The sequence below is a fragment of the Oncorhynchus mykiss genome, chromosome 12 (genome assembly GCF_057628025.1).
Source record: "Oncorhynchus mykiss isolate SJ-2025 chromosome 12, ASM5762802v1, whole genome shotgun sequence".
Lineage (NCBI taxonomy): Eukaryota > Metazoa > Chordata > Actinopteri > Salmoniformes > Salmonidae > Oncorhynchus > Oncorhynchus mykiss.
The window spans coordinates 69632261-69704349 of record NC_143033.1 but is presented as its reverse complement, the minus strand read 5'-3'; the positions used below and the strand labels follow the sequence as shown (position 1 = coordinate 69704349).

Below are 72089 nucleotides of genomic sequence, written 5' to 3'. Positions count from 1 at the left end.
AGACGAATCAGGTTTTTGTACAGTAAACAAACGTTTCAACATTTTCTCCACGATCGTACAGAATTGACCCAACAAACTCTTAACCTGGTGTGGCCCAAATACAATGTACTCTAACTTCATGAATTTACTTCCACAGAGAGCTATTCCCAAATTCTTGCTAGTGCTAGACGTTTGCATAGCTGCTGTGTCTTCTGAGAGGACAGGGATGTACCAGAGTGCCATAAGGTCCATGTAACGTTTGCAAGGGGAACTTGTGGTGAGTAGTGCTGAAGTGGTTTCAGAAAGAACAGGGAAATGAAACTCTTTTTCTGCAGAACCATATTGGCCTTTCAAGTCTCTGACACGCAAAACAACAGCAGATGAATTGAAGATATGTGCCATCGCCTACATGGGGCAAATATACCTACATAGGGTAAATATACCTACATAGGGTAAATATACCTACACATGGCAAATACCTACATAAATATGCTTACATAGTGTAATGCGGTGTTACGGACAACGCGATCCATGGCGGTGCCAAGATTTTGGAGCATTGCTGCATGCTCCCGGACGTGCTCCTCCACCCCTATACCCGGGGTAACTGCTCCTGCTGACTCCATAGTATTGGTCCGTAATTCTGTAATGCGATGCTACTGGCGACGGAGAAGTCAGATGTAGGAGAGCGGAAACTGATTTACAGCAGTTGTGTTTAATATCCATAAACCACCGTCAACAGGTAGGTAGGTAGGCCACCGGTACCTCCTGCTCAAACAGCGCACTGTCCGACCAATCCCAGGATGACCAGAGGAGGGTGATGTGTGGGCCCAATAGATCAACCGGTCACGAACAGCAGACGGGACGTACAGACGCCCAGCGGGACACTAGACGGGAGCGGGCTCTGCACGTAACGCCTGCTCGATGTCCGTGTCCAGCTCCCACACTACCGGCGCCACCAGGCAGGAGGCGGGGAGTATGGGTGTGGGATCCATGGGCCGCTCCTCTGTGTCATATAGCCGGGACAATGCTTCTGCCTTCACATTCTGGGATCCTGGTCGGTAGGACAGGGTAAACACAAAACGGGTGAAAAACATGGCCCACCTTGTCTGGCGAGGGTTCAGTCTCCTCGCTGCCCGGATGTACTCCAGATTGCGGTGGTCAGTCCAGATGAGAAAAGGGTGTCTAGACCCCTCAAGCCAATGTCTCCACGCCTTCAAGGCCCGACTACAGCCAACAGCTCCCGGTCCCCCACGTCATAGTTTCGCTCCGCCGGGCTGAGCCTCTTCGAGAAGAAGGCACAGGGGCGGAGCATACCCGAGCGCTGAGAGAGCGCCGCTCCTATCCCAGCCTCGGGAGCGTCCACCTCTACTAAGAACGCCAAAGAGGGATCCGGATTGGCCAGCACGGGATCCGACGTAAACAGAGCCCTCAGGCGAATAAAAGCCCTGTCCGCCTCAGCCGACCACTGCAAACGCACCGGGCCCCCCTTCAGCAGTAAGGTAATGGGAGCAGCCACCTGGCCAAAATCCGGATAAATCTTCGGTTGTAATTGGCAAACCCCAAAATATCGCTGCACCTCCTTTACCATGGTGGGAGTCAGCCAATTACGCACGGCTGAAATGCGGTCACTCTCCATCTCCACCCCTGATGTGGAAATGCGATACCCCAGGAAGGACGGACTGCTGAAAGAACAGGCATTTTCTCAGCCTTGATATATAGGTCATGCTCCAACGGTCGTCCAAATACCTTGCGCACCAAGGACACATGCTCGGCGCGTATAGCGGAGTATATCAGAATGTCATCGATATACGCCACTACACCCTGCCCTTGCAGGTCACTGAAAATCTAATCTACAGAGGCTTGGAAGACTGATGGCACATTCATCAACCCGTATGGCATGACGAGGTACTCATAGTGCCCTGAGGTGGTACTGAAAGCCGTCTTCCACTCGTCTCCCTCTTGGATACGCACCAGGTTGTAAGTGCTCCTGAGATCTAGTTTGTTGAAGAAGCGCGCCCCGTGCATTGACTCAATCGCTGTGGCTATGAGTGGTAGCGGGTAACTGTACCTCACAATGATCTGGTTCAGACCCCGATAGTCAATACACGGGCGCAGACCTTCATCCTTCTTCTTCTTCACAAAAAATAAACTCGAGGAGACAGGTGAAGTGGAGGACCGAATGTACGCCTGACGCAGGGATTCAGAGACATATGTCTCCATAGCCACCGTCTCCGCTTGCGACAGGGGATACACGTGACTCCCGGGAAGTGCAGCGTCTACCAGGAGATCTATCACACAATCGCCCCATTGATGGGGTGGTAATTGAGTCACCTTCTTTTTACAGAAGGCGAGAGCCAAATCGGCATATTCAGGGGGATGTGCACTACCGCTCTACCGCCACTTTACCCTCGGGCGGGTGGTCGAAGACTGCCCGGAAACGGTGGGTGAACTCCTCAAACTGGTCCAATGCCGCATCTCCCTCTCTCCACACTGCGTTGTCCCACTCCAGGGCTTTCCCGGTGAGGCACGAGACAAGGGCGGACACCCTCCTACGGTCCGCCGTGGCCAGGTACAGGTCTAGTTGTAGAAGGAACCCCTGGCAGTTCGCAGCCTTCCCATTGTATTCCTGGGGCAGGGATTGACGAATCCCACTGGGACCAGGATGAAGAGGGGCGCTCAGTGGAGACCCCGGTTGTGCTGGTGGAGGCGCTGGAAGAACTCCCTGTTTCACCCAGGGGTCCATTGTCTGGACAACACGGTCCATGGCGGTGCCAAGATGTTGGAGCATTGCTGCGTGCTCCCGGACGCGCTCCTCCACCCCTATACCCGGGGTACCTGCTCCTGCTGACTCCATAGAATTGGTCCGTAATTCTGTAATGCGATGCTACTGGCGAAGGAGAAGTCAGACGTAGGAGAGCGGAAACTGATTTACAGCAGTTGTGTTTAATAACCATAAACCACCGTCAACAGAATAATAAAATAAACGGGACAAACAAAACCCGGTAAATACCAGCATACTGTGCACAAGCACGACAACAAACAATTACGGACAAGGACATGGCGGGGAACAGAGGGTTAAATACCCAACATGTAATTGATGGAATTGGAACCAGGTTGGATGGAAGACATGACAAAACCAATGGAAAATGAAAAGTGGATCGGCGATGGCTAGAAGGTCGGTGACGTCGACCGCCGAACCTCGCCCGAACAAGGGGAGTGACCAACTTCGGCGGAAGTCGTGACATAGGGTAAATATACCTACATAGGGTAAATATGCCTACATACCATAAATATACCAACATAGGGTAAATATGCCTACATACCATAAATATACCTACATAGGGTAAATATACCTACATAGGGTAAATATACCTACATAGGGTAAATATACCTACATAGGGTAAATATACCTACATAGGGTAAATATGCCTACCTGTGAGTGTGATGAAACAAAATGCCCGTCTACGCATTACAAACTTAATGACACAGACAGGTAGTTCTGAGTTGTGTCTCGTGGTTGGTAGTAGAGCTTTACCGTTGGTTTGGCATCATGCATGAACAATTTTGAAACAGCAGCATTACTAAGACAGGCGCCACATTTCATCTCCCTCCCTTCGCTGGATGTTTTTTCTTCTCATCTTCAAACCCAATGAATGTATTTACATAGTCCTAAATGTCAGCTGGCTGAATTTACGGAGACTTCCTGTATTTCCTCACAAATCCTCAGATTTCCTGTAGCAGCTGCTGTCTCCAGCTCCACTAGCAACACGACAGTAATGAAATCACTCCCATTCAGTTGGCTGGCTGGCTGGCTGGCTGGCTGGCTGGCTGACTGACTGGCTGAATGACTGACTGACTGACTGACTGACTGGCTGACTGACTGGCTGAATGACTGACTGACTGACTGACTGACTGACTGGCTGACTGACTGGCTGCAGCGCTCGTCTATTACTCAATGTGTTGGATTAAGTGAATCTTGTCTGGACTGAGTGGAACAAACTGTGATGCCGATTAGCACTGTATCCTGCAGCCTTATTGGTTAATAGGTGCATTCGTGTGATTGCATTACAAACCAGGATGTTGCTGGTCGATCTCCTACCTACAGTATATTACCAAATAGTCAGTCACAATCATTTTATTATGAATTTCGTATAACAAAGCTATGCTATAATTGCAAGCGGTAACAAGGTCAACAAAAGCAATTCATTATTTACTTGTTATTTACAGTAAATGATGCCTTCCGTTTATATGACAGAATGCTTTTCCTAGGACACTATACTGGAATTTTGCAAAGGCATGAGTAACACACTTACACCTGCCCCCACTCCCTCAAGCCACACTACACACACACACGAACACACACAAACACACGAACACACACACACACACACACACACACACACACACACACAGGGACACTCACTAAGGCACATCTGTACATGTTCTTGTAGATACAGGTCCATTAGTTGAGTGGTGCCTGTCCAGCACCCTAACAATATGTGTGATGGCTGGCAACGGCCCCCCACCCCCCTCCCTTCAATTGGCAACAGCTGCTGTCTACTACAGATGGTACAAGTCATCCGTCAATGAGAAAATATTAGGGGCATTAACTACACCCCCTGTAGACACACACACACACAAACACACACACACAAAGATACTGAGACCTCCACTATATGTCTGTAGTAGAGGGAGGGTTAATGACTCTACCTCTGCCCTGCCAGGGAAGGGCCTGCCTGGGAGGGAGGCTGGCCAGCGTTGGTCTGGGGCGTGTGGATGTGACCTGTCTTTCTCTCTTCCTGTGTCTGTGTCACTGAAGAGAGAGCAGGGGCAAAGCCCAGTGAGTCATAGGAAGGTTTGGTTTGGTGTGTGTGTGTGTGTGTGTGTGTGTGTGTGTGTGTGTGTGTGTGTGTGTGTGTGTGTGTGTGTGTGTGTGTGTGTTCGCTCGTTCCTGCACATATGCGTGTGACATAGCGGGAGAGCGATAGAGTGCCTTTGCATGCGTGCAATCATTTCTAATCACGGAAATGAGAGATGCCGAAGTTAAATCTTTCCCTGTATCTTCTGTATGACCTATGGTATACACAGAGATCATAGGTCCAGACTAGAATAGCAGATAACAGTTTTTTTAAAAAACAATTGCTAGGACCCATTTCTCAATACTTAGGCCACTTTTTCGAAACTCTTCACACAGTTCTCCTAACCAGCTTTCAGCTTGGCACAGCAGTTCATTTCACATCCAAAATGCATTAAAACTATGAAAAGACTTCATACATATCTCAAATCAACTCATTCTTCCACAACACTAGCAAAGGTTGTCACCCAACAAGCACACTTTGTCACTCATAAAACAATGACCTAAAAAACGCCAACAACGGGTAGCATTACACAATGTTTTCTTCAGTGACATTTCTTTACAAAAACAAGAATGACACCTCTCTACTGTTTAGAATTCACTGCAATATATGTTACAGGAATGAATTAGAGAGATGCAATATGCTTCAATATGTTTTTATGTCATTTTTTTTGGCTTTGAGTAATTCCAAAACACAAGAATGTGTATATACACCAACTACCTATACAGATACCGTAGCAATGCTAGTCAATCCTATCTTCTGCATTTGGCCACAGGTTCTTATCCACATCACATCTTACGTTGTCTTGGGCAATGTCAGCCACTTCTCTGTCTCTGGCTGGGTCCATGTTAACATTACAGTACAGCATTATTCCTAAGATGTCCCCTTTTGTATAGATGGTAATGAAATTGAAAGACTAACACCTGGGTAGGTGTTCAGCTACAATGGGAATCAGCTGTGGTTGGTCTAATTGTTTTGATAGTATTTCATTTTTTAGATTTAGAATATATTTCAATACGGTATTACTGTAGAAATGTAGTAAATTGCTGTCTTATTCAAGTTTGTGTTACGTTAGGTTTTGAACTTAAGTTTAACAGTTTTGAAAAGAGCAAGCAAACATGTGCAAATTAACCTGTAGGTACATAGAGTTTTGGTGGTGGTTGTGTCTGAGTGAGAAAAGAATTCATGACATATGAAAGATGTAGTCATTGAATGCATTTTGTGCCAAAGCAAGGGAAAAGTATTCACAGTTTAGCCCACATAGACTGCTGTTGTGCTTACTGTGTGAAGAGTTTTGATGTTACATAAGTACTGAGAAATTGGTCCTAGCAATTGTAAAAAAAAAAAAAACTGTAAGTTGGAGTCAGAAGAAGTTGAACCGTGTACACCAGTGGGTCAGGTCAGGTGTGGTTGAGACAGACGAGACAAGGCGAGGCTGAGAGTAGGTTGCCACAGAGTTGCGGTAGCAGCCTTCTCCCATCAACTCACTTCCTCTCGCTGCCAAGCTTCTCACGTCATGGCGGTTGATCACTTTCAGTATCTGTGTGTCTCACACACTCCTATGTGTCCTCTGTGTCCTCCGATTCCTCTGTGTCCTCTGTGTCCTCCGATTCCTCTGTGTCCTCTGTGCATGATAGATTTTCTTATTTCACTGTATCATTTCTCCTCGTTTTCTCTTTTCTGTGTTTGTTCTCCTCCTCTTTTTCCTGTTAAGTTATCTTGTCTGTACGCCAAGCGTATACACTCTCCAAACAGCATATCAATCTAATCCAACACTGCAAGCCTATAGGAGTCCAATAAAACATCCATACATCATTTGGACTTCTGCTTATGTTAAGACTTACTTAAGACCAGGCAAGAGATAAACTGCATTAAGGGCCAGTTGTTGTTTTTTGGGGGGGGGGGTTCTCTCTCTCTCTCTCTCTCTATCTCTCTCTCTCTCTCATGGTTTTCTGGGAGAGAGAGCTGTCAGATTAATAGATGTCCTTTCCCCCCTCTGTGATGCGAGAGGGCCAGAGAGCCCCTCCCTGCTGGGGACTCACTGCTGCTAAAAGCACAGTTTTTGTGTTTCGAAGGGGAAAGTGGTTGGGAGTAGGGTGTGTGTGTGTTGAAGGGGGGGGGGGGGGGTGCTTGCTTGAGTGTGTTTGTGGGGGGGGGTTACTTGCGTGCGTGCGTGTGTTTGTGTGCGTGCGAGTGTGGCATGCAACACATTCCATTGTCCTGTTCCCCTCTGTGTCTTGGATTGTTTTCATTAGTCCTAACAGTCATTTAGTAGGAACGCTAAATACATACAGTACACGCCACATGACTTTGCTCTCCATGCCAGTGAACCTGTGGCTACGTATATGGTGTATCGGAGAGTCTACAAACTTAACCAACAGTGCCACCCACCAGCCAATAAGTGTCCTGCAGCTGCAAGGAAGTTGCTTTCATTTAGTAAAATGGCTCAGGGCTGACCTCTAGTGTTCTCATTGAAGTCCCCACACAGATGCTCTCAAATCAAAAGACGCGCTTTCATCTCTATTTGGTCATGTGGTACCACATACTCTGAGTGTACAAAACATTTGGAACACCTTCCTAATATTGAGTTGCAGTTATTGACACACTCAAACTTGTGCACCTGGCATCTACTTCCATACCCCATTCAAAGGCACTTAAATATTCTGTCTTGCCCATTCACCCTCTGAATGGCACACATACACAATCCATTTTTCAATTGTCTCGTAACTTTAAGGGATCATAGCTTTCGCCTGGATTCACCTGGTCATTCTATGTCCTAATGCTTTGTACACTCATATTTCAAGCCCCAACGCTGAGGCTTTGTCATCACCTAGTGTGGATGAAGATAGCACAGATAATGTGGTGCATTGGTATGCGGGTATTTACTGCCTACCAAAAAGCGGCAAGTGTCTTTTTATGGCCTAGCGCAACGGCACCTTATCAACTTATCACCAAGACCTTGTTTAGCCGAATCAGGAAGTGCTGGGCTGAGACAAAAGCCTGCACACACTGTGGCCCTTCAGAACCAGCAGTTAATAACACTGTGTTGAGCCACACTTCTATATTCAATAACTACAGTAAAACCAAGGCAGTCTCCTTGAAGAAATCACTTAAATGATATTGCTGAATTGGGGAATGATGCAATTTGACCTATTTTAACTACCATCATTGATCGACCAGCATCCAATCAGCATCCAATCAATATCCCGGGCAGCAGTTGTGGGTCTTCAACTTACAGTATAAATGCTAGAAGTGTAAGGGGTTGTAATATGACTCTTCCTGAGTTCCTCAGCTATAAATACTCTTTCCTCTCCTCTCCTCGCTATAACTATGACTGAGTGTCTCTAGGCCCCATCAATCTCCTGACTCCATCGCAGGGAGGATTGTGGGTGACACGCTGACATATGGCCCAGCTCCCAGCAGGCACTGGGAGACACCTGCCACATGCCGCTAAAGAATGGAGCAGACTCAGTTCTTTATGGCTTCTGTCTGTGGGTGATCAATACACGCGCACACACAGACACACAGACACACAGACACACAGACACACAGACACACAGACACACACACACACACACACACACAATTTCTAAGGGTGTGAAGTTGCGCTGAGGGTTGAGGTGAATTTGTATGAAGCTGTTCGACTTCGTATAGAATCACTAGATGTGATCCTTCAATAGCTCCAATTGGAGCGAATTACTGTTTTTTTTTGTGACTGTGAATGGTAGCAACATTAGAGTGTACAAATAAATAACTCTAGGTTTTAGAGTGTAGCCTGTTTCTGACTGTGAATGGTAATAACATTTGCTGAGGGTGATATTCTTAGAAGGCAGGTCCCAAAGCGTCTGAAGGCTGAAAAGTACATGCTGTAAATTTAAATTTAAAAAAGCAGCGCTCATCAATTTACTTTTATACACCCCTGTCATGTTGCTATACTCATGGTGTCAGCATTTACACTACCAGAAAGTTGTCTAAAATAGACCTCACTCAGTCTGTGCTAATGTACCAACGATATTCAAACGGACTAACTTCCTCAGACTTCTGTTAGTCAGCGATGCATCACGCATGTCTCTTCTCTGCTTACAGACATACCTGGTACATGGGGCATTAGCTCATTGAACACATCCTGAACTATGTGGATAGCCCCCTAGTACATGGCCACAACACTTGGCTCCTAAAGGAGAGTTGTGGGTTCACGTCAGCTAACCCCGGGGGTGTCCGGCCATCTGTAGCCACCACTTCCAGTATGTCACCCCAACCTATCCAGCACCCCCAAATAGACAGGGGTGGGGCTCCAAACACATGTATGACACACCAGGGACAATATCAGCCCGTTGATCTCATCCAACAGCCGTGACTCAGGATAGAGGGTGGAGGGTGGTAAGGCGACCCTCAGCTGTGGCACGACCAACCCGACGGCTGTGACTAATGGACCAATGACAAACACAGAGGGGGAAACAGAAGCACCTGCCAGTAAAAACACGTAAACAGGACATGGCCATAAGCTCAGTTTAGCCCACCGACTCGTCGCAGGGAATTCTTGCCCCATACCACTTACTGCCCCCCTTCCCCCGTCCTCCTTTACTGAGCTCATGGGTTGTAAATAGGGCAACAAGGGGGAGGGCCATAGGAAGAGAGGGAGTATATAAGCCTGAGAGGTGCTGCCACAAGTTCAGAAACACTCACTGGGAGTAGCTTGCCGACCAAGAGATCCTCACAGCAAGAGATCCAAGGAACTCACACTCTTCTTCTTCTAAGCAGACCGGAAAGGAAAACAGAAAAAATAACAACATGACTCAGTCCGCTGCCCCAGCAATCGAGAGCATCTTTGGAAACGACCCTTTCTTCAGTCAGGAGAGGATGGTCTTCCCCCCCATGCACCACCAGGCCCTATCTGGCATCCAAGAGGACTTCTTCCAGAGGAGGTCCAACCTGGCCAGTGATCTCCTCAAAGAGCTCCGCGATGGGCTCCCCAGTATGTACCAGCTGCACGAGAGGGCCCACCTCCGAATGGGCTCCCCATTCCTGGAGAGGAGGAGCACAGGAGTTCCAGCAGGAGCTCTGAGCCAGGGCCTCAGCACGGAGGTGGCTGAGACAGGCCGGAGCCATAGCCCCCTGGCCCTGAGCCTAAACGCCCAGGGCTTCAACCCAGAAGACATCACAGTCAAGCTGGACGGACGGAGGCTAGCCGTGGTGGCCATGAAACAGGCCAAAGCAGAAGAGGCTAAATCCACCTCCTCTGCCATCTCTTCCTGCTCCTTTTCCTCCTCCTCGTCCCAACAGAAAGGCTTTGTTCAGAAAATTGACCTGCCTGCTCACCTAGACCTGACAGCCTTGACCTGCTCTCTGGGAGAAGATGGACAGCTGAGAATCGAAGCCCCCACTGCCTCCCCCCAGCTGGAAGCTCCTACAGCAGAGCAGGAGGTCCCCCTCCGCTTCAGAACCTCCCTGGACGTACCCATAGCCAAGGGCAACACGGACGAGTCCATAACAGTGAAGACCTCAAAACCTTGAATTATATTTTATGAATCATTTAATTGAATTATCAATCCAGTGGATTACATTGTGGGGAATTGTTTATAATATGCCTATTTGAATAAATATTATTTAATAAACACAATCTGATATTGGAATGATGGTTGCTAGAATTGTGGTGTGTGTGGGTGACAGTTTTAAAATAGATAACTAGAAAGAAGTGGTGGATCCTGTCATTACTGGCGTACTATACATTTCGAACAGTCATGTGAACTAAATACTTTTACAGTCCAAAAACACATGTGACCTTGCACTCTGCAACTCAAAACATACAACACCGTTCAAAAGTTTGGGGTCACTTAGAAATGTCCTTGTTTTTGAAAGAAAACCACATTTTTTTGTCCATTAAAATAACATCAAATTGATCAGAAATACAGCGTAGACATTGTTAATGTTGTAAATGAATATTGTAGTTGGAAACAGCAGATTTTTTATGGAATATCTACATAGGTGTACAGAGGCCCATTATCAGCAACCATCACTCCTGTGTTCCAATGGCACGTTGTGTTAGCTAATCCAAGTTTTTCCATTTTAAAAGGCTGATTGATCATTAGAAATCTGCCGTTGTGAACGGTAGTGTATTTCTCTCACTGACATCAGGATTTGGAGACAGAAAACATGACAAAGACATTGTTGCATGTCACATTGGTTGCATTGTGTGTTCTGTATTGAAATCAGCGGCGTAGGCATGGGTGGGCTTGGTGGACACAGGCCCACCCACTGGGGAACCAGGCTCACCCAATCAGATTGAGCAAAAACAAAACAAAAAATATTTTGCAGTATGATGCGCTCACCAACCTGAAGCTTGACCAAATGCTTAAAATACAAACGAGCATTGTAATTATAATTGAAGCACTCCAAACAAAGGAAGTGATGATGTTGCACTTGCTACCTACTAAAAACAAATGGTTCTATATAGTGCCAAATAAGGGTTATTTGGCTTGTAACCACAGCGGATTCCTTTTTGTTCCTGTTCCGAACCTTTCTTTGAAAGTGCTACTGTATAAAGAACCACGCGCATAAGGCTCTAAATGGTCCCTGTATGGTGCTATAATGTACACTTTCCTAAGGTTCTAAAAATAACCATTAATACAAGGTTAATACAGGTTCTGTAAAGAACCTTCCTCAATCTCAAAGGCTCTTTGTAGATTATTTTGACGAAGCATAGAGGGTTTGTTATTCGGGTCAGCCATATGATCTTGTTAAAATTCCTTACTGTTGTGTTAATTGACCAGTTGAATCAAGTGGGCTAGCCCTGCAACGGCTGGGGATCCCTGAGACAATTGAGAACCACTGATTTAGTCAACTGTTCCCAATTGACACAAGGCCGTGCGAGTCTTTCAGAAAACACCTATCACTGGCCATAGTCATATATAACACATATATAACACACATATAACACAACAGACTAGATCAACTGGAATGAAACTCTCACTTGAACAAAAAGAGCTGCTAGCAAAACAACACCCCAAAATATTTGAATAAGACGCCACCCCGACATTTGAATTATTACTAAAAAAAAGCAAAGAACCCTTTTGTGAACTGCAAAGAACCATTTGAAGTTCTTTGAGAACCAAAGGGTTCTTTGAGTCATTCTGGTTCCACATAGAACCATCACCATTCCGAAAGAACCCTCGAGGAACCCTCAGTTTTTTACTGTGTACCCTAAACAAACGCTACCTCTTCAATGTCAGATGATGGCGCCAGTACCCTATAACAAGAAATGTTCCATTACAGCTGCTGTACGCGTAATTCAATCAATCATACTCTTCTAAACCCTCTATCATTCTGTTGAAGCAATGGCTTGCTTCCTATTTTCTGTTGAATAAATGATTTGCAACATTTGATTTGATCGTATCAGTTCTTATAGGCCCTGCGTACTGTTCACTGGTAAAGACCATACAAGTCTGTGTAGATCCATGTTAACCTCTTGTCATGGTAAAAAACAAACAAAGGGCGCACTGAGCAGGAACACAAGCTGTAATTTGATCTATGCAGTGTAAGAGACCTCTCCCTCCTCGTTAGTTTCATGTGACTTTCATGGAAGAAATATTTTATTTCTTACATTTTTATTGAACCTTTATTTATCTAGGTTAGTTTCGTTGAGATAGAATGCATTTTTCAAGAGAGACCTGGTCCAAATCTGGGTAATCTAGCTGTATTTGCGTACGCCACAATGAATTTGCATACACTACAATTCAATTCTCTCTTGGCGAACACCACAACTCACTCTTTGCTTATGCCACAATTCACAAGACACACTGAACCTCCTGGCTCAGACATATATCAGCCTGGTTATTACTGGTTGTGTAATGTGAACTACAAGAGAGCAGGGAGTCGAGTCGGGAAAGTCGCAGCGAGTTAAAGTCAAGCACTAATCACGGACACTTCCTACACAGCCACCGAAACACATTTTCTCTCAACTAAAACTCACAAGATACTTTTCAATCACCTCTATAAGCCCTTCTAGAATCCCTTTAAGGCTGATGACGAAGAAACTCCCAGAGACAAAGGGGGTCAGAGAGGGTGAGACGCCAAACAGAAAGCAGCATCTTTAGTCTCTACACTTGGGGGGAAACTCGACACCAGGGAAAGGAGAAGAAGAAAGAGCTTTAAATGCTACCATTACACACAACTCCCCGAAGGGGCCTAAATTAGTATCTGTAAAGGTTCCTCTGACATTTGCTACCTGGGAGACACTATTTGTTGTCACGCCATAATGGGGACAAAACACAGCAGTTAATATTTGATGAGTACTGCTTTGGGCAACAGGATAGACTCTAGGAAGAGAAGAAGAAAGGAAACCACTTAAATCTTTAGCTTTATTTAAATGTCACCGAAATTAAATATTTATATTATGAGAGTTAGCTGACCCTTTCCAATCTTTTAAGGCTCCAATCCAATTTAGAACAGGCAAATTGTTACAGGTGAAAGAGGTGGTATGTTCAGAGAAACATACACAAGTCAAGTTGCACTATTCAGTTAACAGGGATCTGTTTTTCTGTTTTTCACAAATGAATAGCGTTCATTGATTTTCAATGTGTTTTCTCTGCCTTGCTTCTACCAAAAGATCATCTCATATTGGATAGAACACTTTCACAATGTTTTCGGGACACAAGTAAAGGGTTCGCTGTCAATCCAAGTGGATAATCATCACTTGGAGGGAAGAACCAGAAATCTCAGGGATCCTGTTTCTCCACCTGAAAATATTGCTCATTGTACCTTAACCTTACGACACAGTCCACAGCCTGCCTGGCAGCTTGTATCATCTGGAAGAATATGTGGACAGCTTCATGTGTTGCTCTAAACTAGTGTCTGACTGGTATCGATGTTCAGCCCTGATGAGGTACAGAGAGAGCTGCTGCCAAATCATCACAATCTGAGACATTCCTTTTACAGGTGTAGGACATTTAAAAGGGGATACTTTCTGTTGACATCTCTCTGCATCATCAGTATCTTCCAGAATTTAATTGGATTCTAACATTTAGAGGGTTCTGCTCTATCATTTGTCTTGATCTTCCAGAAATCCTCTCATCTCCCCCAGGTGGGGTACCTCATTTGGAGAGCGCGATGGGAAAACATTATTGCCACCATCAGCTATTGCAGACCTCTGTAATATTAGATCATGTTGCTATTGGGCGTTTATGAGCCGGTGGTATGACAAGGTCTGGAGCGCAGCTCCCCCGGTGTTCCTGGATGTCATAGAGACGACAGCATGAAATGTGGTCCGCTGCATCAAACCCAATGAGCTTCGCCATGGCGGCGAATATTAACTGGTAATAAAGATGGATTCCAGTGGCGTCTCGGAATGGCCAGGGCCGAGGCAGGGGGTCGAAGGCTGATTTGATTTGTCAGGCCATCTAGCCGATACAGGGGCGAGAGCAAGCAAGCGTTTAGCCGGGTCGCCAGTCCCTTACCTGGAGCTCACGGCACATTAGTGATGTTGGGAATAGCTCAGCCGCAGGTTGTAGACACTGTGGCGTACTAAACTGAGCAGACAGATATGCGTGTGTTCCCGTGGGATTATGAGGCTGAAGCATGTGACTCACGGGTTTAAAAAGATTTCCGCTTTGACAAATCTTGAAATACACATGGGGCCGTTGGCTATTAGTGGTACGTAAGATAATAAATAACTATAAGCAGGTACTCTCACACAAATCATAAAAAGGACAAACTAAGGAGGCAGATATGTAAAAATATATATATATATATATACAGTGTATATACAGTTGAAGTCGGAGGTTTACATACACTTAGGATGGAGTCATTAAAACTCGTTTTTCAACCACTCCACAAATTTCTTCTTAACAAACTATAATTTTGGCAAGTCGGTTAGGACATCTACTTTGTGCATGACACAAGTAATTTTTCCAACAATTGTTTACGGACAGATTATTTCACTTATAATTCACTGTATCACAATTCCAGTGGGTCAGAAGTTAATATACACTAAGTTGACTGCGCCTTTAAACAGCTTGGAAAATTCCAGAAAATGATGTCATGGCTTTAGAAGCTTCTGATTGGCTAATGTACATCCTTTGAGTCAATTGGAGGTGTACCTGTAGATTTATTTCAAGGCCTACCTTCAAACTCAGTGCCTCTTTGCTTGACATCATGGTAAAATCAAAAGAAATCAGCCAAGGCCTTAGAAAACAATTGTAGACCTCCACAAGTCTGGTTCATCCTTGGGATCAATTTCCAAACGCCTGAAGGTACCACTTTCATCTGTACAAACAATAGTACGCAAGATTAAACACCATGTGTCTCGACTTCCGCCGAAGTCGGCCCCTCTCCTTGTTCAGGCGGAGTTCAGTGATCGACGTCACCGGATTTCTAGCCATCGCTGCTCCATTTTTCATTTATCCATTTGTTGTTCCCTGCACACGTGGTTTTCATTCCCCAATCACACTACATATATTTATTCCTCTGTTCCCCCTCATGTCTTTGTGTTAGATTGTTTTGTTTTACATGTCCATGTTGACGCACTTTACTGGTAGGCGTTTATTCTGTGTTTAATTTCACGAGGTATGTTATTGTGTTTATACAATATTATTGTGACTGCGTATTTGCACTTTTGCATTGGCTGGAGGTTTAGACGCAGTGGCGTCCGTCTGTTGGTTTCTCCTGCCTAAATAAAGTGCGCGCCTGTTCACAACTCTCTGCTCTCCTGCACCTGACTCCGCTCCCAGTACGCACGCCATTTACAGAATCTCACAACAACCATGGAGTCAGCAGGAGCAGGTACCCCGGTCAGAGGAGTCAAGGAGCGCGTCCAGGAACACTCGGCAATGCTGCATCATCTCGGTGCCATGATTGACCGCGTTGTCCAGACCAGGTCATTGTTCATTTGGAAGACCCATTTGCGACCAAGCTTTAACTTCCTGACGGATGTCTTGAGATGTTGCTTCAATGTATCCAGGTAATTTTCCTCCTCATGATGCCATTTATTTTGTGAAGTGCACGAGTCTCTCGTGCAGCAAACCACCCCCACAACATGATGCTGCCACACCCGTGCGTCACGACTGGGATGGTGTTCTTTGGCTTGCAAGCCTTCCCCTTTTTCCTCCAAACATGATGATGGTCATTATGGCCAAAGAGTTCTATTTTTGTTTCATCAGACCAGAGGACATTTCTCCAAAAAGTACGATCTTTGTCCCCATGTGCAGTTGCAACCCTTAGTCTGGCTTTTTTATGGCAGTTTTGGAGCAGTGGCTTCTTCCTTGCTGAGCGGCCTTTCAGGTTATGTCGATATAGGACTCGTTTTACTGTGGATATACAGTCATGGCCAAAAGTTGAGAATGACACAAAAAGGAATTTTCACAAAGTCTGCTGCCTCAGTGTCGTTAGATATTTTTGTCAGATGTTAATATGGAATACTGAAGTATAATTACAAGCATTGCATAAGTGTCAAAGGCTGTTATTGACAATTACATGAAGTTGATGCAAAGAGTCAATATTTGCAGTGTTGACCCTTATTTTTCAATACCTCTGCAATCCGCCTTGGCATGCTGTCAATTAACTTCTGGGCCACATCCTGACTGACGGCAGCTCATTCTTGCATAATCAATGCTTGGAGTTTGTCAGAATTTGTGGGGTTTTTGTTTGTCCACCCTCCTCTTGAGGATTGACCACAAGTTCTCTATGGGATTAAGGTCTGGGGAGTTACTTGGCCATGGACCCAAAATATCAATGTTTTGTTCCCTGAGCCACTTAGTTATGACTTTTGCCTTATCGCAAGGTGCTCCATCATGCTGGAAAAGGCATTGTTCGTCACCAAACTGTTCCTGGATGGTTGGGAGAAGTTGCTCTCGGAGGATGTGTTGGTACCATTCTTTATTCATGGCTGTGTTCTTACACAAAATTGTGAGTGAGCCCACTCCCTTGGCTGAGAAGCAACCCCGCACAAGAATGGTCTCCGGATGCTTTACTGTTGGCATGACACAGGACTGATGGTAGTGCTCACCTTGTCTTCTCCGGACAAGCTTTTTCCGGATGCCCCAAACAATCGGAAAGGCGATTCATCACAGAAAATGACTTTACCCCAGTCCTCAGCAGTCCAATCCCTGTACCTTTTGCAGAATATCAGTCTGTCCCTGATGTTTATCCTGGAGAGAAGTGGCTTCTTTGCTGCCCTTCTTGACACCAGGCCACCCTCCAAATGTCTTCGCCTCACTGTGCATGCAGATGCGCTCACAACTGCCTGCTGCCATTCCTGAGCAAGCTCTGTACTGGTGGTGCCCCAATCCCGAGGCTAAATCAACTTTAGGAGACAGTCCTGGCGCTTGCTGGACTTTATGGGCACCCTGAAGCCTTCTTCACAACAATTGAACCGCTCTCCTTGAAGTTCTTGATGATCCGATAAATGGTTGATTTAGGTGCAATCTTACTGGCAGTAATATTCTTGCTTGTGAAGCCACTTTTTGTGCAAAGCAATGATGATGGCACCTTGCAGGTAACCATTATTAACAGAGGAAGAACAAGGATTCCAAGCACCACCCTCCCTTTGAAGCTTCCAGTCTGTTATTCGAACTCAATCAGCATGACAGTGATCTCCAGCCTTGTCCTCGTCAACACTCACACCTGTGTCAACGAGAGAATCACTGACAAGATGTCAGCTGTTATTTTTTTGGCAGGGCTGAAATGCATTGGAAATGTTTTTGGGGGGATTCAGTTCATTTGCATGGCAAAGAGGGACTTTGCAATTAATTGCAGCTCATCTGATCACTCTTCATAACATTCTGGAGTGTACGCAAATTGCCATCATACAAACTGAGGCAGCAGACTGAGAGAAAATTAATATTTGTGTCATTCTCAAAACTTTTGGCCACGACTATAGATACTTTTGTACCTATTTCCTCCAGCATCTTCACAAGGTCATTTGCTGTTGTTATGGGATTGATTCACACTTTTCGCACCAAAGTACATTCATCTCTAGGAGACAGAACGCGTCTCCTTCCTGAGCAGTATGATGACTGCATGGTCCCGTGGTGTTTAATCTTGCTTGTACAGATGAACGTGGTACCTTCAGGTGTTTGGAAATTGCTCCCAAGGATGAACCAGACATGTGGAGGTCTACAATTTCTTTCTGAGGTCTTGGCTGATTTCTTTTGATTTTCCCATGATGTCAAGCAGAGGCACTGAGTTTGAAGGTAGGCCTTGAAATACATCTACAGGTGCACCTCCAATTGACTCAAATGATGTCAATTAGCCTTTCAGAAGCTTCTAAAGCCATGACATCATTTTCTGGGATGTTCCACGCTGTTTAAAGGCACAGTCAACTTAGTGTATATTAACTTCTGAACCACTGGAATTGTGATACAGTGAATTATAAGTGAAATCATCTGTCTGTAAACAATTGTTGGAAAAATTACTTGTGTCATGCACAAAGTAGATGTCCTGTGTTCAAAATGATACAAAACGTGCCAATGCATTATATATTGGCTCTAAGAAAATGTCACACAGTTTCTCCACCTAATCTGTACTACGACACTGCTGTTTCTCCACCTAATCTGTACTACGACACTGCTGTTTCTCCACCTAATCTGTACTACGACACTGCTGTTATAGAGGCCGAACATTTGATTTTTTTTGTTGCACTTATTGTACTTTGCAACAATACTTTTTGTATACTTTCAAGTTGGAATTAAATTAAGTATTTTTTTGTACATCTCTGGCTCGTTGGTTTTTCCTTTTGTGGTTTGAGTGCTGATGCATCAGAATCGAACCACACATGAAATCAAATCCATCACAGCACAGCAATTAAAAGAACATATGTAGTTATGGATGAAAATATTCTGAGGATGACCAAATGACTGTAGGAGGAATTCTATCGTAATAATAATTAAATGTGACTCCATGATCATGTGAATAAAATGTGAAAGGCCCTCTGATGGCTCCTTCAAGATAGCTAATCGTTGCATCAGCCTCAGAGACTATAATTTCACATATCTTGCACTGTTATGCAATTAACAAAGTCCAAATACTGAGCTGATTCTAGCCATCAAAGTTCTAGCATGAATGAATTAAGCCAAATTAGAGCAGGGATGTCAAGGTGGAACCAAATAATTTCGATGTGTACTGTAACCTATTTATATTAACATTATTCCATAACAACCAAACAAAGAATACAGTGAATTATGAGGACGTCAGTATGAATCCAATTTAAAAGTAACTAAGATGCATTACAGGCATATGCAATAAGAATACAATTATCAAACATGTACATACCATAGGTCTTCAAAGTAACTCATGCACCGTACCATGGCATACAAAGTATACCCAGGAAATGTGCAAAACAACTTCTCCATGAATGAAGCAACCATCAACTTTTTACCCTACCTAGGGCGAACTCAATTTCAATAACCCTCATCGTTGAATTAGCAGCACTCCGCTGGCCAGGAAACAATAGGCTATAAGGAAAGGCGTAAAACTTCACACTCATTCTCTAAACCTAGTGACAAACTGGGGGGTTTGAGCCCTGAATGCTGATTGTCTGAAAGCTGTGGTGTATGTAAGGGATAATCAACTAATGGCGGTATGCGTTCTATGGAAAATAATGAATGATGTGGAAGGTCCACGGGAGTTGCATTATTTTCCAGAGAACGCATACCGCCATGAGTTGATTATCCCTTTTATACCATGGCTATGATTGAAGTTATTTTTGCATTGGGCTGCATCTCAATCCACCGCATCCGCCTACGTCGGCCTTTCGCATTTGCAATGGAAGGTGGCCGAGCTACAGCGGTGTTTGTCAAACCATGAGGCACGAACACAAATGTCACAAGACTCGTTCTGAAGGTAACCCGTACAAACAAGTGGAAGTCCGGAGGTAGTTGTGTGCCAACAAAAATAAGGGGTTGAATATGTCCCCAAAATGTTTTTATTTCCTGAGCTTTCTGATATCTCCTAGATATAGGACAGACACTCTCAAACCTGATTCCTTATGACTTATTGTCTGACTGTCTTTTTGGCCATTTGTGAATGTGATATTCAATGTATTTTTATGGGCTATAGTAGTAAAGGCTGTCCACCCTCCTCCCATCAATCTAAACGATAGGTGCGCACATCTGTGCAGCGTAAAGCTGACCACGGTCCGGCGACCAGTTTAGTTTAGCAGCTCCGTAAAGAGAAATCCAGTACGCGTATAGTACAGTGAAGATGTGCAGCTCTTTATGAGCTATTGAAAGGATCCAAACGTGACACTTACATTTATAGAGTTACATTCACCACAAGTCAACACGAGTTTCATCAGCCTTCACGTCTCTGAGGGCGCCAGTATGGAGCTCCGTGGGAATGTCCCGCCTTGGAGGAAGCCACGGGCAAAGGTGTGCTCACTCCTGTGATGTGTAAACATACGGCCATACATTCGGACAGTGCCGTAAATCGTGTTCAAATCATCAGGCTGTGCCTTAGTGCCGACAAGTCACCGTGGTGTCTTCATCACTACCTTCATCATCGGTCACCCACATGCTTGTGTGGGTTATTAAATGCCGCTAGTGTTTCCAGCCCCTCTCTGGGCTTCTGGGCCGACCATGTTGTGTCTGAGACAAACTGCTGCAATAACAGTGGCGGCCATTTTGCTTGTGGCTTGTTGATGCTCGTGGCTGTGAGCCTCTTGGTCAGTTTTGAATAAAACAACAAAATTAGGGCATCAGTCACTTTTTAATAGGCCTAGCTGTATTTCTGCCATTATTTGATAGATGTTTCAAATAAGAGCAATATAATTTAATGCGACAAGATAGACTTGTTAAACGCTAGAAGCTAGCTGTTCAAAAATCTTCTAAAAATGATACCTTGAGGATACCAGTATTGTCTATGTCTCAATAATCTGTGTTATGTCCGTTCCTCACTGCTTAACTGACCTCACCCTCCCTCTCGCTGTCCTAAGGTAAAGAGACAACAGATGCTTCATTCCAAAAGGTGGATTAATGGTCGAAATGAGCTTTGTTGATTCCGTCAAAAAAGCACTCCCATCTTTCCAACCTCCACCGTCAGAAACACACTCCCATCTTTCCAACCTCCCCCCAGCACTGACAAAATGGATGAAATGTAGGAGGATGATAAAAATGTATGTCCTGAGTCTGCCCTGTGGTCAACCCCCTCCTTTCACACCTCGCCTTCTCAACATAGAACTCCTGGTAAGCCCCTGAAGAGCCAATGCAGCCCTGTGGATATCCAGTAATGTTTCACTTGTATTGTGTATCCTAAAAGCCACGGAAAACTGTCATAACTATGATAAGTCACCTTTCATAATAACAAAGTACAGGTGACAGAATACAAACGTTTCTTTCGGGACACATGCAATGACTACAAAGTGGCCATTTGGCAAACCCCCTTTCTCTGCCTCCTTCCACTCCAGACAATTCCTCCTATTAGTGGAAATTGCCAGCCATTAACATTACCTTGTTACAATACCTCAATGACACTTTCAATTTAGATGACGTCATTTTTGTGAGACATTTGCAACCCATGAGCAAATAAAGTTTTAGTTCCTATCCTAACCATGGTAAACTGTCACAGCATGAATCAACATGAAATCATGAAGAAACGCTATGTATTTTTTCAGTTATGAATGGTGTTGTTCACTGGCCTGATGTGATTGTAGTTCTCTTGTTGTTTCCTTTCTTTCACAGCTGTTCGTGAAGCCGTCTTGGTCTGCTAGCGGAATCCCTTGTGGAGTTCATACCACATCGCTGAGTCCCTGCTTAACTCTTTGTTGAGTGAAATTTCCTATTGATTCTGTGGCACATAAACATGCAGATATACTATACATGCCTTCACTGACAGTGATAGCTGTCTCGTGTGACAGGCTTTAGGCTTTGATAAAATTATAAACAAATGGGCATAACGTGTGAATTCATTTCTTAGGGATATTTGAATGTCATTTTGATTTTGACATATGGGAATATACAGTAGTACACTGTGCACAAAACATTAAGAACACCTTCCTAATATTGAGTTGCAATCCCACCCCAAATCCTTTTGCCCTGAGAAGAGCCTCAATCCCATCAGGGCATGGACTCCGCAAGGTGTCGAAAAGCGTTCCACAGTTGTGTGAAGTTGGCTGGATGTCCATTGGGCGGGGAACCACACGGGACACTGTTGAGCGTGAAAAGCCCAGCAGCGTTGCAGTTCTTGACACAAACCGGTGCGCCTGGCGCCTGGCGCCTACCACCAGACCCCGTTCAAAGGCACTTGTGTCTTGTGTCTTGCCCATTCACCCTCTGAATGGCACACACACACACACAACCCATGTCTCAATTGTCTCGAGGCTTTATTTATTTTAACCTGTCTCCTCCCCTTTCATCTATACAGATTTGAAGTGGATTTAACAAGTGACATCAATAAGGGATCATAACTTCCAACTGGAGTCACCTGGTCAGTCCATGTCTTAGAAAGAGCAGGTGTTCATCATGTTTTGTCCATAACGACACAACTTTCTTCACAGACCATAATATGTGCTGTACGGGTTCCTCTGGATGACATCTTCCTTATGGCCTTTGAGACCCTGACAGTATGAAGTCTTTTATTGACCAGGCTTAGCCTCAGTAAGCTGAGTAGCTCGCCAACTGTAATATCCATCACGAAAGACAGATATGGAGGCAAAGATAGATACGGCACATCTAAGAGAGAAATAAATCAAACGGGCAGTTCTACTATTTCTAGAGGGCCTCTTTATATCGCACAAAACAATGGACAAAACGCTACGAGAGCAGATCCAAAATTCGACTACTAAATATTTTTTTTTACCAAATGTTCTGTCAAACCGTAAAGACACCGTGTGGTTTACATACACTGTTCTCTCTGGTCAAATAAAGAAATTCCCCTTGGACAGAAGCGACACCAGTAGTGCCTTGACGTTTCATATGCAGCCATTGATCTGTTCACTTCCTTTTTTTGTGTGTGTGTGTGTGAATTGAGTAAATATATTAAAATACGGCCTGGGAAGCCAAGCAGATGTGGTATATTCCCTGGGTTAAGAAATGATCTGCCTACTGAGCCTTGTCGCTCTCACATCTACATTGCTTTCTCTGTTGTAGCCTAAGCTAAAATCTTGATGTGATTCCTATCCCTTCGGTGATCGGCCACTTATTCACATCTATTGTATGTCACGGCTTCAGCTTTAACCAAATGTATAAACCAGCACTATGTGTGGATTAAATTAGCTGAATTTCTCTCATATTCAGAATAGCCACAATTACACAATTGAAAATAAAGCTTGTGTTTACACTTTTAACTCAAAATCAATGGTTGCTTTTGTGGTTTCGTGCCACAATACAACCCCCAAATATCAATGTACTGCATTGAAGGACCTACCGTAGTATCTATCCAACTTTATAACCCTGTACACCTGGTAGTTGTGCATTATCTGTATATCATGGCCATTGGGCAGTCTTCCAACTGTTGTTTGCTTGCTTTGGCTCTGTTGAATGACACTATCAGTGGGTAGCTTATCGGCCATCCCATAGACAAACACTGGAGTTTAAACAAGCAGTGCTTTCCTAGAGTGCTCTGGACCCCTCACTTAGAAGATAAGACCCGGGATCAAATGCCTGTTTCCTGTCTAAAAAAAAGGAAGAGATGCGTATTAAGTGCAATTGCCTAAACGTTAAAGTTCTGCCCATCTAAGTTATTCTGGCTGACCTGGAGCGTTGGTCAAACCGAACATCCTGCTGATAAAACTGTAAAACCTGTCATGTTGTTAGATAAGAATGAACCGATAACACAGAAATCTGTGACCGATTGAGTAACTTCGGGCATCAGAGAACTGATTAGGGTGAGCTTTTAACATAATGTCCCTACTGTCATATTTGGGAAGCAACTTTTATAACATGTAAATATAGTTTTGATATCCATGGATAATTTGGGGCCGCTGGATCTGAAATGTTCCCGTTTACAATTGGTCAATGGGTTATTATGAGTGACCAGATTTGTTGGCATTTGATCGGAATGTGACCTTTTCTCTGCCCTCTTCAACCTCATATCTAGCCGCATTGTCTGTAGATATACTACTAAAATAAATGCCAATTTGCACTGTTACTTCCATAATGCACAATGGCACAGCTCAACCATATGATTCAAGTCGTTCAGTCTATCAAGGGCTATGGATGTCTCTTAATAATACCATGTTGACATTGAGAAATTGTGAGGTCATGGTAGATTTGAGGCCTACATGGCAGATTTCATTTGTGTTAAGGAAGTTAAGAGTTTTTCTTGCTATGATCGCTGTTTTGGTGCATTTTCACAGCTCCTACAGACTGACTTTTTGACTAATTCCTGGACAAGCTGGATACAGAAATTGATTAAACCAGGCAATGATAATCACATGTAAGAATGAAAGCTGTTTCTTGTTATCTCCAATAGCGAAAAGGTTCTCTGCTAGTCTGTTTGGTACCTCCATTTGCGATGACCTTTTGCCAACGTCCCGTTTGACATCAACACGAACATCAAGCAACCTGTCAAAACAGTCAGACGCAGCCTAGACGCAGCCTAGCGCCTATCACACCATCAGCCATGCCTGACATATCCTCGGTGCTGCTAAATACTCCCAAGCGCCAGAGATGGAGAACAAATGTACTATCAGATATCACCGGGAACCAGATATGCACTGCTCCCTCTATTAATGTGTGTCATATTGTTGTCGTCGCGGTCTGGTTTTGACAGGAGCGGTTCCGTTCTGTCTGGCCCACTCTTTGCTCAGTGCAGGGCCCAGGCGTGGCACCCTCCGATCTGATGTCCACCGCTAGTTAGCCTAATGTTGTTTTAACAGAATTTTCCCTTCCATTAGAGGGGAAGACTAAGAGGGTGACACCACCTGGGCCTGTTCACTGCTGGTTATGTAATGCTGCACAGGCTGCTGGAGGAGAGGGTGTTTGCTCAATTAAACTTGGCCCTGATGTGGACAATTTCGGGGTTGGAGCGGTCTGCCCTGAAGGGGGAACACAAAGACTCTGTTCTAAAGGCGCTTACGTACAGAACAGAGGTTCTACCAACTACCCAGTTGGCTCTGCTTCCCAAGGTATACTTAGCAACTCTGAGAACTCCCTCCATTCCAAATGATTCTAGAAGCTGGTAAGAACAGTCTTAAGCACCGGTCTTTTTCAAATTCGACTTCTCACAACTCTATACACGGCGCATTGGGATGACAAAAGATGGACAGGCTAGAAATCAAACACAAGCACACGCCAACCGCGCTTACGTTTTTGCAAAGACCACCACCATCATGCACACAGGTTACATGCATGATGCAGTACTACCTGCCCACATCAAGTTCCTGGCTGTGATTATGAAAGTGTGGAGGTTGGGTCACCACTGCTGGACTGGTTAGTGCACAGGCAGCAGGTGCTAGACGCAACTGAGACCCTTAAAGAGGGGGGAGAGCTGTCAGCTCTAATCAAAGCCCAGACTGGATCCGTAGCAGTCTCATGGTGCCTCTCTCTCTCTCTCTCTCTCTCTCTGCACCACCCCCGCTTGAAGGCTGGACACGGCGGATAGTGGGCTCTGAACCGTCCCTCTGAGGTGAACCTTCAACGCAGTCGGCAAGGTGTGGGCTGGGGATGCCAATTCAGGCCAGCAAGTAAAGCTACTGGGAACAATCACTGAGGTGTACAAAATAAGCATTGTGCATCGCAGCTTGACCAAGACAAATTATTATTCCCGGGCAACTGAATCCCTATTTGAGCCAACTGGCTCATTCATCCTCCCTCCTCTCCCCTGTAACTATTCCCAAGGTCGTTGCTGTAAATGAGAATGTGTTCTCAGTCAACCTGGGGAAATAATAGTGAGATTAAAATAAATGCAATTATTGAATGGAGGTAAGTTACATATAAATGATCCAACACGTCATGGTTGGAGTTGAGCAGTGGCAATATAGTCTAAGGGTCATCCATATACAACCGTGTATAGTAAAGACACGACAACAGCGTGACTACATATCCCATCCCATAGGGAACATCAGATGTCACTAGAATAGTTCCGGGAACATTTACTCAGCCCAAGAGTCACTCGCTAGAAATCACAAACATCCCCCCTTTTCAGTGGTCTCAATTGTAATTGCCCTTTCAGAAACACATTAGCTCAAGACGTGTTTGAGGAAGGAACTGAGGCGCATAGCCTTGTCCAAACAGCCTCTATACACATGTAGAGCTTCCGCACACAAACACACACATGTTTGCTCATACATATAGATTGGAGTGGCCACATGTAATCTTGGCTTGGTAGAAGGGGGGGGGGGTCCTACGTGTGTTGGTGATAGGATGATGGTGGGGAGAACGTATAGGTCATAGTGTTGTGGGTGTGCGGGGGTCAGGCCTTACAGCCTTACAGCTGGCATGCAACAGAACAATCTTCATCGTGAGAGTCTGCGTCAGCTGGACTTGTGTCTGTATAGTAGACTTTTAAATGACACACACACACATGCGCACGCGCGTCTGTCTGTTTGTCTCCTGGTGTGCCAGGGGTGTGTGTGTGTTATTGTGTGTGTGGGCCAGCCAATGGTATCTGTCTGGGGGTGTCTGTCTGTCTCTTTGTCTCCAGGGGTGTCCGTCTGTGTGTCTGTGTGCAGGTGTCTAAGGCCAGCAGCTGGGTCTGGCTGACTGACAGTGTTCGTCTGTAGAGTGACGCACTACATCTCAGCCGTAACAATGTTACACAAAGCTGATTCACTACCACTCAAATTCAGTGGTTTAGGGGCCACTGCTCACACACACAGGTGCGCACGGACTCACACATACTCACCCACGGACACACACACGCGCACCCACGGACACACACACACACACGCACCCACGGACACATTAACACACACAGACACACACATGCACAGCTTAAAGAAATGGAATAAAGGCCCAGTGCAATCAAAAACGTGATTTGCCTGTGTTTTATATATATTCCCACACTATGAGGTTGGAATAATACTGTGAAATTGTGAAAATCATGATAATGCCCTTTTAGTGTAAGAGCTGTTTTGAAATTGCAGCCTGTTTTTGTGGGATGGAGTTTTGGCCTGACTGTTGACATCATCAGGCGGTAAATTACTTAATAGACCAATAAGAAAGAGAGTTCCATACCTCTCTGCCAATAACAGCTAGATTTCAGTTTTTCCCTCCACATTCAGACCACTCCAAGACAGCTCTAGCAAAATTCTTGCTTGAAAAGTTTCTATTTGCTAAGAAGCTATTTTTATTTCATATTTTACCATTTTAATTGAAAACAATCACAATAAGGTACTTAATCATTACGCAGATATGTTTTGATATTGAGAGCCAGAGAGAGGCAAGGATAATGGGATTAGTATGGTGATGAGATGTCTGTATTTTCATACTCTTTTTCCAGGAAAGATGGATCCCCTGGTGTTGTCAAAGGCAGTGCTGCCCACTAGAAAAAAATACATTTTTTATATTGAATGATTTTCCTTTTGGAAGAATTGCATGGAAACTACCCTGCTAACAAAAATGTGTTGTTAGGACGTCCCCAGAACATCATGAAATGGTTGCCTAAATTGCTCAGGATGTTGTGTCATGGTCCCCGAGGACATTTTTAGGACGTTCATGTGACATTATTTCATGGTCCTCTGGTGGTTTTTGTCTAGTTCCTGGTTTGTCTCGGCAAAGTCCCTGAGGACATTTTTAGGATGTGGTGTCATGGTTCCCTGGACGTTTTTGCCTAGTAGGCCTACCCGGCTTGTTCCAGGGACGTCAACTGATCACACCCTAGTTCCATTACACACACCCCTTGTTAGTGTTGCCAAGCCCATTATGGCTCTGATTGGTGAAGCACTGATCCATCATGGCTCTTTGTGTTTTGGCAATGTTAAGGATAGCCCCTCACACACTGCTTTTAACATATGATCATTGAATTACCATAGTGATTTACTGTAATGTTTGTTTATGTGTCAATTAATGCCATAAGGGATGGGTTGCCAATTGGACACGAAAATATAATTTCATTCACACAGTGTATTCAACTTAATATATATTTGACATGCATAATTGCACATGTTAATTCTTACAGTAATTATTATTCAATTTGACCTCACATCCTCTTGGGTTGCAGGGATTTGAACTCACATCCTTTTGGTTCACAGCATGCTGATCTTCCTTCTATACCATCATGACTGATTTCACCTGTATTCCTACACTTTGTAAATCTCAGCTCTGTTAAACATACACTCAACAAACAAAAAAACGATTATACTTATCATAGTGATTCAGGAAGGATATTAAACCAGGATAATATGCCCCACCAACGTTAGACAACTGTACTGAAAATCCAAACTCAAATTGCTGAAATAAGTCAATGAAATCAATGATGAGAGACTAGTCAGATGAACTGATAGCAAAAGAGGACCATGTGCACGTTTACTTTAGTTAAGTGCGGAGATGTCTTCTATGTAATGAATGCACAGGGGACTGCTGAAATTCTACAGGCTTTGTGGCGCAGCAGAAAGATCAGGTTGTGAGTTCAAATCTCACATGGGGTCATACTGAGAAGTCAATACTAAGTGTAATTGTATTGTCATTGATTAAAGACTTGTACACTATTTTAGCTGAACAGTGTAACACTTACCTTAATTAAGTGATCATGCCCGAGAAGCTGGTGTTTGGAGGATATATTGTCATGGGTGTTGTAAGAATTTTACAAACGATTTCGGACGTCTGGTAAGGGACCGTACATTTGCAATATGGACTTTCTCACTGATCATACACGAATTGCCGAAATGTTCCCTTAAGGTATGTTAGGCCCAAGATGAAGTCAAGGGCTGGCAAACCGTGTCAATATATCCTCCAAACACCGGCTTCAAGTGAATTATCACTTTTATACAACGGGTTACCAACATATTCAAATAATGATTGACAGATGTTCATTAAAAACATTATTTTGATGAATTTATTCATACTAATTCATCCTTCCACAAGATATAGTCCCGAAACAAATCTAGGGTTGCTACCCAAGCCGGCTGGTCGTTCGTTCTATTGGTTCGGTTGCTAGAGACACGACCCAGTCATTCAGTCTTTTTATTCTGTATCTATGGACACAACCCTGTTGTTCGTTCTAAATGTTCCATTGCCATACTGGTTGGCAACATTCTTATCTCTTGCTTGCTAGCTAGCCAACTACGTCAAACAGTGCAGACAGAATAACAACAGTAGATACATTTGTTTAAGCTGTTTTTTAGTGACATTTATTTGGATACATCCATAACAATGATCTAATGAGGCACAATTTCACCTGGCGTAGAAAATGTGCTCTCTCGTCAGGACACTGTTGTTCAGAGGAACTAGCCAGCAACACCGCTAACAAAATCACTTCAAACTGAAGCTGGAAAGACTGCGAAATAGATGCACTTCGGTTCGTTTGACCTTTTTTCAATTGGCATTTCTTTGTGTATATCCATAAAAATGTATGATTTCAACTGGCTGAGAAACGCCTGCGTCCCAACCCCCGACCCCAGCACGTTCATTACTATGGGACAGTTGGAGATTGAATTTGAATATTGAAACAATGTTGCAAATGTCGGAGAGACAGACAGCAAGGTTTATACAAATCTCCACTTTTGAAAACTAAATGTGAGTGGAAATTAATGTCAATAGAAAACAGCTACTTTGCTGTTATTCTGGCAGCAGAGGTCATGACTGCGTTAGCCATAGCTAGCTGGCTAGCTAGCAAGCGAAGGACAAGAACTTCGCCAGCGACCATGGCAACGGAACAGAAAGAACGAAAGACTGGGTCACGTCCATAAATATGAAACGAATCTAACGAGCGACTGGGCTGCGTCTCTAGCAACCGAAAGATGACGAAGTATGTACTTGCTGATATAAATGAAAATATCAACAGAACAATTGTATTTCTACACGTAAATGTGTGCTTAAGGTATTGTTTTCTATGGCAACTGTGTATACGTGGAATAAACAGCTTTAAGCAAATGCAACAGCATCAACTTTGCTGTTATTCTGGCTGCAGAGGTCCTGACTGCGTAGGGTGTAGCTCGTTGGCTAGCTAGCAGCAAGCAAGGGATAAGAACGTTGCCACTGAACGAACGACTGGGTCCCGTCTCTAGCAAGCAAAATATGAGAAAGTATGAATTTGCTTATAAAAATCTAAATATAAACAATACTGTTTTATTTGGCAACTGTAGTATACGAGCGATAAACGCCTCCGTTCTGTACATTACCTTGAAATGAACTCTGCAAAAGGGACTTGGCTCTGCCTCGTTCACCTGCGTCATCCATTATTTTCAAGGTAATGTACAGAATGTCTGCGTTTAGCGCTTACATAATGGTTTGGGACATCTGGGGCCATTATGTGACAAAAACCTCCAGGGGACCATGACACAACATACTGACCACTTCAGGTGACCATTTTGTGATGTTCCCGGGACATCCTAACGGTACATTTTTGTTTGCAGGGACGTTCCCTTGGGACCATTACACACCGTCCTAATGACTAGTAAAATGAAAGTTTGAGAACGTCCTGAAAAGTCCTGACATGGTCCTCCGTGACGTCCTGGTAACTAGGGAACGAGACAAAAGTTCCCCAGAGAATGTTCCCTTGGGACCATCATGCGACAAACCATTGACCAACATGAAACATCCCCTTGTGGTCAATGAATGTCCCATGGATAGCATCCTTATAGGCAGGTATTTGAAAGTGGTGGAAAGAGTTGGTAAAAAGTTGGTAAAAATGTAAATTCCTAGAAAAGTAGAGGCCATGCCACCGTTCTTACTCTGAAGATCATGTTAATGCATTATAAGGAAAAATACGTAAATAAATGACATTAGTTTAGAATGACTGACTAGGATACAATTGCACAATATTGCTATGTCTCATCAATTTATTCATAATTGCATTAGCATGTCTGATTGTACGCTTCATAACTGAATTCATACCTCCAATATGATATGCGAGAATTTTCTTCTCATAATAACCCGTTAGTATTATGTTCAATTTTCTAACCGTAACGCATCAAACTCTGCTCCCTTCATCACTAATGACAATCTCATGTTCCTGCAGTAGGTTAGACTTAGAGTTGTCTTACCTCGAGGTACTGTGTTTACTGACGTCTCTAGTAAGTAATCATCAGTTTGTCGACTGAGGTAAGTAAGTGTCTGATTTCACCAGACGCTTGAATGGGTGTTTTTGCACCCAGAAGCTCATTGAAGGTTGTAGGAAAAAATACATTGAAATCATTGTTATTTAAGCAATTTATGTGACATGGTGGACATGCCATCTTATGTCTAGCAAGGCATATTGATAACTCTTAAGTGTAGTAATATTGACTGATGAATGCCACTGTGAAGACCTCTTAACATTTTTGACACTCCAGAGTCAAAGGTAATTGTACTGTCCGTCAGCCTTTTGCCAGACATTGTCTGTGATGTTTTGTTTTCTCTTTCTCATCACACCAGCAGTGTTGTCCCATAATGGCACTTATGCCTTTTTCATCTTTTTATTTGTTGCCGGAATAAGCTGGAAGATTGATATTTAATAATTTTTGGAGCAGACAATTTTAGGGTGACATTTCAAAGCATGGGAATAGACAGCCACCTTTGGAATACATCTGATATTTTAGTGTGTGTGTGTGTGTGTGTGTGTGTGTGTGTGTGTCTGTGTGTCTGTGCGTGTGTGTGTCTGTGTGTGCGCGTGTATTGATCACCCACAGACAGAAGCCATAAAGAACTGACCACCAAACTCAAACTCATTCATGTAATCTGCCTCTCTCGCTTTTTAGAGAGAGCAACTTGATACTTGATGTGTTTGAGATCAAAGCAATTAGTACCTAATTGGATCTTAATTTGCAAGCCACTTGACACATAATAAGGAAAACAAGAAGGCGTGGATTGTTTATCTCTTTCTCTATCTCGCTTTCTCCTCCCGATCAAATGTGTCCCTTCTTCTCACAAACTTACCCTTACCCTCCATCTCTCATTGAGTTAAACTGTAAACAGTGGGATATTGAGATGGAGGATAGGTTGGTTTTAGTCTCTTGGGGCCTTTATGACTAGCTCACACCACGAGGAGTTGTGACGGACGCGATCTGTGTGTGTGATGATAGGCAGAGGAGGATCAGTATGGATGAGAAAGCCACTGACGTCTCATGTGGAGCCACGTCAGACGCTTTGGCCGTCTTTTCGGAAGGGGCCCTTGTATACGGGGAGAGGGCATGAGCCATGAAGTTATTTCGATCCATTTGACGTCTCATGGGTTATGGCCGGGTGGGGGAGTTGAGTGAATCAACAACAACAGAAAGGGGAGAGAATGGTCATAGTCAATCAAGAGGAAGTGTCAAATAGGGGAGAGGGCCAGAGAGCAAACGGGAGGAAAGGAGAGGAAAGCCTCTGGGCCCTTAGAGATACTTCTGTACAACTGGTGTTTTTTTGATTCAGTGTCATACACTGACTGACGAACACTCATATGGATTTTTTCCTGGAATAAAATCTGGCCTCTGGCTTATTGAAAATAGACCTAATCATTCCCATTGCTAACATATGTATTCAGGTTGTGTGTTGACTGTATTTTAAATGCTTAGCCCGTGGTGATGATTTCACACATCTCTGCTCATATTCCGACATACATATGCATTGTAAATGCGGTTCTTTGTACAAATACAGCCCTCTTCACCTGTGATAAAATATATGACTTGTATATTCCTAGTCCACCCTTGATTCACACTTGCCTGAGTAAGTTATAGAATGCGTCTCTTGATTGGTCCGATAATTACTCACTCATAGTCTCAGCCAGTAATCGATGGAAGACATTGATTCGGCCAGGACGGCAAACAGTCCGTGAGTTTTATAATCCCGTGGAAAACTGCGTTTGATTTCTGATTCACCCGACTCCCGCATCTTCTCCTCTCCAAATCACCTGCAAATAATTTGCAGTGCCATTAATTATCGTGAACCTAGAAAAGGGAACAATGAATATCCAATTATTAACACTTTGTTTACAGGATGTGGATTCTAATCAAGTCTAATTATAGATAATTGAAGATATGTTGTTATAACCCGTAGCAGCTAGATTACTGTGAATAATGAAATTAACTTGATTATTTATGTTAATAAAAGATGGATATAAAACACAGGTAGCCCTGTAGAAAGTGTAGCTCATATGGAAAGTGTAGCTTATATGGAAAGTGTAGCTCATATGGAAAGTGTAGCTCATATGGAAAGTGTAGCTCATATGGAAAGTGTAGCTCATATGGAAAGTGCAGCTCATATGGAAAGTGTAGCTCATATGGAAAGTGTAGCTCATATGGAAAGTGCAGCTCATATGGAAAGTGTAGCCTATTTATCTTAATCATATCACAATCAACTTTTAACAGTTGAATGAAGACACATAATTAAAAAAAATATATATTACTTTTTTTCTGGTGTTATTAAAACATGCAACTTATGCTTGTTAAATGTGCACATATTTGCAAACTGCGCAAATACATATTTCTGGACACCGAATGTAGTCAGCCTAAATATTTTTGTTACATTTTTGTTAAGACACTCCAGGACCTGACATGTCCAGAGCAGATAGTGAATAAATACTTTTTTCATCTTTCCATCTGTAAAATACTAAAGATATCTATTGAAAATGCAGTTTTAGCATTTTTTTTTTCACGTAAAATGTTACCTAGAAAAAAAATGGATAACATATCAATAAGTCTCTCTGGGCCAGTCTGGGAAATATATCAAAAGGATAAACACAGACAATTTGGTGAATACAGATGCTTCTGAAACTGATTATTTTTGTTGGCCTGTGGGAAGAGTCTGACTTTCAGGAAATGGCATTTAAAGACAAGTGTGCCACTGAATTAAGACTACCAAAAGCCTACAGTATTTAGACCCAATTACCATTTCTTCAAAGTGACTAAATGTACTCCAGTTTTGTAACATTCTCTATGAAATGGGCTTAGCAATTATGTGTAATTCAATATAGTTAGCCTTGAAATTATTTATGCATGTCCATTTTAAGGGGTTCAAATTCATAAAAAGGTTGAGGGCAGTAGTATGATAAACTTAAGAAAATAAACATTTTCATCAAGCTTTTTTACATTTTTAAGTTTACTTTTTGAAAATACTAATATTAATGGACCAAAATGGCAACAAATCTCAAAATTGATATGTAGATGCAGAAAATTGAATTTCAGCCTGTAACGATTGGCTTTAAGGGCATTACTGGACCAATAGGAACTTGTGCGCCACCTGGTGGTTATTGGATTAGGCTACTCCAACATACTTTTTTTTCACTTTCTGACCAATAGGGAGTTTTGTCCCTTGTAAATAATAATAATAGGCAACATTAATATAGGTATTTAGCCCACTGATGTCGAATCAGTGTAATCCTTATATTTCGAGGCCCGGCCCTATATGTTGTTGCTGTTTTAATCAAGATATCCATTGGAAATTGTGAAAGAATGAGGAAAGGCCTAATGATTATCAATATTTAGCCTGTTTGTAGCTTAATACCATATAGCTTTTTTTGGACATCGTCTGTCCAAATTGTTTGACATCATTCCATTGGTTTGTCAATAGGACAGGTGTGATCCAAATTGCCCTTGTGTCCTTATAGCATAAGTCAGATATTAAAATTGCGTAAACCCACATAGTTCGACTAGGGTGATGCATTAGTAATATGTTAATCATCAGGTGACGTCGGTATTATGCCCACATCCCCCTTCTCACCATCACAGCCACCCCTCTCACCCGGTGGACGAGGCGACGATGGGTATATAAACCCCCTTGTGTTGGAGTGAAACAAAAGACCAGCGATTTGCTGCAAAGACACCAGTTGAAAAGGGAACATTGCCGAATCCAAGCAATAGAATCCACACTGCTGGACACAGACACCCGTTGTCTTAACTACTTGTAAAGCTCACGTCAAGTCTTCTGAAAGTAAGAACAACTTTTAGTCTTGTGAATTTTAAATGTTTGCTGGTTTTACTTGTATATTACTTTTAAAGCTTTCATGATGCGGACGCTCACATTTCTTTGCATATTTGGACATTTAAAAAATGAGTAGCTATTTGTGCAGTTCGTCATTGAAAAAAACGGGAATGGTCCGATCACCTATGCAGAGATCTGCATGTTGCAACCTACAGCGAGAATCGTTTTCCCAACTGGAGTTGGGTGGAAAATGTTAGAAAATACCAGAAAAGGCTTTTCAGAACCACGGACAGCTACGGCGCGAAAGTTGCGCAAATGAAATGTGGATAAAGTCGTGATTTCTATAACAGTTGCAAATATTTGACAATTGCATAATAAATCATGGTCATGTTGAATAGCCCACTCTTTTACCAATAACTAGTGAATTATAGCGAATACATGTTTCAAAGGGGAAATTGAATATAATTGGTCAACTTTACCAATTATTTCTGCTGTTATACTTGTTGCTTGTTCCCTTTCAAACTCATTCCTATTACTTATTAGGATGCCTGCTCATCTTTGAAATTGGTGTAATATTGATTGGTGGGCTATTTAGCCTAGATTATTTATCTCCGTTGAGGCTTTTTAACATTTAACAATCACGTGCTCCCTAACCCCCTTCTCCTGACCACAGATGGCCATTATACTGAAACCCTGGACCGTCTTGGTCGCCTTGGTGTTGTGCGTGCTGGTGTGTCTCGGGACTTTCGTGGACGCCTACCCACCTAAACCGGAGAACCCTGGAGAAGACGCGCCTCCTGAAGAGCTGGCCAAATACTATACCGCGCTCAGACACTACATCAATCTGATCACGAGACAGAGGTAAGCAGACCGTGCTCGCACTCTACGTAGCAGCTTTTCTATTTAAATTAGTCCTAAGTCCTAACATCAGAGGACATTTTGTCTATTAAGTTATAATAAACCACATACCTCGATTTATATGGCAAATTGAACTGTTTTTCATTTTAATTCCGATCTAGGTTAGTCTACTGTGACAGTGACCGCTGAGTTTTCTGCTCTTATTTTTGCCACAAGCTCTTAATGCTCCATATACCATTATATATATATTTTCAACATTTTATTGCAGGGCACTCTCAAAAAGCTTTAGGCTTATTATAAACCACAGACTTCGTTTTTTTTTTTTATGGCAAATGGAGTTGTTTTTCATTTTTATTCCAATCTAGGTTAGTCTACTGTGACAGTGACCGCTGAGTTTTCTGCTCTTATTTTTTTGCCACACGCTCCTAATGCTCCGTATACCATGATATATATTTTCTACATTTTATTACAGGGCATTAGGCTCAAAAAAGCTTTAGGCTCTCCATATAAATAATGCCATAGCAATCAAACCTGTGAAGACAGACCCACGTGAACTCTCCAAATCAAATGATGGATCCCTATGTGCCTGCAGGTTCCCTAATAACATATTCTATACTGATATGGTGATGTCTGGGTTGAATAGGTGGTCTATGTCTTATGCTGAAATGGCACTGAATCAGGCACACCTGATATTATTCATGATATTCAAATAGGCCATTGATCTTTAAGAAAATATATCCAACCCTATTACATTCAACTTAGAGGGCAAAATGTTTACTCTTTTACAATCCATTATCATAGAGCATCCACATTTAAGTTGTCATAATATAGCAATGGCTTGGATGACAACCAAAAAATATACTGGAATGGTGTAGGTCAGAACTATATAGTCCAAGAGGAATGACATTTGGTGGAGTTTGTTCTTCTTGTCTGTCATAATAAATCCTTGGACTACATTTAACATTTTAGTAATTTAGCAGACACTCTATTCAGAGTGACTTCCAGGTGCAATTCGGGTGAAGTGCCTTGCTCAAAGAGCACATAGGCAGATTTGTCACCTTGTCGACTTGGGGATTTAAACCAGTGACCTTTCGGATACTGGCCCAGAGCTCTTATCCGTTAGGCTACCTGCCACCAAATATGAATGATCATTCGGGAATGCTATTTGAACAGCAGAGAAGATTTGACTGCAGCAAGAGCACGGATTTTCCTGGAATCCAAAATATATAACAGTAATATTGTCTTCTGCATCCTCACAAAGCGGTTTCTAAGTGGAGAGATGAGAGCATGGTCTGACAACGATGGTTCCCTTTTACTTCTTGTAACAACCGCCTGTCTATGGAGAAGGTGAGATTGCCTCAGAAGGCGTGGTTGATCATGCTTCCCTCCACTTCACTGGCATCACTTTGGAGTGCCCGTGTGGGGTTGAATTGGAGTGTGAAATTGCACAGCTGCTATGAAAGTGCGACAGGTAGCCTAGTGGTTAGAGCGTTAGGCCAATAACTAGAAAGGTTGCTAGATCAAATCCCTGAGCCGACAAGGAACAAATCTGTCGTTCTGAACAAGGCAGTTAACCCACTGTTCCTAAGCTGTCATTGTAAGTAAGAAGTTGTTCTTTAACTGACTTGCCTAGTTAAATAAAACAAAACATTTATGAATTCCAGGTTAGGTGGCATGATGGGAAAGTTAACATTTTCCACTCAAAACGTTTTCCCCACAGAGGAAGGAATTCTAGCCCAATATTCAACTTCCAATTTAAATTTCAAAGAGAAATTGATCGTTTGTACATACATTTATCTGTGCAAGGAATGCTTATACACCAACAGACAAACACACCGGAAAGAAAAACAATTAGATAGTGTCTCAGTCTATTACCTACCTTACTACAGAGGACTACATTATCGTGCCATTAAAAACCCTCAGTATCTTTGGTAGTTGAACAAGAAAGGCCTCGAACAGCATCTTTTCAGAGGAAAGGAGCTCTGACTCTAATTGGCCTTGTCAGGTGGCTCCAGTGTCTGTGGGAGTTTGTGGGATGACATGCTCAAGTTTCACACATGTACACATAATTACATCACCCATCTCCCATGACACACACCTCAGACAGCTACCTGGACACCTTTAGACACATTCAGACAGCAAAATGTTCTACCTGTCATTGAGAAGCGGGATCCTCCTGCAGAATGCTGAGAGTGGAGTGGAGGTTTGACAGTCTTTGCTCTCTCTCTCTCTCTCTCTCTCTCTCTCTCCCTCTCTTCCTTCCATTTTTTTTCTAGGTACGGTAAGAGGTCCACCCAGGAAGGAGTGATGTCAGAGTTGCTGTTTGGCAACAATGCAGAGAGAGACCAGAGATCAAGGTCAGTCCATCAAAGATATCAAACATTTCCAATACAATTTCAACGGCAGGTGCAAAGACTGATATCTCTTTGTTTCTGGGGTTATTTCGATAGTGTCGTGTCAAAGAATTGTCACTTTATCGGCTACATACACCTACTGTACAGGAAAAGACTGGCATGCACAACCTTTAGTAGGTCTGCCTTTGGGTAGCCCAGGATTAAACCAAATGTTAATTCCCCCAGGACTCATTGTTCCCTTCTCTCTCTCTCTCTCTCTCTCTCTCTCTCTCTCTCTCGCTCTCTCTCTCTCGCTCTCTCTCCAGATATGACGACTCCTACATGTGGTGATTCCTCGTCCTCGTTGGGCATTCTCCCCAGGTGTCCACCAATAGCTGGAGAGGCCGACCAGTGTTCCCACAACCACCTCCCCCTCTGACCCCTGACCACAACCAATGACCATCACAGACCTTTTAAGACAACGTAAAAAATCTACCTGAAATACCGAACCCTCCTTCCCCCGCTTTCCCTCTCTCTCGGACTTCTCTCTCTCTCTCACACACGAAGTCTCTGACTCATTTCTTCACATGAAGACAGTTGTACATAATGAATTATTGAATTAAGATATAGAATACAATATATATAATGATTGATGAAATCATGTGTAACCATCACTGCTGTGTGTCTTAATAACAGAGAATTATCTTTTATGGTTGGTACTGTATAAATGCATTGTGTGTGATTAAAGTTTTAATGGATGGCTATGACAAAATAGATGATTGCGTCTCATTCATTCTTACAGTCAACATTATTGTGGTGTTTTAAAACGATCTCTCGGATGTAAAATCATTTGTTGATGAGCAGAAGACATTCAATCTAGTTGAAAATGTAAGTGAGGAGCTTTCCAAACCATGTTACTGTAAAGCTTTTGGGTGTCTTCTACTAGGCGGCCTGAAAATCAGACATCGGTTGTGTCTGGTGCAAGTACTAGACATCAGGCTGTGTACATTCTGCCTAACGCTGATGTCTCATCACGATCAATATGCAGATGATATACCTCTTAACTGTAATACTTATCTTCGTCCAGTAGATGTCACTCATGTAAGGCAGGTACCTGACATGAACATGAGTGCAGGGTGAATACAATGTGAACACTGATTGAATGAGTAAATCATGTTTTTCTGAAATACATATATTATAATGGAGTACATATTGTATAATCCGACGACATATTACAAACTTGTATACACGATATAAGTACAATAATTTACTTAGCAATTATTTACTTAGCATGTTTGCAATAGTGTGTTGCATGAGTTGAAGAGCATATGGATGTATAGCATTTTCGAGAGATCTCGACGATTCAGTTCCATTAAAGCCACAATCCGTAAGATTTCTATTTGCTCATTTGCCATTTCAACGGACGGAATAGCCATGCTTTCTGAGGAATGTGACTCATAGATGCCCTGTCCTACCTTATCATAACCAAAGCAAAAAGGACACATTACGCCATTGTGTATGATACTTCAATAATACTCTGCACAATTTAGAGATTGGCTTTAACCCAAACAAACGTGGGTTAAAATATGAATATTCACTGGAAGCGTAAGGATTACACACAGCTCATGTGATGAAAATCATGTAAATTCATGACATGTAATGGTAGTCAATTATTAGCGTCAAGAATATTTGTGTGTTCTCTACTTATTGTAGATAATTGTCTGTATTTGTTATTGTAAAAACATGAAATGGGTCTGTAATAATTATTTGTTTTCTAGTTTAGAAAGACTGTTAAAAAGACAATATATCTATTCTACGCTATGACCGTACGTAGTTGGTGGGGCCCACATTGAGGAAAGAAGTGCATTGCCCGTTTAAATCTCCATCGCGACGACTTTACAGTGGTTTGACAATCAGTAGCTGTTCAGAGATTTCATATTAAACGGAGACAACGACGCGACCACGAGACGGAACAGGTTAGTGCAGTCCCGTTATGTAAAATTGCGTTTTTATGTTTTTTAAGTATACGATATATTTTCATTGGAATGCATGGCAGACGGTCTATTTGATTTGAGATATTTTTCGTTGTGCTTTGTTTACGTGTGGGGGCTTCATGCAGTCAAGTAGTAGGTGATTCCGATAATGTAGATACATAGTCAGGCAAATACTCAAATGGTGCGATCTAGACATAGATTAACCGAACCCAATTTATATTAAAATATACAACATTGTTTTTCGCATTACATTTATGTTAGATACATTATGTATGCGTTTCTCTGTCTCAGTTGCTGACCCCCAGCGTTTTGGTGGGCTACCTGGGTACCATATGTGGTGGATGTGAGCCATCGGCTACGCACCAACGATAACGGTTCTCTTCAGTCATTTTAATTCAATCTAAATACACAATAATATTAAGACTGTTTTGTAATACAGTATTTTCGTTAATGGGGGAATACCATTCGTGAAAAGTCTGGTATATTGGTGCATGCTGCAAGCAAAACAATACAATTCGTCCCTACACTTCCGCACGCACACCACCTGCACGCGCAGACTTTTGGCAAGGTGCAGTAGTATCATAAAATCACACATGTCATGTAGGCTATAAGACGCACCTAACCACACTCTTTCTCTTTCTCTCCATCTGGGGGTGGAGGAGTTTTCTCAGGTGAAAGAATCAGACCTTTGGAACATTGGGTTTTCAGTTTTGTATCCTATAGGTTAAAGCACGATAGTGAAAGTGGACTGTCCTTTTACAAATGTATTGCACTATTATAGACCTGCCATGACGGAAATCCAATTTCCCCTGCCCGATTAGAGTAAAACCATGTGATTAGTTCGAAGCCAATCATATAATTGTGTGGTGACAGTGAAAAAAAACATATTTATTATTGAAAATATGTCAGGGATTAATTGATAAGTAAAGACTTATCAGTAATTTGAATAATGGAATTGAAGAGATCAATGTCTTAAAAGTAAACATCAATTTTTCTATATTTTTCTCAATCACTCTCTCTTGCTCTCTCAATTGAGTCTTTGGGACAAACCACAAAATGCAAAGTGACTGGCTAACACACTGTGTTCATAGGAGCCATGCACACACCATAGTCTTTAGAGAGATGGGGACAGATATTGTGACACAAGCAGATGGGGCGTGCAGCCTATCTCTTAGGGAGCGGGGTGGATGAGAGGGGGGTAGGGAGGGGTGGGGGGCAATGAGGGGAGCAGATGGAGTTCACATCAGCGTGTGATCTCGTTAGGGCCTGGACATGGTGTCGTTAGCACAAGAGGCCACAGCATGACGTGTGTGTGGAGGAGGCGAGAGAGGGAGCGAGAGAGGAAGGAGAGAGGGATGGAGAGAGAGGAGAGAGAGGGATAATGAGAAGGATGGAGAGAGGGAGAGAGAGGGGGGGATGGGAGAGAGGTAGGGAGAAAAGTGGAGAGGGGTGGGAGAGAGATGAGAGGGAGAAAAGGATGGGGAGAGGAATGGGAGCGTGGGAGGAGGTGGAGGGATAAGAGAAGGATGGAGAGAGAAGAGAGAATATGCACTACCCACGTGGTCTGCCCATTATGAGTGAGGAGAAAGGGATAGAGAAAGGCAAAGGGAGGGAGGGATGGAGAAGAGTGGAAGGATGCTATTAACTACACAAGTGGGCGTCCTGCCCTACGGTTCGTAACCCCCCCAATATGAGTCAACATGAGGGAGGGAGGTGAGGAAGGAAACCTCCATAGGGATCTGTGTGTTATTGCTGAGCTTGCATATTATCTACCATCGGCTAGGAGCACTGTGGCAGGTCATGTGGTAGCAAGGTTCACATTTAGGAGTAGAGATACCGAGCTGGTTTACAGTAAGTGTACAGTAAGCAGGATCTCTTTATGTCAAGAGATAAAATAGGTACAATAGAAGAAAAAGCAAGTGGATATTTTGGGTGCTCTCTAAAGTTTTTTTTTTTTTAGGTTATTTTCTATCCAATTGACGTTAGCACAGAGAGAAAAAATGAAATCAGTTCATTTGGGATGAACAGTGGAGAGAGAAACGGTTCCATTACGTCACATTGACTGGCAGAGAATCGGCCACAGCAGTGGAGGCTCTGCTGCTCTCATAGATTCTGTGGGTTTTTGCTGCCCCAGACATCCTCTAGACAACACAACTTCCTACCTACTGTCTGTCTTTTCATTTTTATTTTATTTTAGGGGGTAGATCAGATTTAATATTGCAGATAGATTGTTGCTTCCATCAATGTAATTGTCTGCATAGTTTCCAATCCCCCATATTGTTTTGTGAATAAAATATACACTGTATATAAATTATATATATTTATATTTATTTTAATGTATTATTTTCCACTAACCCTACCATCCCTCCCCTAATTGGAGTAAAGTAATGGACAACAACACTTAGGCTTCTACTTTCAGCTTATACATACTATATACATTTTACGGATACAATCTATTTTACAATAGTTATCTTTTGTTTGTTTTTAGTCCCATCCTTCAGCTCCCCTCAACCCCTCCCATCTATCTCTGAAGAACGTCCAGTTTTAGATTTTTTTTCGCCATATACTTTTCAAATGTGCTGTGATGTTTAACAAAAGTTCTGAACCTTTCTATTCTCATAGATTCTACATATTGTAAATTAAAGATAACATTTTTTTTTGCTAAGAGTATTATTAAATTATTGATCGATTGACTATGCCTTTTTAAATCACCCAGCATTGCTATCTGCAGAGTTAGCACCAGGTAAATGTTACAATTCTTCGGCCATTCGTGCGAGCAAAAACAAGCTACATATGGACAGTACCAAAACAATCTAATGATTCTGTCTCTTCGCAGAAAATTATGCAGACCTGGTATGGTTGTATCCCCCATATATGTCAGGTGTTTTTGGTTGCAAGAAATGTGTATAATAATTTAAATTGAAAACGTTTTGAATCCAGCGTTGTTTTATGCATCAGTTCATAATCGATACATCGAAAATCTCTTCCCAACTATTTCGCAATCTCAATGGCACATTCGTTTAGCTATAGCCATTTGCATTAGTTACATTATAAAATAAACAAATATTGTTAGTGGCCTAAGCTACGCCTCTTCTAGTTATTGTTAGGCTACATATTGTAACGCTTACTGCTTTGCTAAGTGCGCAAATGTGGCGGCAGGTAGTCTCGTGGTTAGAGCGTCGGACTTGTAACCAAAAGGTTGCAAGATAGAATCCCCGAGCTGACAAGGTAAAAATCTGTCGTTCTTCCCCTGAACAAGGGAGTTATCCCGCTGTTCCTAGGCCGTCATTGAAAATAAGAATTTCTTCTTAACTGACTTGCCTAGTTATATATATATATATATATATATATATATATAAATAAAAAAAAACTATACATTTTAATGTTGTTTCATACTGTTTGGCAGAATCATAATTCAGCCATTGTATCTGCCAAGTTATGGTACAAACTCATCATCATTCTGCCATTAAAATAGCTGACTACACATAATAATCTAATGCAATTACAGAAGAAATATCTGCACATACAGACTTGCTCCTAAAAAGGGACATTTTCATTAAATTATTTGAGCATAGTTTAGGTCAGACATTCCAACCATTGCTTAATATTTGTGTTAGTTTAATCTTCCCCATGTATACACTCTTAGGGGACATTTTGTGCATAAAAGCCAAACAAGCCACCACATCTATCAGTGGCTTTATGGATTGATTAACCACATTGCCCCTAGATGTCTCTAGATGTACTCCCTCTCTATCTCCACCTTCTCCTTCTTACAACAATGCCTAGCAGCAGTGTGAATGTGCATTAAAGGGGGCGGGTAGAAAGCGGTACATCCCATTGGTTGCCTACCTCCCATCATGGCATAAACACCTTTGTCCTTCTTTTGGGTGCCCAAGCTGGGGAGGCTGGAAGGCTGCTTTGTTTCCCCACCTATAGCATTGGCATGAGTGGTGGAATGATGGAACAGTGTGTGTCTGTGTGTGTGTGTCTGTGTCTGTGTGTGTGTGTGTGTGTGCGTGCGTGTGTGTGTGTGTGTGTGCGTGTGTGTGTGTGTGTGTGTGTGTGTGTGCATGTGTGTGTGTGTGTGTGTGTGTATAGCTTAGATGAATCACCCCTGCTGACGGTGCTCCTCTACCCACGTCCCCCCTGCTCCCCCTCCCCATCACAGCAGTCCCGATAACATGCGCCATGCGCTGAAAATATGCGTCCCTTTCCCTTAGCATCGTTACTGGTCACCATGGCGGCTGCAGACTATACTAGCAGATCGTCATAGCAACTGGCTGACGGGGAAGAAAGGAGGCAGTCCATCTCGTACGCCCCTGGATACCTACAGAGAGCTAGGCTTGTCTCACCACAGATCTATAGGTCGATAGCCCTAGGAGATGTCAGAGTGTCGGCAAATATAGCCTACCAGATCGAACACACTCAGTCCTTGGTGTGAGAATAGCATACTGGGGAACCTGGGATTTCTGGCATAGGTGGTATTGGACTGGGCATCTGTGTGTCTGTGTGTATGCTTGCGTGAATATGCACACTGTGCATACAAGCATGCATTTGTGTGTGTGTGTTGTGGCTCTCCCTAGAGAGGGGCTATTTTCAGCCCTAGCTTATTAAAGCAGACCAGCAGACAGAGAGGAAAGGAGAGCTGCTGGCTTGGTACTCTGGGATGGATGAATAGAAGGTAGCCATCGGCCAATGGCAGCCAAGTGCACACATGTTGCAACACCATCACATCTAATTAAATAATTAACAGGATAGATACTGTATGGCTGGACTCACAGATACATGGCACATTTGTCTTCTTACCATTTTACAGATACAGTATGTTTCTTCTACGACTGTTTTGACAAGTCATACCTTTCTTCTGAGATGAAATGTTATTTGAAGATGAGCAATGACAATTTCACTCCTTATCACATTCACAAGTTTTGTTTATCTAATGAAATGCAATTGGCGCCACTGTCTATTCTAAATCAAACCAACTGTCAGTATTACTGTGGGAAAATATGCCTCAACAAATGTTTGTGGGAGTAATAAGTAGGCCCAAAGCCACTCGTCACCGGTGTTGTGTATGTAATGGGTCTACTGTTGGTCAGTGTGTTGTTGTTGACCACAGGACTGCCCTCTGACTAGACCTGTAAGGCAGGTGGACTGGGACACGTGGATTAGCTGGCTGGGGTGTGTTGATAGGCTACTGAGGGGGTACTGAGTTCAAAGGTCACAAATGAAAAATGTTTCAGCAGCAGTGGTTCTCTATTTTGACTTTAGATCAGCAGTACGAGAGAAGAAGCGTGTGTGGTCACGAGAGTTTGTGGTCGGCATGCCGATTCATTTGTTTGTTGCCCAATCTTTTGTTTGCGGCTCCACACATATTATGCTTTCCATTATGTTCAAAGTCGCCTGTATCCTAACTACAGTGATTTTGTCAGGATCACGGCGAATGTAACGTAAATCCTTACTTTATTTGTCCTTGACTGCAATTGTAATTGTAGAATGGTCCTTCGTGTTACCTGGTCGAAGATTGTGGGAGACAAACGGGGGTGTGTTCCAGAGGGCATGCTTTTAAACTGTGTTGTGGTTCATGACAAATTGTTGATTGTCCAAGGGAGAGGATTATTGGTAGCCTAAGCATTGACATGTGAAATTGTATATTCCATGGCTACCCCTCAGAGCCTGGTTCGTATATAGGTTTTTGCCTAGGCTCCTGCCTTTTCCTAGGGACTTTTTCCTAGCCACCGTGCTTCTACATCTGCATTACTTGCTGTTTGGGGTTTTAGGCCGGGTTTCTGTATAAGCACCTTGAGACATCTACTGATGTAACAAGGGCTGTATAGATACATTTGATTTGATGGTGAGATACATTATGGGTTAAAGGCATGGCCAAACAGGGGACGGCTGGGCTATACTTGCCGCTGCTCATGCTAATTGCTATCGGGCACTACTGAGGCATGAGTTAGCTAGGTCAGATCTCTGACTTATGGTGCTCTTCTTCCTGTTAATCATTTTGTAAATACTGTAAGTACCTTTGACGCCTATTTATATCCACTTTGCAAATAAAAGCCCTGGGAGAAAAACATACCATCCTTGTCTGCCTCCTCACATGTACGTACATCCACCATAACGGTCCACCTAACAGTCAGCCACACGGCACATTAAGTCAGGATTGTGTTTTGCAGTAGGTCTTAATAGCCAGGAGGAGGGGAGTTAGTTCATGGAAATCCAGAGTTGAAGGCACTTGTATCATTATTCTCTTTGAGTAGATTGCATTACGAATAATCCGTTTTAGGAGGTGGATGTGTCGGGGTGTGTTATTTCCCCTACAGTAGGAGTCCCTACAGGCTTCGACCGTTTAAACAGGGGGGTAACTCTAACCTGTGCTTCATTGTTATATTTGATCATTTATGTATCCTGCATTTATTGTCTTGTGGCTCCTCTAACGTCACATCGGTTTGTGCAAAAGGCATGTCACTATGACAACGGTTACCATCCGAACAGCGTAATGTGAGCGGAGGCCTAGCCATGGCAACTGTTTCTATCAAGTTCACTGCCTACTTACTACTGGGGCATTGCTTGACAGTTCTGGTCACCGGGACTCACAGGTCATGCTGGCTTTTGTTTCAGCCCAGAACCAACACAGAGACACACCTGGTAATCAAGTCGTTGATGATTACAAATGAAACTGCAATATGCTTCAATGACTCGAATGAAAAACAAAACGTTGCCAAAGTGAAGTGATACACATAACTGTTATGAAACAACAGCGACAAGAATAAGAGTAGTACCTATAATAGTAAAGAAAAAAGTATATATATATATATATATATATAACAGATTAAACAAATAAATATCCAATACAGAAGTGTAATAAATGTAGTAATGGTAGAAGCAGGTGTAATCTATGTGAGCCATTCATGTGAATGCTATTCTCCTCCTCATGACTTACTGCCTGTCTTGTTGCCCAGTAACATGAGTTGTTTTGATCCTGAACAAACAACCACTGACTCAGAAGAGTCTGCAAATGAGGGGAATCTGGCCGATATCTGTCGAGCAGAAGTGATCAAAACACTGTGAAGCAGCAAAATGGCTTCCTGAGTGTGTTGGTAGAGTACATTTATCTGCCTGATTTGTCTGTCTGACGCCTCAGGCTATTATTATTGTTTGCTTAAGTAGAATTCTCTGCTCTTCATTCTGCTCCTTTAATTTGACTCTCGCTCCCTTTCTGTGTCTCTCTCATGCACTCTCTCGTCTTGCTGTCTAACTCTCATTGTATGTCTCAATTGCACACTCTCTGTCTCTCTTTCTCTCTCCGTCTGTCTTCCCTCCCTCTCAGTCTCCCATTTGTCTCTCTCACTCTCTGTCTCCCTGTCCTTCTTTGTCTGGTTTCTTCTTACTGTCCCACTTTTGGTCTCACTCTCACTTTCTCTCTCTCTTTCTCTTTCTATGTATCACGCTCTCTCTTAAACCATCTCCTTTCAGCATTCGACATATACATAGCCTCTGTGCATGGGGGGGGTGAGACAGTATTTTGGTGGGGTGTTGCTGGAGTGGGGTGGGGGCTCTGCTCTCTCTTTTTGTTCTCCTTTATTGCCCCCACCTCCCCATTCTTACCATACATTGAGCCTGTTGTCATGGATACAATGGATTAGCTACACCAGATGCCCACTCTGTCTGTGACGAAGCAGGCCTTCTCTCTTGTTCGCGTCTCCTTACATTGTCCCGTGAGAATCAACACCGCACACCGCCGGAGGGTTAGAAGAAATACGAAACAAAGGCTTAGATTAGAGGTCTTCACGTTCCAAAATGGAACTGGGCCTTTCCCACCCGAGCCCGATATGCATAAATGAAACGTGTTTTATATAGATATCCATTCTGAACGGACCCAAGGACATCTAGGCCCGTTTCCTATAAACTTGGTTGGATCCAGACCCGGTCCGATTGGATCAGAGTAAAGCTCCTTAATTAGCCAGAGCTGATAAAGGGTGTGGGAGAGGAGGGAGAGAGAGATGCTGCTCTAGCAGGCGGGAGATCGGCCGTACTGTGTGAGCAAGTGAAACGAGAGCAGGGAGGGAGAGACGAGAGACAGCATCCAACCAAGCCGACTCGCGCTATAGTAGACTAATAGCTGCCATAACTAGGTTATTTATCATCAAATATGATATGACTGCATCAAACCGGGAGAAGTTAGTTGAGCTAGTTAACGTTAAGCTAGCTATCTTCTAACTTTTTTTCCCAACATGGAGGCTCTATGACTGTAGCCTATTGCCGCTTTGATGACTTATGATTGTCCAACAACACGCTACCTGCTCGGTTCCCGGATCAGGCCTCAGGTATTCGGGTACAGGTACATTCGTGAAGACCTCTAGCTCAGAATGCAAAAAATTTGGGCAAGACAAAATAAGTGCCTTTGAACGGGGTATGTTAGTAGGTGCCAGAACTGCAACACTGCTGGGTTTTTTACTCTCAACAGTTTTTTTTGTGTATCAAGACTGGTCCACCACCCTAAGGACATCCAGCCAACTTGACACAACTGTGGGAAGCGTTGGAGTCAGCATCGGCCAGCATCCCTGTGGAGTGGTTACGACACCTTTTAGAGTCCATGCCCCGACGAATTTAGGCTGTTCTGAGTGCAAAACGGGGCGCAACTCAATGTTAGGAAGGTGCTCCTAATGTATTGTGCCCTCAGTGTATATAGATCAAGGAAAACATCCGTGCTTATTGGTAGTCCATCGTTCAAACTTGAATATAATCTGCTGATGGGAAAACAGCACTCCCTACTGGTGAATATTATACTAAGAAAAATGCCTGTTTGCACCTGTTGGATTCTATGCTGGTGTAAATGTGTATCGTTACTGTACATTAGAGCTCTTCATGGATCCACTTGTACCCGAATACACGGTTGGATCGAGAATTGTAAATAATGTCACAGGTCTGGGTTGGATCTGATATGATTGTCGGGTCTCAGTTATGTGTAATTTTAACTGACGTGTCCAGAAGAGCCCTTACAGGTCCGAACGCGACTACTACAGTAGAGAGAGAGAGAGAGAGAGAGAGAGAGAAACTGCAGTAACCTACACACACAGCACGGCCCCTGCACCTCTCTCTACCTCCTCTCCCTCGTGCTTTATCAGCTCAGGTTAATTAAGTAGCTTTAAAATGGATCAAATCGGACCGGGTCTGGATCTGACCAGGTCTATACGGAAAGGGTCTAGTTGTCCTCGGGTCTGTTCGTAACAAGTTTTATATTTTTTTAATGAATTTAAGCATATCGGTTCCGGATGGGAAAGCCCCAGGTCCATTTCTGAACGGGTCCAATTTTTTAGATCCTTGAAGGCCTCTACCATACATTTTTAGCTCTGACGACTGCATTCAAAATGGATGTCTGTTCTGGCTCACATGAGGGAACACTCTCAATTCAAATTAATTTTTGATTAAACGAAATGTTTATTAATGTTCCCCTCCTCTATATTTCTCTCTAGATCGCTCTCTCTCTCTCTCTCTCTCTTCCTCTCCTCTCTGCCGACAGCAGACACAGTTTGACTAAAGCCTCAACATGCCTGTGGCGTCGACTGGCACAGAGCCTGGTGAGTTTTGTTTTCCTCTCCCTTCCTTTCCTTCCTCCATTCCCTACTTTCCTCCCTCCATCCCTCCTTTCCTTCCTCTATCCCCCTCTTCCTCCTCTCCTCCATTACCCAGCCCATTACCTTTCTCTGTAGCTCTGACAAATGGGGCCGTCGCACATTCTGTATGACACCCACATCCATAAACACACCACACAGCCATTAAGACCCACAGTTTCTCACTGCCACAACCAGAAAAGGTCTACTTTAATGAAGCCATATAATGTGGCCCCTAAATGGAGATTGAACTGACACGGTTACTTCCTGGAAGTAGACCCATTTTTCACTGCTTGTCCATATAGCTCCCGCCATCTTTTCTGCGTACGTTTTGGGCTTTGGTGGAGGGAGTCTTGGGTCACACTTTACATTAAAGGGCAATCTAGAGTTGCTACATCCATTTGTTGACTTATAAATGAATGATATGTACCCATTGATTCTTGAAGAATATAACTTAGAAATGCCTCGTGAGCATAGTTCAAGTGCCGTACCCCACTTTTGTTTTCTCTGTTAGAGCGATACCACAAAATTGACTGTTTTTAATCAGTAGCAGAAGATGGTCAACTGAGATCTTGGGCAGATCATATATGAGATACTATGACATTATAGTATACAGGCGATTGATTGTGACTAACTATACTCATTCAAGGGTTTTTCTTTATTTTTACTATTTTCTACATTGTGGAATATTAGTGAAGACATAAAAACGATGAAATAACACATATGGAATCACATAGTAACCAAAAAAGTGTTCAACAAATCCAAATCTATATTATATTAAAGACTTTTCAAAGTAGCCACCCTTTGCCATGATGACAGCTTTGCACACTCTTGGCATTCTCTCAACCAGCTTCATGAGGTAGTCAATTGGAATGCATTTCAATTAATAGGTGTGCCTTGTTAAAAGTTAATTTGTTTAATTTCTTTCCTTCATAATGCGTTTGAGCCAATCAGGGGTGGTGCACAGCAGATAGCCCTATTTGGTAAAAGAACAAGTCCATTTCATGGCAAGAATCACTCAAATAAGCAAAGAGTTACCTCTGCTGCAGGATAAGTTCATTAGAGTTACCAGCCTCAGAAATTGCAGCCAAATAAATACTTTACAGAGTTCAAGTAACAAACATATCTCAACATCAACTGTTCAGAGGAGACTGAGTGAATCAGGCATTCATGGTCGAATTTCTGCAAAGAAACCACTACTAAAGGACACCAATAAGAAGAAGAAACTTGCTTTGGACAAGCAATTTGCATTAGACCGGTGGACATCTGTCCTTTGGTCTGATGAGTTTGAGATTTTTGGTTCCAACCACCGTGTCTTTGTGAGACGCAAAGTAGGTGAATGGATGATCTCTGTGTGTGTGTGGTTCCCACAGTGAAGCATGGAGGAGGAGGTATGATGGTGTGGGTGTGCTTTGCTGGTGACACTGTCAGTGATTTATTTAGAATTCAAGGCACACTTAACCAGCGATACGCCACCACATCTGGTTTGTGCTTAGTGGGACTATCATTTGTTATTCAACAGGACAATGACCCAACACACCTCCAGGCTGTGTAAAGTCTATTTGACCAAGAAGGAGAGTGATGGAGTGCTGTATCAGATGACCTGGCCTCCACGTTCACCCAATCTCAACCCAATTGAGATGGTTTGGGATAAGTTGGACCACAGAGTGAAGGAAAAACAGCCAACAAGTGTTCACCTTATGTGGGAACTCCTTCAAGACGGTTGGAAAAGCATTCCAGGTGAAACTGGTTGAGCGAATGCTAAGAGTGTGCAAAGCTGTAATCAAGGCAAAGGGTGGCTACTTTGAAGAATCTAAAATCTAAAATACATTTAGATTTGTTTAACACTTCTTTGGTTGCTACATGATTCCACATGTGTTGTTTCATAGTTTTGGTGTCTTCGCTGTTATTATATAATGTAGATAATAGTTAAAAAAATAAAGAAAAACCCTTGAACGAGTAGGTGTGTCCAAACCTTTGACTGGTACTATATTTTTAAAGTCCTTATATCCTTTACTGGAGAGTGACATGCTAACGACATGCTAATGTCATATAGATATATGACATTGTCAGTCACTCATGGCTTTGTCACTCATAGTTTAGTTACTCATAGCTTAGTCACTCATAGCTGGGTGCAGAAATGCAGAGGTACAGATACAAATCGTGTTTAACTTGGGGAGCTTGCTGACTGGGGGTGGAAATTTGAATTGAAAGTCTGTAAAACAATAGTTTACTTTATACATTTAGCTGCATGCTGAAGGTTTTATGAGATAAAGCTAAAAACTGATGATCCATTCAAGGTTCTTACAGTATTTGTGGTGCCCACAAATAGATCACATGGTCCGCTTAGATCACAAGGTCTGGAAAACCTCCTGAACCTTAGCTGTAGAAATGTGATAACTCCTCCAAAACGGTGACTTTAATTTGGACTTGCCTTCGCAAAAGGGTGAGTCTTTCCTCTTTACAAGGGTCAGTCCTGAACTCAGTCCTATGTCGCTGTGTGAGGCTGGGTGTAAGTCATTCCTCTGAATCTGTATCTGTGTTTCTGTGTCTCTGTGTGAAGCTGGGTGTAGGTCATTCCTCTGAATCTGTATCTGTGTTTCTGTGTCTCTGTGTGAAGCTGGGTGTAAGTCATTCCTCTGAATCTGTATCTGTGTTTCTGTGTCTCTGTGTGAAGCTGGGTGTAAGTCATTCCTCTGAATCTGTATCTGTGTTTCTGCGTCTCTGTGTGAAGCTGGGTGTAAGTCATTCCTCTGAATCTGTATCTGTGTTTCTGCGTCTCTGTGTGAAGCTGGGTGTAACTCATTTCTCTGAATCTGTATCTGTGTTTCTGCGTCTCTGTGTGAAGCTGGGTGTAAGTCATTCCTCTGAATCTGTATCTGTGTTTCTGCGTCTCTGTGTGAAGCTGGGTGTAACTCATTCCTCTGAATCTGTATCTGTGTTTCTGCGTCTCTGTGTGAAGCTGGGTGTAACTCATTCCTCTGAATCTGTATCTGTGTTTCTGCGTCTCTGTGTGAAACTGGGTGTAACTCATTCCTCTGAATCTGTATCTGTGTTTCTGTGTCTCTGTGTGAAGCTGGGTGTAAGTCATTCCTCTGAATCTGTATCTGTGTTTCTGCGTCTCTGTGTGAAGCTGGGTGTAACTCATTCCTCTGAATCTGTAATTGTGTTTCTGCGTCTCTGTGTATAGCGGTACCCCCCCAGGTCCTGGATACCCTGAGTGACAGCAACAGCTCCACCACCGCCAATGACCTGGACCTCATCTTCCTCAAGGGCATCATAGACAGTCCCGTGGTGAGAAAGAGAGAGACCTAGTACACACACATTCAAACATGGCAGGATGTATTCACACACAGGCCTACAGAGAGCCTCGTAGTGATCCAGAGAAAGGTTAAATATCTAGTACGTAGGATTACACACACACTAACAAACACACACACACACATACACACACACACATATACACACACAAACCAGAGAGAGTGATTGAATAAGGCACACTGTCCTAAAACCAAGAAATATCAGTGCCCAAAAAAACACTGCACGTTCCCAGAAGCTATAACTCATTCAAGCCTTCACAAACTCAAAACCCTGTATGGCAACAGAGACAATGCCATGGGAACTGACACCCTCCCTCTGAACATGCATTCTACAAAAGGTGAGAGGCATCACAGCATGTAATTGCAACTGATACCCTTCTGCCGACATGTATTTAAAAAAAAAAGGTGAGACAGATCAACCTTTCCAAAAATCCGTTCAAGGATTTATTACCAAAGGAAAATAGCAGTGAAAGCTGTAAGTCATTACAACACTCTACATGGCTGAGGGGAAATGGAAACCACGGCTGTGAACAAAAGAGACAGCAAGGGGAATCATTCAATTGCTTAAGAAATAAATTGGGTGTTTAGCCTTTTGTTTAATGAATGGTCCCCAAGGAGAAGGGTTGTGCACCTTTTAATTGAAGTTGCTCAGTGATTAAAGGGGAAGTGTCTGGGTACTGTTTTTGGAAATACAGAGGGATGTTCTGGAACAAAGGCTACAAAGACGTATCTTCTTTTTTTTTTTAAAGCACAACAGGTCTTGATCATTTTGTTATTCATTTATTCATGATGAGCTGGGGCCAGTAAATGTAATTATTTAAATGAGGTAATCTCTTGTGTCAAGGAGGACTGATGAAGAGGGTAATATGATCTCAAACTAGTCGACATCTGAGGATGTGGAACTGTCATGCCCCGGCACTAATGACTGCTGCTGGACCGCTTTGATGTCAGATGATGGGAGGGATCTCTCTCGCTCTCGCTCTCTCCAATCAAATCAAATTGTATTTGTCACATTGGCGCTCCGGTACTGCTTGCCGTGCGGTAGCAGAGAGAACAGTCTATGACTAGGCTGGCTGGAGTCTTTGACAACTTTTAGGGCCTTCTTCTGACACCGCCTGGTATAGAGGTCCTGGATGGCAGGAAGATTGGCTTCAGTGATGTACTGGGCCATACACACTACCCTCTGTAGTGCCTTGTGGTCAGAGGCCGAGCAGTTGCCATACCAGGCAGTGATGAAACCCGTCAGGATGCTCTCGATGGTGCAGCTGTAAAACCTTTTGAGGATCTGAGGACCCATGCCAAATCTTTTCAGTCTCCTGAGGGGGAATATGTTTAATCTTTTCCTCTTTCCCTCTTGGTGTGCTTGGACCATGATAATTTGTTGGTGATGTTGACGCCAAGGAACTTGAAGCTCTCAACCTGCTTTACTACAGCCCCATCGATGAGAATGGGGGCGTGCTCGGTCCTCCTTTTCATGTAGTCCACAATCATCTCCTATGTCTTGATCACGTTGAGGGAGAGGTTGTTGTCCTTGCACCACACGGTCAGGTCTCTGTCTTCCCCCCTATAGGCTGTCTCATCATTGTCAGTGATCAGGCCTACCACTGTTGTGTCATCGGCAAACTTAATGATGGTGTTGGAGTTGTGCCTGGCCATGCAGTCAAATGAACATGGAGTACAGGAGGGGACTGAGCACGCATCCCTGAGAGGCCCCCTCGTTGAGGATCAGCATGGCGGATGTGTTGTTACGTACCCTTACCACCTGGAGGTGGCCCGTCAGGAAGTCCAGGATCCAGTTGCAGATGGAGGTGTTTAGTCCCAGGGTCCTTAGCTTAGTGATGAGCTTTGAGGGCACTATGGTGTTGAATGCTGAGCTGTAGTCAATGAATAGCATTCTCAAATAAGTGTTCCTTTTGTCAAGGTGTTGGGGTGGTATGCAAATTGGAGTGGGTCTAGGGTTTCTGGGATATGGTGTTGATGTGAGCTATGACCAACCTTTCAATGCATTTCATGGCTACAGATGTGAGTGCTGCGGGTCGGTAGTCATTTAGGCAGGTTACCTTAGTGTTCTTGGGCACAGGGACTATGGTGGTCTGCTTGAAACATGTTGGTTTTACAGACTCAGACAGGGAGAGGTTGAAATTGTCAGTGAAGACACTTGCCAGTTGGTCAGCGCATCCTCAGAGTACACGTCCTGGTAATCCGTCTGGCCCTGCAGCCTTGTGAATGTTGACCTGTTTAAAGGTCTTACTCACATCGGCTGCGGAGAGCGTGATCACACAGTCGTTCGGAACAGCTGATGCTCTCATGCATGTTTCAGTGTTTCTTGCCTCGAAGCGAACATATAAGTTATTTAGCTCGTCTGGTAGGCTCGTGTCACTGGGAAGCTCTCCCTTTGTATTTTGTAATAGTTTACAAGCCCTGCCACATACGACGAGCTTCTCAGCTGGTGTAGTACGATTCGATCTTAGTCCTGTATTGACACTTTGCCTGTTTGATGGTTCGTAGGAGGGCGTAGCGGGATTTCTTATAAGCTTTCTCTCTCGCACGCACGCACGCACACACGCACACGCACACACACACACACACACAAACACAAACACACACACACACACTCTCCCCTACAGGGGAAATGAGAAGTGACAGCCCAGACTAAAAATAGCACTCCTAATGGAGGCCTGACATTGATTTGCCTTTAAGCACAGTTTGTCAATGAACCAGATATAAGGTGTGTGTGCACTCCTAGTCCACCAGGTGGTATGATTACCAAAGAGTTTAAATTACAGTTTTGGTCTGGCAGTGAGGCCCATATACTCTGTGTAGGTGAGTCGCCTTGCCCTTAAGTGTTGATCCCAGTACAGATTTGCTTAATCCCTCTTCATAGTAAGTTTATGTTTAAGGAAGGATAGGGTGATCCTAAATTTGCTCTTATGACAACCACTGGGCTAGAAGCCTAAATTCCTGGCTGGTGCCAGATGCCACTCAGTCCCAGACCTCAGGGTTGTGTCTGGCCCATCCCTTCAGTTGTTAATGTCCACTAATTCTCTCAAGAATTACTTTCAAACATCTGCTTTTACATTAAAGACATGATCAGCTGACTTTGAACTCAATTCCTTCTGTGAATGAACTTCAAAGGGAAAGTCAGTCAGCCAGCCAGCCAGGACATTTTGGGCGGATCTTGGAGCTTCTGTGAAATATTAATGGCTTCCACTCTACTTTGATGAAAAATAGTTTAGGCAGGTTCAGATAAAAGTCAGATAAAAGTCACAGAGAACTAATAAAGTACAAAAAATAAATAGAGAGATTTCTATATATATTTTAAGGTGCAAAGTATGTGTACTTACTATTTTTAAAGTACCCAAAACCATTCTGAAGCATACTTATTTCCATCCTAAAGAGATTCTCCAATACTTTTGTATAGTTTGTAGCCAGTAGTTCTGCAAATTGTGTGCACATTTTGCTTGCTGTCACTCAAATGGTGAGGGGCTGAAGAACATTGGCTAGAACTCAAATTGTTAGGGGGCTGACCCACGTGGCAGAAAATGTAGGAAAAATGTCGCAGCACAGCTTCCAGAAAAACAGCCGCTTTCAAACTAGGGATTTCGTAGCTTATTGAGGTAAAACAGTAATTCTGCTCATAGATTATGCATGTATGAACTGCACATTGACACATCCAGCCCAAAGCGGGAGGTTCAAAAAAATAAATAAAACGTTCCAGATCATGTCTTTAATAAGTATACATTTGTATGTCAAATATGTATTCAAATAAAAGTATAGGTGTGTGTGTCTCCTTATGTCTCCTTGTGTCTCCTTTTAGTGTTGTGGTGTCTCTCTTGTCGTGTAATTTTGTCCTATAATTTTATTGAATGTATTTGTATTTTTAATCCCAGCCCGCCCTCCCCACAGGAGGCCTTTTGGTAGGCTGTCATTGTAAATAAGAATATGTTCTTAACTGACTTGCCTAGTTAAATAAATGTTTAATTTAAAAATATATATATATATATAAAACATTTTTTTTTAAATGTCCCGTAGGAGCCAGAGAGTCTGGAAGAGACCAGGTTGGAGGCGGTGAGGGACAACAACGTAGAGCTGGTCGAGGAGATCCTCAGAGAGCTGAGTCCCTTCACACACCAAAGCAACAGCGCAGCAGAGCTCACGCGTATCCTCAACGAACCCCACTTTCAGGTACACACACAGAAGCACACATAGTGTGGACACACACACCCACACCCATTAAACCACACACTCATGTGAACATCAATGCACGCATACACTTACCTAGACGTGCAGAGAAGAAATGTCCTTCATCACATAATCCACTATTTAGTCTTATGAAAGTATTTCTGATAGCCTCAGTCTGCTGTCAATCTAATGTTCTCTCTCTGCCGACTGGTTCCCAGTCTCTGCTGGAGACCCATGACTCGGTGGCATCCCAGGTGTGTGACACCCCACCCCCCAGCCCCTGTGCCTACATGGAGCTCCCTGTCAGCAACCAGCCTGTGCCCCCAGATGCCGTCCGGATGGTGGGCATCCGCAAAGTGGCTGGTGAACACTTGGTTAGTACCACCTTGCTCTTTGTCTATCACCTATCTGGTATAGATAGCATGGCACCCAGAGTTTAGGTGTTTTAGTCAACTCTTCCTTCTTTGGCTGAATCACAAACAGGCTAGTGGTTTTAACCATAGTGTATAATTGTAAGCGTGGTGTATCCTCATTCATGTCCTTTTTTCAAGAGAAGGAATTGCCATTATTTTGTCATTTTAGATATTTGATTGAACATGTAGGACATTGTAGAAGGACAATTAAGAGAGGAGAGAGTTTGTGCCAAAGTAGCAACACCCCATGCCACACATCCTCATTAGTTTATATGTTTTGAACCTGTTCAGGGCGTGACTTTCCGCGTGGAGGCGGGGGAGCTGGTGATTGCCAGGATCCTCCACGGAGGGATGATCGACCAGCAGGGACTCCTCCACGCGGGTGACATCATCAAGGAGGTGAACGGGAAGGAGGTGGGTGAGGACCCGAGGGTTCTGCAGGAGATGCTGCAGGATGCCAGCGGCAGCGTGGTGCTCAAGATCCTCCCTAGCTATCAGGAGGGCCACGCGCCAGGACAGGTAAGAGTTAACAATAAAGTACCGGAGTGAACAATAAAGTACCGGAGTGAACAATAAAGTACCGGAGTGAACAATAAAGTACCGGAGTGAACAATACAGTACCGGAGTGAACAATAAAGTACCAGAGTGAACAATAAAGTACCAGAGTGAACAATAAAGTACCGGAGTGAACAATAAAGTACCAGAGTGAACAATAAAGTACCAGAGTGAACAATAAAGTACCAGAGTGAACAATAAAGTACCAGAGTGAACAATAAAGTACCAGAGTGAACAATAAAGTACCAGAGTGAACAATAAAGTACCGGAGTGAACAATAAAGTACCAGAGTGAACAATAAAGTACCAGAGTGAACAATAAAGTACCGGCGTTAACGATAAAGTACCGGCGTTAACGATAAAGTACCAGAGTTAACGATAAAGTACCAGAGTTAACGATAAAGTACCAGAGTTAACGATAAAGTACCAGAGTGAACGATAAAGTACCAGAGTGAACGATAAAGTACCAGAGTGAACGATAAAGTACCAGAGTGAACGATAAAGTACCAGAGTGAACGATAAAGTACCAGAGTGAACGATAAAGTACCAGAGTTAACGATAAAGTACCAGAGTGAACGATAAAGTACCAGAGTGAACGATAAAGTACCAGAGTGAACGATAAAGTACCAGAGTGAACGATAAAGTACCAGAGTGAACGATAAAGTACCAGAGTGAACGATAAAGTACCAGAGTGAACGATAAAGTACCAGAGTTAACGATAAAGTACCAGAGTTAACAATAAAGTACCAGAGTGAACGATAAAGTACCAGAGTTAGCAATAAAGTACCAGAGTGAACAACAAAGTACCAGAGTGAACGATAAAGTACCAGAGTTAACGATAAAGTACAAGAGTTAACGATAAAGTACCAGAGTTAACGATAAAGTACCAGAGTTAACGATAAAGTACCAGAGTTAACGATAAAGTACCAGAGTGAACGATAAAGTACCAGAGTTAGCAATAAAGTACCAGAGTGAACAATAAAGTACCAGAGTGAACAATAAAGTACCAGAGTGAACAATAAAGTACCAGAGTGAACAATAAAGTACCAGAGTTAGCAATAAAGTACCAGAGTTAGCAATAAAGTACCAGAGTTAGCAATAAAGTACCAGAGTTAGCAATAAAGTACCAGAGTTAGCAATAAAGTTCCAAGGCACCAGTCTGCTAGAACGCACCCCCTCTTCCCAGGCTGGTTGTCATGGATACCACCAGGCGGAGGGAGCTGAGTATTTCCGTACAATGTGTCTTTTGGGGGGGGGGGGGGGGGGGTGATTTCTTTCCTTTTATCTAACACCCTTCTGCTGTGGAAAAAAAGAGGGATGGGAAAATAGTCTGAAAGTACAAACCCGTTGTCAGCAGAAGGGTGTTATGAGTGCTGAGGAAGTGTTGATATTTACAGTAACGTATTTCAACTGAGGATTGTAGAAAGTGGTTTGTCTTTATGCATTCTTGTTGATAATGGCATTGATCAGCTGGAATACTGTATACAGCTGTATACTCTGAATGCACATACTGCATGCTCTAGAGCAGGGGTGTCAAAGTCAAATGGACGGAGGGCCAAATAAAAAAATCAGCTACAAGACGAGGGCCGGACTGTTCGAATGTTCATTGAAAAATTTTTAAATGACGCATATAGTCTAGTGAACCTAATTGAACCTACTGAAAACCTAACAAATATATTACAATATGATCAGATAAATAAAGCAATATTTTCTTATGGCTCTGTCAGTAATCTTTAATTTTCAACAGACACAAAAGACAAATTTCCTTTATATAAATATCCCCATAACATGAACATTAAATGAAAGAAACCGGTATTCAAGGCACCATCAGTAGACTATATTTTCTATTTTAGCAAAAGTGGGCTAAATTTACTTCAAAGAAAAAACAATAATAGCAATTTTCTATCATCCACTCAACTGAAATATTTTTAAAATATAATTGGATTGAAATACAAAAAAATAAAGTGCAAAAATCTATTAATCAAAAACAACACTTTGTTTAAGGAGAAGTAACATGCAGTGAAAACAAATATTAAATTTTAACTTTTAAACTTGAACTGAGTAAAAACTCTAAATATGTGATTGCACAGTAATGTTCACTTGTTTGAGGTTGAGGGTGATACTTGGTGGTGTCCCATCTTTTCCACAAGTTCATCAATGTTCGGGGTAAGGCTCTGAGCTGAAGAAATCCTCAGAATTGAGTGGAGGTGTTCAGCAGTAAGTCGACTTCTGTGTGATGTTTTGTTCAGGTTCATCAAAGAAAACAGTTGTTCACACAGGTATGTGCTGCCAAACATAGACAACGTTTGAGCAGCCTGGATGCGCAGCTGGGGCATTGTGCCGGGGAGGAAACGGGCGAACTCCGCAGCACCCACTGCCGCATATTTTGCCCTCAGTGCATCATTGCATTGGAGGTCAATCAACTCCATTTGGAGGTTTGGTGGTGAGCTTTCCACGTCAACAGCAAATGGGTTACCGAGCAGTTCCAACCTGCTTTTTTGTGCTTCAAAGTCAGCAAATCGGCGTCGAAAGTCAGCGGCAAGCATACCTATTTTATCAGCCAACTGTGTGCTCGGGAACGCACTGGTAGAGAGCTTCTCTTTCATGGTCTGGCAGCTGGGAAAGTGGCTCAAATTTTCTTTCCGCATCTGCGTCTCCCACAGAGTCAGTTTGGTTTTAAATGCCTTCACTGTACTGTACATATCAGAGATGACACGATCCCGACCCTGCAGCTGCAAGTTTATTGCATTCAGATGACTCGTAATGTCACACAGAAAAGCCATTTCACACAGAAACATTTCGTCTCGGAGTTGTGTTGTGTCTTTCCCTTTGCTGTCCAAGAACAGACAAATCTCCTCACGAAGCTCGAAACATCTTTGAAGCACCTTTCCCTGGCTTAGCCATCGCACCTCTGTGTGATAAGGCAAATCACCATGCTCCGTTTCTAACTCCGTCAGAAATGCCTTGAACTGGCGGTGATTCAAACCTTTGGCTCTGATAAAGTTAACTGTGCGCGTGATGATGCTCATTACATGCTCCATTTTCAAGGCTTTACCGCACAACGCTTCCTGGTGTATGATACAATGATAAGCTGTCAGCTCACCTGTCGCGTTTTCCTCTTGCATCTTTTCCCGTATCTTCGCCACCAGTCCGCTCCTGTGTCCACACATCGCAGGTGCTCCGTCGGTTGTCAAACCCACGAGTTTTTCCCAAGGCAGCTCCATCTCATTTACACATCTTGACACCTCTTCATACAAATCATGCCCCGTAGTTGTGCCATGCATAGGACGTAAAGCCAAAAACTCCTCTGTCACGCTTAGGTTGGAGTCCACTCCGCGGATGAAAATTGACAACTGGGCAATGTCAGAAATGTCGGTGCTCTCATCCACAGCCAAGGAATATGCAATAAAATCTTTTCCCTTTTTCACAAGCTGCTCTTTTAGATTGATGGACAACTGGTCTACTCTCTCGGCAATGGTGTTTCTGCTCAGACTCACATTTAAAAAGAGTTGCCTTTTTTCTGGGCAAACTTCGTCACAAACTTTAATCATGCAGTTGAAGATGAAATCCCCCTCCGTAAATGGCCGGGCTGATTTAGCGATCTCTTCTGCCAAAATAAAACTGGCCTTGACAGCAGCCTGGCCTTGTGATTTGGCTTTTTTGAACAGAGCCTGTCGAGATTTGAGGCCTCGTTTTAATTCCTCTGCCTTTTGTAGCCTTTGTTCCATGTCCATATTCTTGTTTTTGTCCGCGTGTTTCGTTTCATAATGTCGTCTCAGATTATACTCTTTCAGTACCGCCACACTTTCTCCACACAGAAGACACACAGGTTTTCCAGCTACCTTCGTGAACATATACTCCGACTCCCACCTTGTTTGAAACCCCCGGTTCTCAGTATCCACCTTCCGTTTTGCCATTTTTGATGGGTATCTGAAAGTTAATTTTACTGTGATGCTGACGACTGCTGTGCCAATAAATATTGAAATGAAGCAGCCTACTGCTCGGTGCGTCACCTTTGCATTGTGGGAAATGTAGTATTGGTGCGTGTAAAAGATCTGCGGGCTGCCGGCTTGCTGCGGGCCGGTTCTAATAATAAATCAAGATCATCCCAGGGGCCGTAAAAAACCTTCTTGCGGGCCGGATGTGGCCCGCGGGCCTTGACTCTGACATATGTGCTCTAGAGGAAAACTTCCACTTCGATAAACAAATGTAAACTTTGCAAGTTAGAAGTGTGACAAATCGAGCTTCTCCTTTTGAATTTGGTACGAAATGTTCAACACTATCCAACAGTAACAGACTCGTAACCATCTGTATGTATCTACTTCCTGTTCCCCACAGGTGTTTGTGAAGTGTCACTATGACTACGACCCGGCCAATGACAACCTGATCCCGTGTAAAGAGGCAGGGCTTAAGTTCTACACCGGTGACATCCTGCAGATCGTCAATCAGGATGACCTCAACTGGTGGCAGGTGGGTCCATAGGGATTATTTTGCCATGTACTGTACTGCATGTAACACAAATTGTTTTGTGTATTGCTTCTGTTGTCAATACTATCAGCCTCTGTATTCGTCTACTTGTGCCTATCGGTACACGGTGTGCGTGCTGGTGGGTCTAAGTATTGATGAGAGAATCATCCTGTGGGTCTGTCAGGCTCGTCGTTGTGTGGAGGGAGGCAGCGCTGGGCTGATCCCCAGTCAGCTGCTGGAGGAGAAGAGAAAAGCCTTTGTCAAGCGAGACGTGGAGCTGGCCCCCGCAGGTAGGACCAGTGCATAGGGCTGTGGCAGTCATGACATTTTGCCAGACGGTCATTGCCGTGCAAAAGACTGCCGGTCACACGGTAATCGACCGTTAATGAACATAAACATGTTTGGTATCTCCAGGCCTCCACGCATACAAGCCAGTGATGTGTGCCGTTGGAACATCTACATTTTTGAAAAGTATTATAAATCAATGTAATATACATCATCACAATAAATCCATGATTTATCTTAGTCAGGTCTAAGGAAACGTTATCAAATTAAAATGTATTTCAGAAGAAGAGAATGAGTTGGCCTACTGTATGTTATCTGGCTGTGCTCCATGCCATAGGCTGCAGGCTTGTTCATTTAGCGGACAAGATATGCTTATAAGTCCCATGATATTATTTAATTTTATCCGATTTTATAGTAAGAAGAATAATATAGAACTCAATAAAATAGAAAGGATACGTTTCCCATTACAGAGCGAGTGTGAAGTGGCTATGTTGAGCATAAAATGATGATTTGAAACAGGTCCTATGTGCTAGCTTTAGAGTTATTTGGCAACTTTAGTTGTGAATGATACAAACCTTAGAATGTCTTAGAAAATCAAAACATATATGGGCTGCTGATTTGATTTGAGATGATTTGAGAAAGTAACACAAAAAAAAGCTTGTGCTCTCTGTTCCTTGCCTCAGGCTGCACATCTGTTTTCTCATCAAGTGATCATATTTACACCCATCAGGCTATTCTCAATTTAATCTGGTCTTTACTAAGAAAAGATTGTCTTTATCTTGTCTTTACTCAAATTTGTTTCGATTTAGAATGGCCCGTTATTAAATGGGCAGGAACAGGGGAGGAACAGGGGCGGGGGGGGGATGCATGTCATCTGTATGCACTCAAATAGCGAATGGAGGCCGTGTTTTGAAGGCTACTTCGGTTTTATAGCGGAGCATAAGCTTAATATGAGCAACTGAGAAATAAATATAAGAAGACTTATTTCACTCCACCCATCAACCACTGTTTGAGGAGCTTGCTCTCTCTGCCCGACACGTGATATTTTGCCCAAACTCTTGTGTACCACGGGCTCTCAAACCTTGTTCCTGCAGCTACCCAGTGCTTAATTTGGGACACCAAGTGAAATATGTTATGGAACATCAATAGTAACATCTTTTCGCAACAAAACATATTTCACTAAACTGTTGACAGCCTGTCTGCGCGCTCAGGAAAGGAATAAAGGAGAGAGTGGAGGAGATGGAAATGCATGATGGTGAGATATTCTGTATAGCTGAAGGTAATGTGACTCTCAATTAATTATGAAAATATTTTTAAAAATCCCTAATACTAGGCTATTCAAAATCCGGCTAACTGTAGGCTAACTGTAGGCTAACTGTAAACCGCCCTGCACAAACAATGAACCAACAGCATCACCTAGGACTGGCTATACGTTCTCTCCCAGACTCATGGATAGAACCTTTGCTGCATAGTATAAGGTAACCAGTCCACCCAGTATGCACAATAATACGGTCCACACTCAAAGGCGATTATTCACATTAGTTTAATTTTGGAGCATTTATGTACCAAGACATCTTAAATCAGTTTGGTTTCATTTGTTTTCTGCCATGCGTAATATGCGGGAGGCTATGCATTGTATAACGGCACAATCATGTTGGGTACAACCAAAGCACGACTAGAGTACATAAAAGGAGATTACTGTGACTCAATGGTGAAATGACATTTGACTGCGGTCATCACTCATAACTGCCGGTGTGGCAGTCATTCAGTCACCCAACAACCCTACCAGTTCAGCCCACCTTATTAACACATCATAACACTTGGAGAGAGAGTCTGTCTCTCACTCCTCACAAATGAACGGACAGCTTTTAATATGAGCCAGATCGTCAGATCCTTGATGTGTAGCTTATTATGTAGAGGGAATGATGTTGTGCCGAAAGGCGAATGCTACAGTAGAGAGAGACAAATTGTATAATTTACGCTGCTGCTCTTTTCATGATGGTGGCACGTGTAGCTTGTTGATGGTCAATTATAAACCATCAAAGCCATCAAAATCCATAGAGCCTCCATGGAAAGAGTTATGCGATATCTAATCAATGGAAGATTAAATTAAAAGTTAAAGGAGCAGGACAGGCTACAACAACCACGAGCCAACAGTTAGGCTTCTACTTAATATTCTGATGGAGTTGTTGATATTTCTAACTGTAGGACGAGAAAGCTCATGCAGCCTCAATTAGCCTAGCTAGGTAGCTTAACTAGCTTCTCCCGGTTTGATGCCGTCAAGACGGGTACTACTTAATTATATTGGATGATAAATAACCTAGCTATGGCAACAAGTCGGCTTGGTTGGCTGCTGTCTCTCGTCTTTCCCTCCGTCCTCCATGTGCCACTCACTCTAAGTAACACACCCCTCCCCAACATGCTAGAGCGGCACCTCTCCCTCGTGTTTTATCAGCTCTGGTTAATAAGTAGGTTAAAAACTTCCCTTTTCTGCTGCTTCCTTCACTCGGATTGGGGCAGGATCCGACCAGGTCTATAATGAGTGGGTCTAGTTGTCCTCGGGTCCGTTCGGAATGGGTATCTATATTTAAGAAATATATATATTTATGCATATCGGGTCCGGGTGGGAAAGCAACAGGTCCATTTTGGAATGTTTCCAACTTTTTGGACCAATGACCTCTACTTGGCATTGTTATATACTGCCCCCTAGTGTAAAATCAAATGGATGATTAATAAGAAAACCATGTGAATACCTGTGGATGAATGTGGATAAATGGAGTTTGTATGGGATCATGTTTGTATGGGATTATATTGTATGGGATTATATTTGTATGGGATTATATTTGTATGGGATTATATTTGTATGGGATCATCATTGTTTATTGTGTGTTATTGTGACAGGAAATCTTTGTACTGGAGTGGCGGGAAAGAACAAGAAGAAAAAGATGATGTATCTAACTACTAAGAATGCAGGTGGGAATTTATTGAGTTCTGATAATTCTGAGTGTTTCTGTAAATTACATTGAAATGTTAACAAATAAACAAAGCTATCAATTTGTCTCTGTTTTATTTCTCTCTCTCTCTCTCTCTCTCTCTCTCTCTCTCTCTCTCTCTCTCTCTCAGAGTTTGACAGGCATGAGTTGCTGATCTATGAGGAGGTTGCCAAGGTGCCTCCGTTCCGCAGGAAGACATTGGTTCTGATTGGTGCTCTGGGAGTGGGCCGACGCAGCCTGAAGAACAAACTGCTGCTGTCTGACCCACAGCACTATGGCACCACCATCCCCCGTGAGTGTTGCTAACGCTAACATTCCAACTAATTGACAACAACAAAATGCTTACATGCTAAAGCCAGCCCTTTTTTATTTTGGATTGAATCCATTGTCTTAGGACACCTTCATACAGTAACTAGGGATTGTTAAAACTGTTTCCAGCAAGTTGCTCTGGATAAGAGTGTCTGGTAAATGACTAAAATGTAGATCATCTTCTTGCCTCCTCCAGACACCTCCAGAAAGCCAAAGTCAGGGGAGCGGGAGGACCAGATGTATGCCTTCACCTCGCGGAGCAAGATGGAGGCGGACATCAAGAATGGCCGCTACCTGGAGCATGGCGAGTACGACGGCAATCTCTACGGCACCAAGATGGACTCCATCCATGAGGTGGTGGAGGCCGGTCGCATCTGTGTACTGGACGCCAATCCTCAGGTAGGAGCGACTGGCCACATTGTGGTCCCACGCACCACAATCTGGAGCCCTATCTGGGTGAATTCAGGGTTCTAACAGTGACATTGATACCTCATACAGACATTGTATTCCTTGTACTACTTACAGGCCTTGAAGGTACTGCGGACGTCGGAGTTCCTGCCTTACGTGGTGTTCATCGAGGCCCCTGATTTTGAGGTCCTTAAGGCCATGAACCAGTCGGCCATCGAGACTGGAGTTGTCACCAAGCAGCTGACGGTAAGCACCAGGGTGAAGCCAAACAGAGGATAATGCCTGAATGGAAAACTCAATGACAGCTACTGACTATGTCTTTCATTCAGGACGACCAACGTGCCTCAATTTGTTTAGCCATTATACACTGAGTGTACAAAACATTAAGGACACCTGCTCTTTCCATGACATAGACTGACCAGGTGAATCCAGGTGAAAGCTATGATCCCTTATTGATATCACTTGTTAAATCCACATTAATCTGTGTAGATGAAGGGAAGGAGACAGGTTAACGAAGGATTTTTAAGCCATGAGACAATTTAGACACGGATTGTGTATGTGTGCCATTCACAGGGTGAATGGGAAAGACAAAAGATTGAAGTGCCTTTGAACGGGGTATGGTAGTAGGTGCCAAGCTCATCTTTTGTGTCAAGAATCTTTAGATCTTTAGATGGTTCTTCATACTGTATGTCTGTGCAGTGTGATTTTTGAAAAAGTTCATCTTAACAACCAGAAAGTTCTATCTGCATAAACCCATTTGAACTTGGAGCTATCCAATCACAAGCCTGAACAAATACAGACGGACCAATCGGAACACGTCTTTGCCATCAACACTGTCAGAAATCTTAAAGTAAATTGCACATCATTGTTCAGTAATGACAGTAATTTGTCTGATGATCATAATACATTGCTTATCTGGGTAAAATAGTGTTATTCAATCATTTATGTATTCAAATAACTACAGTCTTCTTAAAAACTGAACATGCATAATTCATAAGTGTCAGGTAGAACGATGCTTTATGCAGATAGAACCTTATAGTCCCAAGGTCACAACTTGCTGTAAAGCTGAAAGGCCCTAATGTTGCTCACTAGCTACATGCTTGAGCTTCCAGGTTCTTACCTATTGGCGCCTTCCTAAACAGAACTAATTAGCTTGTTCGAGGCCTGTTCCCTTCCTGTTACTCTTAGTTCTAACAACTGACATCTTTGTTTTCTGTAGGACTCAGAGCTGAAGAGAACAGTGGATGAGAGCACCCGCATCCAGATGGCCTACGGACACTACTTTGACCTCACCATCGTCAACGACAACCTGGACGAGAGCTACAGGAACCTGAAGGCAGCCCTGGAGAAGGTCTCTGCTACCCAGCAGTGGGTCCCAGTCACCTGGGTCTTCTAGTGGGAGACAGAAGGACAAGAGGGTGGTGTCGATCACTTGTTCTCTCATTCATCCCCACAAGACATCTGAAGATACTGTCTAGCTCATCATCACTGTGACCTCTGGACCTCTGACCTTTGGACCCCATACTGTACATAAGACTGAACTGACAGCATTCTTTTTGCTGTGTATGTATTGCTTTTGGAAATTTGTCGACAAATTTGGGCATTATGGGATTCTGGTGTGTGTGTGTGTGTGTGCATGTGTGTGCATGTGTGTGCATTCGTGCGGTTGCAGAGTGTCTTTACCATAATCCTGTTCACGACATTGACTCTTTAGTTCAGCAAGACTTCATCTATGTTTACATGAATCATAAATGGACATTCAGAATAGTAAATAGGTAATCTTACATCAAAACAGTAAACAGTGGTAGATGGCCTTCTACTGTTTATGTCCTCACTACAGACACACACACACACACACACACACACACACACACACACACACACCAAATTCTATTTTTATTACCACATTCTATTTTTTGTATGGTTGTGTTCAAGTCGGAACACTTTTTAACACCTACTGTTGGGTATTTCTTTTTTTCTATCATTTCAAAAAGTCAAGACACCAAGGTGTGATAGTAAAACATCCAAACAATTTGAAGATAGCATATAGATGCATAGAGAGATGTGTATGATAGATGGACTGTAAGCACAACCGTTATTTAGGTAACCACACAGATACTTTACGGATATGTTTTTGACGTGCCAAAAGCCTCCTTTCTCTTTTATTTCATAAGAATACTATTCCCAGGTCTGCTGTGCAGTACAGTACACACCCGTTTGACAAGGTAACGGCTCCGGCATTTTACTTGATGGGTCCCTTGGGGTTTACTTGTCAAACTGGGGCAGACCTTTTTATTCCACTTTCGTAACAGAGGATCTTGTGATGCAGTGGTACAGGATGCCTATTGGGTCAGTTGAAATCGATGCACCGCAGACGTTTGGGAAATTTGGCGATGATTAGTTTGGGGTCGTATTCACTAGACACGAAACAGAAGAAAACAGACTGAGGATGTACTCTGTACCGTATAGCTTGTTTTCGTTTTCTGTTTGCGAAACATTTAGCTAGAATGTGCCCTAATGAACACGACCCTGGAAACTCTGACACGTTTGTGTGCTCCTGATGAGTGCACGGTCATAGTTTCTTCATTTTAGCATGGTTTCTACATTCCATGATGCTCACGTGTGTCCATGGCATTTTCAAATACCTAGAATATGAGTTTGGAGATTTCAATTAGTTGAATTCATGGTTGAACGATTTCAAGAACCTTGTGTATTTGACTGTGTATCAGTCACTTTTTCTAGACGTACTGTAAATGACAGACTGTGAATGTAGATATACAGTAGACTAGAGGCAAACACTAACTACAGTGACAGTGTGTTGTTTATAGGAAAATGAACTGTACATTTGATGATGTCCACAATTAAACGTCTAAAATCAATGATACCAAATTGATGTCTGATTCCATGGAAGGATCAAATAGCATCCCAGTAAAGCTACATTTTTTTAGGGGGTTTAGGAAACAACGGGCTCAAGTGCAAGGGATTTCCAGTGTTAAGAACAAATGTAGTGGCCAAGCCATTGATAACTTTCTATTGGTAAGCCTATCAGGATGATATGCATTCCAAGTCATGATGACCTCATCTAACTCCATTTTCCACTGTCACTAAAAAAGAATGGATGGTTCCAAATAACTGATTTTTAATTCAACTTGCATAAGATATTAGATGATCGATGCCTCATCAGATACTATTGATAGAAACAGTTCCCCCCGTGTTTCTAAGAGCCCTGCCCATTGTCACTCCTCATCCCCAAAGGCCAAAGCACCAATGGTGTGTGTTTTAGAATATTTATTTATCTAAACTTCTTTCTTTCCATCCCTCAGTTCCCCCACTGCTTCAACCTTCAGTCTCTTCCACAACAGACAAGGGAATCTCTTTGTAGGTCAGAGAACGTCTGATATTTTTAGGTTATTTTCCACCTCAGGACTTTCTGCCATCTACCAACCAACAAACAAAATACTAAAAACATTTCCAACAAACGTACGTGTTCCTTTCAGGATGTGACCGATAAGGCCTTAATGTGTATGTACTCAAGTTGTGTGGTCTGGTAAGGCTATTCTCGTTTGTTAATCTCAGTGAAAAATAAGAACTTGTTTGAGGACCTACAAAGCGAAAACTAGTCTCTGGTGAGTGGTGACAGCCAGAGGCCACGCAAGAGTTTGTTCAGGGTTGCAGAGATTAAGCAGAGCATAATGGCGAGCGGTGTTTAAAACACAAATTTAGGCACAATCATAAGGGAGGATCATTGGGTTGGATAAGCTTCTAATACATACACAAACGATCCAGCCAATATTCTCTCACTATCTCAACCCCCTCCCTCTGTCAGAGATCCACTACCTGGGCCAGCTCCGTAAGGACAGCATGTTTCGTGTGGCCCTGGACCAGATCAGTCAGGGCCAGGTCCAGTTCTCCAGTTCTCCAACACTTTGACACACTGATCCTAGGTCAGAGTGAAGGTGGGCATTGCTTCACGGCGGTGGCTCTGGTGTGGGACGTAGACCCCCCTCCGCCCGCAGATCCCTTTGCCTTGGTGGCGGCCCTGGTGCATGGACCTTCACTGGAGGAACCGGGCCGCAGATCATCGCCGGAGGAACCAGACCACCGACCATAGGCCGGAGGCTCCAGACCGGGGACCGTCGCTGCAAGCTCCAGACCGGGGACCGTCGCTGTAGGCTCCGGACCAGGGACCGTCGCTGGAGGTTCCGGATCGTGGATCGACGCTGGAGGCTTCGTGCTGTGGATCATCACTGGACGCTTCGTGCCGTGGATCATCACTGGAGGCTTCGTGCTGTGGATCGTCGCTGCAGGCTCCGGGCCGTGGATCATCACTGTAGGCTTCCTGCCGTGGATCATCACTGGAGGCTTCGTGCTATGGATTATCACTGGAGGCTTCGTGCCATGGATCATCACTGGAGGCTTCGTGCCATGGATCATCACTGGAGGCTTCGTGACATGGATCATCACTGGAGGCTTCGGGCCATGGATTATCACTGGAGGCTTCGTGCCATGGATCATCACTGGAGGCTTCGTGCCATGGATCATCACTGGAGGCTTCGTGCCATGGATCATCACTGGAGGCTTCGTGCCATGGATCATCACTGGAGGCTTCGTGCCATGGATCATCACTGGAGGCTTCGTGCCATGGATCATCACCGGAGGCTTCGTGACATGGATCATCACCGGAGGCTTCGTGACATGGATCATCACCGGAGGCTTCGGGCCATGGATTATCACTGGGGGCTTCGTGCCATGGATCATCACTGGAGGCTTCGGGCCATGGATCATCACTGGAGGCTTTGAACGTGGAGCCGGAACAGATCTCACCGGACTGAGGAGACATACTGGCAGCCTAGTGAGTGGAGCTGCCACAACACATCCTGGCTGGATACCCACTCTAGCTCGGTGAGTGTGGAGAGCTGGCACAGGACGCACTGGGCTATGACGGCACACTGGAGGCATAGTGCGTAGAGCCGGCGCAGGACACACTGGACCGTGGAGGCGCACCGGAGGTCTGGAGCGCAGAGCTGGCATAACTCGTCCTGGCTGAATGCCCACTTTAGCACGGCCACTGCGGGGAGCTTGCACAAAGCGCCCCGGGCTGTGGCTGAGCACCGAAGGCATGGTGCTCAGAACCGGATAACACTGTGCTTGACCAGTCATTCTCTCCCCACGGTAAGCAAGGGGAGTTGGCTCAGGTCTACAACCTGACTCCTCCAATCTCCCTGTGTGCCCCCCACCAAAATGTTTTGGGGCTGCCTCTCGTGCTTGCTTCATTGCCGTGACTCCCTCGCTGCTTCAACCTGTTCCCATGGGAGGCAAACCTTTCCGGCCAGGATCTCCTCCCACGTCCAGGATCCTTTGCCGTCCTGGACGTTCTCCCATGTCCAGTCCACCTAACCAAGCAGCTTGGTCCGTTTGTGGTGGGATCTTCTCTAACGTCTGTTGTTAGAAGGAGACCAACATGCAGCGTGGCAAGTGTTCATGATTCTTTATTTACCCAGAACACCAAACAAAACAACAACAGAATATCGAACGTCACGTTCTGCAGGCTTCACAGAGCTAACAAAAAACAAGATCCCACAAACACCAAAAGGAGAATGACAACTTATATGTGATCC

At 43.4% G+C, this 72089-nt stretch overlaps 3 protein-coding genes across 4 annotated transcripts; all 3 read left to right on the top strand.

Moving 5' to 3' along the window:
• Positions 1–7652: 7652 nt before the first annotated feature.
• Positions 7653–10468, top strand: LOC110538069 (heat shock protein Hsp-16.1/Hsp-16.11). Its single transcript, XM_021624639.3, has one exon. It carries the CDS (start codon positions 9627–9629, stop codon positions 10347–10349), a length of 723 nt encoding a protein of 240 aa, XP_021480314.1. The 5' UTR covers positions 7653–9626; the 3' UTR covers positions 10350–10468.
• Positions 10469–34614: 24146 nt separating this feature from the next.
• Positions 34615–38704, top strand: LOC110538067 (peptide YY). The gene is made up of 4 exons (XM_021624637.3): positions 34615–34750; positions 35415–35602; positions 37876–37956; positions 38259–38704. The coding sequence occupies exons 2-4, from the start codon at positions 35415–35417 to the stop codon at positions 38281–38283; spliced, it is 294 nt and encodes a 97-aa protein (XP_021480312.1). The 5' UTR covers positions 34615–34750; the 3' UTR covers positions 38284–38704.
• A 1091-nt stretch (positions 38705–39795) lies between these two features.
• Positions 39796–69353, top strand: mpp2a (MAGUK p55 scaffold protein 2a). 2 transcript variants are annotated; one of them, XM_021624636.3, is made up of 13 exons: positions 39796–39908; positions 49403–49507; positions 52731–52834; positions 56893–57045; positions 57261–57416; positions 57747–57974; positions 62348–62479; positions 62661–62766; positions 65663–65734; positions 65885–66046; positions 66260–66462; positions 66589–66717; positions 67691–69353. In XM_021624636.3, the coding sequence occupies exons 2-13, from the start codon at positions 49477–49479 to the stop codon at positions 67865–67867; spliced, it is 1653 nt and encodes a 550-aa protein (XP_021480311.1). In that variant the 5' UTR covers positions 39796–39908; positions 49403–49476; the 3' UTR covers positions 67868–69353. The 2 variants fall into 2 exon arrangements, with proteins under 2 accessions (XP_021480311.1, XP_090049264.1); XM_090193138.1 differs by lacking the exons at positions 39796–39908; positions 49403–49507 and adding an exon at positions 50993–51280.
• The last annotated feature ends 2736 nt before the right edge of the window (positions 69354–72089 follow it).

Excerpts from the sequence above, each read along its gene's own strand:
- LOC110538069 (XM_021624639.3), top strand. The coding sequence starts at position 9,627 with ATGACTCAGTCCGCTGCCCCAGCAATCGAGAGCATCTTTGGAAACGAC.
- LOC110538067 (XM_021624637.3), top strand. The coding sequence starts at position 35,415 with ATGGCCATTATACTGAAACCCTGGACCGTCTTGGTCGCCTTGGTGTTG. Across the intron at positions 35,603-37,875 it reads AATCTGATCACGAGACAGAG|GTACGGTAAGAGGTCCACCC; the intron begins GTAAGCAGACCG and ends TTTTTTTTCTAG. Across the intron at positions 37,957-38,258 it reads GAGAGAGACCAGAGATCAAG|ATATGACGACTCCTACATGT; the intron begins GTCAGTCCATCA and ends CTCTCTCTCCAG.
- mpp2a (XM_090193138.1), top strand. The coding sequence starts at position 51,067 with ATGACCCAACACACCTCCAGGCTGTGTAAAGTCTATTTGACCAAGAAG. Across the intron at positions 57,417-57,746 it reads AAGTGGCTGGTGAACACTTG|GGCGTGACTTTCCGCGTGGA; the intron begins GTTAGTACCACC and ends GAACCTGTTCAG. Across the intron at positions 62,480-62,660 it reads ATGACCTCAACTGGTGGCAG|GCTCGTCGTTGTGTGGAGGG; the intron begins GTGGGTCCATAG and ends TGGGTCTGTCAG.